At 38.5% G+C, this 72,089-nt stretch overlaps 1 protein-coding gene across 2 annotated transcripts; it reads left to right on the forward strand.

The window, feature by feature from the left end:
- The first annotated feature begins 11,292 nt into the window (after window positions 1–11,292).
- On the forward strand, window positions 11,293–44,324 carry LOC134535584 (very long chain fatty acid elongase AAEL008004-like). 2 transcript variants are annotated; one of them, XM_063374795.1, is made up of 8 exons: window positions 11,294–11,501; window positions 16,335–16,423; window positions 16,695–16,885; window positions 19,348–19,428; window positions 20,690–20,746; window positions 20,836–20,941; window positions 22,120–22,256; window positions 43,782–44,324. In XM_063374795.1, the coding sequence occupies exons 2-8, from the start codon at window positions 16,363–16,365 to the stop codon at window positions 43,947–43,949; spliced, it is 801 nt and encodes a 266-aa protein (XP_063230865.1). In that variant the 5' UTR covers window positions 11,294–11,501; window positions 16,335–16,362; the 3' UTR covers window positions 43,950–44,324. The 2 variants fall into 2 exon arrangements, with proteins under 2 accessions (XP_063230866.1, XP_063230865.1); XM_063374796.1 differs by lacking the exon at window positions 16,335–16,423 and having other exon boundaries at window positions 11,293–11,501.
- Window positions 44,325–72,089: the final 27,765 nt, after the last annotated feature.

Here is a 72,089-nt window from a genome sequence, read left to right on the forward strand (position 1 = left end):
TTGATCTCTGCATAAAGGATTTTTTTACTTAATGAGGCATGTCATTTTTATTCAAGGTTGCATTTAATAAGTGAACTTCTGCTACTTAAATAACACTTGTAATATTTTTAAAAGGTGGAAATTTAAAAAAAAAATAAATCATTACTCAGTCGAATAAAAATCTCTGAGAAATCTAAGAAGCACTAACAGGAAGGACGAACTTCCTTCTCCTTGGAGTCTAGCGAAGCCAATCTTCCTTTGCAATCGATAGTGAGCATACCGCATCCCGCATTAATGAAATAGATATTATTTACCTGCAAGCAACACGTGGCGACATCTGTTGATGACAGCCGGAACTACTTGCATCAATTTGCTTTGCATTAGATAACTTAACTCTCGCTGATGAAATATTTAAAAAATTATATTTAAGAAATGGTTCCAATTGAAGAAAACTGACAGCTTGTATCTAATATTAGTCAAAGAAGCTACCATGTATCATGGTTTGTTATCTGCTGCTGAATCGGAAGGTAGCCGCTGTAGATACTGTGGCAAGGATTTTGTCATGAGAAGGAATGCTAGACGTCATAAGAAGAATGATTTTGCTAGAAACCCACTATGCAACATGTTAAGCTGTAATCGTTGTAGCAGGTTGTTAACACGAATTGACAGCTTAAAAAGACATGGTAGAACATGTATAGTCGAGACTAATTACGGCATAGATGACACCGATGGATCCACTAGACTAAAGAAGAGTGATCTGCATTACTTCAATAATTTTCCTTGTTCTGAGCGTGATGGTATTAGCTCACCCGATCGTGAGGAAGAACATAATTTGAAGGATGCTAATGGCTTCGGGAAGACTGTAACTAATGGAAGTATCAACACCATGAAAAGTGAGAATACATTCAGGCCTATATTTAGCAGATCCTCCATACTTTGTAAAAATGATGGACTCCTCAAAAGGAAGCATAAAGCCGATGAAGACACTTCGACATCAATGATATCGAGTTCTTGCAGTAATCTGGGTGAAGAGGATGTCTTCTACAGTGATGGCAACAGTGACTCTGAAGCTGTTGACAAAGGCAAAGACTGTGATGAAGCACCTAGAGATGACAAGATCTAATAATGTGGCGATATACTGAGACCGAAATGATGAAAACGTCGTGTTATAATAAATAAATTTTATAATGCTTATTATGATCACTTGGACGATTGTGATATTAACAGTATTTATAATAAACAAGCAAGTAAGATGGTGGTAGAAGGGATTGATTACACATCATGGAAAGATCCAAACATATTGGTTGACCGGCTAAATCTTCTACATGGCTCGCTTTGTGCAGGAAACTATCCGTGCATCAAAAAAATATCCTTCATACTTAAAGAACTAAGGAAAGCAGGCTTCATACAAAAATGGCTTCTTTTACTTGTATTTGTGTAACTTTGAGAAGTAATAAAATATTGAAAGCAAAAATTTAATGTTTTTAATTCTTGTATTCTGATTTTCAACTAAGCCTGTGTGTGTGTTTCCGCTACAGTATGTGTGATCATTACGTTTCCTGTGTGTACTGTGTGTACGTTCCGTTTCCTGTGTGTACTGTGTGTACGTTCCGTTTCCTGTGTGTACTGTGTGTATGTTCCGTTTCCTGTGTGTACTGTGTGTTCGTTCCGTTTCCCGCGTGTACTGAGTGTTCGTTACGTTTCCTGTGTGTACTGTGTGTACGTTCCGTTTCTTGTGTGTACTGTGTGTACGTTCAGTTTTCTGTGTGTACTGTGTGAACGTTCCGTTTCCTGTGTGTACTGTGTGTTCGTTCCGTTTCCTGTGTGTACTGTGTGTTCGTTCCGTTTCCTGTGTGTACTGTGTGTACGTTCAGTTTCCTGTGTGTACTGTGTACATTGCGTGTTGGAGCCGAGTAGACTTGTATCAATGTAGCTTCATAGACTTGTAGTTTCGTAGCCGTGCGGTCTTTTAGCCATGTAGTCTCGCAGCCATATATAACTCGGAACCAGCTAGATCCTTTTAGACTCGTAGCCTTGTAGCCACGTAGTCTCTTAGACTCGTAGCAATGTAGCCCAATATCATTGGAGCTGATGAAGCAAAAGGCTGTTGCAGCTTTTAAGGCCATTTGGAGCTTTTGGAGCCATTTGGAGCATTTGGAGCTGTTGGAGCTAAGAAGTAGTCGTTGCACGTCTATGCAGGGCTAAATGTTTATGAGATTGCTGGCTTTCGCAAGTGATTCTGTAGTAGGATAGAAATTGTGTAAAAGACTTTGTGGTGTTTTATTTCTCGAACCTTACACTTTTCTGGTACTTTTTTTAAACTAAAGTTGTTTTGTATCGGCCAGGCATTGAACCAAGGACCTTATTCGACCTAATCAATCGGTGTATAGATTACAAATTTATTTAATGAATTTTGAACTTTTTCCCGAATCTCTAGCATTACAATTACGAATTTCTAATATGGTGGTCTTGATGTCTTGTAGGGTGATGGTAGTAGAGGATTTAAAGTCTCTTCAAGAATGTTGAACGTGGTTTATTGAAATTATTATTTTCTCATAAAATTAAACATTATTGCATCGATCGAGTATCGGACCGAGGACATGATCGGATCGAATCAATATGTAAATTTATGAGTGAATTATTTAATGAATTTATAACTTTTCCCGAATTCCTAGCTAAATAATTACGGATTTTCAAGATGGTGGCCAAATTTCAAGATGGCGGGTGACACAGCAATAATAAATGATTACTCCACTTAAGCGGATAAGAATTCAACTAACATGGCGTCAGCGCACTCTCGCCGACGATACAATGATGATGGCTTCCAGCATCGAAGACAAGATGGCGAACATGACATCATACAAGGTGACGATATATATGCTTTGAAAAAAAAAGTGGTGGGAGTCATACTGCCTGCAGTTACCACGAGGGAAGGATCGGTCGCCATTTTTTAATTTTTTTGCCCTCACCAGGTTCGAACCGAGGACTCCGAGCGCTGTGTCGTAAAAGTTTGTTTTTTTAAATTTTTTATTAAATTTTTAAAAGTTAATTTTTTTTATAATTTTTAAAAAAAAATTCATTAAAATCGGATAATAAATACAAAAGTAAAAGATGGCGATCGTAACGAAATTTGCAACGGTGACGTCATCATCCAATATGGCGGATAACACATCGTCGGAATGTTCGAGAAAACAAAATGACGTCATCCAAAATGGCGTATCCAAGATGGCGGATCCAAAATGGCCGTCGGTGTCAAGGCCAAGGTCAAAGGTCAAGGTCACAACCATCCAAGATGGCCGCCGTGATGACACAATCCAATATGGCGGTCGACAATCTTTAATCCACAGCCTGAAGCCTGGCCCCGGATAAAGATGGCCGTTGAGGTCAAGGCAAGTCCTGATAGAGGCTTAACTGAGGCTTGAGTTAAGGATGCTTTAGCCTTTATCAGGACTTTTCTAGCCGCTGGGATTTTTACGGAATAAAACGGGAAATTTTCCCTCGAAACGGGAATGTTTCCCTCGAAAACGGGAAATTTTTTCTTAAAACGGGAATTTTTGAGTCATTTTGATTCATTTTTGAGGAATTTTGAGGAATTTTTGCCGCCGTGACGTCACAAATTCAAGATGGCGGACACCGGCACCGGCACCACATCCTGCATCCTGGCGCCGGACTTTTTTTCCTATACTACTGACAAGTCTCAGCAAAGTTTGTGGCCTCGAGAATCAACACGCACAGGTTTGCTAAATACATTTCGAATTTAATTTCAGTTAAAACATTTCAATCTATTTTAAAAGTCCCCGAATTTAAATTGTCAATAAAAATAGGAAAGTAGCGTCACACACAATATACAGAAAATAATAAAAAAAAAAATCGGAAATTCGTTAATCGTATGTTAGAATACAAGAAACAGAAATAAAATTTCCCGCGATGTTTACTACCATTTATAGCCATGTTGTTAGCAGAAGTTATATCATGTTGTTTTAGCTGACCTTTACATAAATTTTTTTCAGCTGCCGTTTACGTTATCTAGCTGCATTGCTTATGGGAGGTGCTTACTTAATAATATGTCCACAAGAAAACTAAATCTGGCCGGTATTCGAACCCGCTACCTCTTGCATTTTAAGCTGGCGTTCTACCCATTACAGAATGATAGCCAGCTTCAAAACGATTATTAATTTTCATTTATTACATATAAAACCCTACATACATAACTACAATAAACAACAACAAAGTAAAATCAAATGACAGTTTGTTAAAATCGTATAGGGAAATAAGCTCTCAGCTCTAAGTTCGAAGCAACACAGTGCAATACTGAAATTGCAATAATATGCGTTTAATCTTACATTTTAAAATCCAGTTCGCATTGGGGAAGACATTAACTTTAACAAAGGATTTCAAATTCTTTCTTCGACAGAACTCAAGGACATAACATATAAATGTATTACATTAAATATTAAACTGTATTGTTTCACGTAAAATTAAATAGGTATTATTCTATTTCGATTAAACTCAGCTTAATAATATATTTTTGCTTTCCCCTCTTCCTCATTGTCAATATTGCTTATTCTTATTTTTTTTACCTCCATACCTCGTTCGCAGCTTTCGCTTGTTTGTTTCGTTTCCGTGGACGAGAAGCGCGGGGATTGCCCCGGAATTTGTTTATCTATTAATAATTTGATATGAAAAATCCTCGAAGAGCAAATTTAATACATAAAATAAAAATTGCATTTATTTCCACAAACTTCACTTCAATTACTTCTTCCTACTAATTCTCACTGTGTCCCGTGAACCTTGACAAGTGTTTATTTTGTGTGACTAATCTTCAAGGTCAGACAGCACCCTATTGCTGCCAAAGGGGGGAGGGGAGACAATTCTGCGCGGCCTACCAGCAGGGGGTACCCGTTCGGTGCGTACAACACAGGTACAACTACTGTACAGTCCAAGAGAAGAGTGTTGAAGGGAACTGATATATAACAAAAACAGTGTTGCAAAACAGAATATTTATTTGGTGTTGCAAATTACTTAAAAAATCAAAACTGATTTTATTTTACAAATTAAGTTTCAAACTAGCAATTAACAAAATTTAAACTTTTTTATTGTGAGATAAATAGTGTTTTTTTTTATCGCAATATAAATGTCTAATTCAAGCGACACTAATGATTACAGCAAAAATTCGGCAATTGATTTATCGCTTTCATAATAAGACATTTTGTTGGGCATTTGTACAGATCACATCAAATACAATTCTTTAAAAAAAGGTTGATAGTTAATTAAGGAAATAGTACACAAAAGCCCTAAATTATCAAATTTGAAGTGAAATATTTTGAAAATTATGCTTCTTAAACAAAAACAACTACAATTTCAAAGTGTCCATGCACAACACTTTTACATAGAAAAATAAAATTATCTGTCAAATATGGTAAGATGGCAGTCATGGCATTATAATTCTCAAGGTCATGACATCGGAGGCTAAAGGGAAGCTGCATATATGTATTCTTAAGCCACATTATGGATTTTTCAAGCCGTTGGCATTTTTGAGGAATATAACGGGAACATTTCCCTCGAAACGGGAATCTTTCCCGCGAAATAGAGAAATTTATTTTATTTTGAAAATGTTTAAAATATTTTGACGAAATTTTAGCGAATTTTATTGAATTTGAAGGTCAAGGTCAATATAATAGGTCAAGGTATACCAACATGGCCGCCATGACGTCACAATTGAAGATGGCGGCTGGCACATCCAGCACCTCCTGCAAAAACCTGGCGCAGAAGCGCCCATTCTAAACTACTTAAATTGAATTTTAGGTAACAAACCATTTTTTCAGACGGTGGATACAAAAAGGGTAAAAAGAAAAGAAAAATGGTTATTTTAAGGTAGATTTAAAAATAATCATAGTATTAGTTACAATGGTGGACGTCTGGAAATTTTTATATAGTTTTTCAATTTATGGTTCATAGACACCAAAATCTTCGTCAACATAATATTATATTTAAATATATAATTATATAGTAGTATAGTTTGGTTCTTCCTGGTACTGGCGGTGGTGCGTGGAGCCTGGTGCTTGTCCGCCATCTTGGAATGTGATGTCAAGGCAGCCATCTCGGATGACCTTGACCTTCTACCTTCAAAGTTTTCTAGAATTTGCCATACTTTATCCAAAAATAACCAATATTTCCATTTTTTGAAAAAAATATCCCTCCGAAATTTCTCAAAAAAATCCACAATTCTAAAATTAGGATTTCTAAAACCTCAAAAGTCATTTTGCCTTAGAAAAAACAAAAATTCCATGTCAACAGCCTCCGATATACCGTTTCTAGGAATAAGGATGCCATGACCGCCATCTTGGATTATGATGCCACTGTTGCAATTTCCGTTACGGCCGCCATCTTGAAAATCCGTAATTTTTATGTTAGAATATCGGGAAAAGTTTTTAAGTTTATAAAAAATATAAACAATTCAAATTTTATAATAAAAATTTAATAAAAATTTATTTTAAAAATTAAAAAGTACAATAATGCCATGGAGATCAGAGTCCTCGGTTCGAACCCGGCGAAGTCAAAAATCAAAAAATTGCATCAGGTCCTTCCTCCACAGAAGCCATCGGCAGACTAACCTCCCACCACTTAGGTCAATATATATATCGTCATCTCGTATCGCGTAATGTCCTACATCTTGAAAATCCATAATTCTTATGTTAGAAAACTAGGGAAAAATATTAAAAAAATAAAAATATTTCATGAAAAATATTAATTAAAATATCGTTGCACATATCGTTACGGTCGCCATCTTGGATAATATAAATGTTGCATGTTTCGTTACACCCACCATCTTGGTTGAGTACGATGTCATAGTTACACTTTTCGTTACGGCGCCATATTGGATGCTAAATCATTGCATGTTTCGTTACGGCCACTATCTTAAAAATCCACAATTTAATGTGCTTTAAATTCCGAAAAAATTCCAAAAAAATATTTAAAAAATTGCCCACTTCATATGTTTAGTTTCTTCAACGATTTGCTCTTCGGTTCGATTCCCATAGAGAGTAAACAAGTAATATTGATTAATATATTTAACTAAATCTCAATAAAAAGTAATAAAAACATCTAAAGATACACCCGACATTTTGAATTATGTCACCACTGTAACAAGTATCGTTACGGGCACCATCTTGAAAATTTTTATTTATTATCAGAATTTCATGAAAAAGTTCAAAATTCACCAAAATAATAAATTATTAATTTACTAATTGCTGATTGAAAAGACCGTTTCCCGTCCCTGGTTTGAAACAGGTAACATTAAAAAATAAAAATAAAACAGATACTTCCTCTATAGAAGCTACCTGCCGACTGACCTCATACCACCAATACCAATCCCACCACCAAAACCAAGGTAAGTATATATCGTCAGCCGGTATGACGTCATGTCTGCCATCTTGTCTTTATCCTCTAGAGACCACCATCTTCTTTCGTCTGCCAGAGTATGCTGATGCCATGTTAGTGTAATTTTCTGTTCACAATACATTTAATCTCGACTGTTGGCATTAAATTTGACCGTTATCTCAAACTTGACCTGGACCTTGAACTTGAAATTTGACCTTGAACTTAGATTTTGACCTCGAAATTTGAGTTTGACCTTGACGACCATCATATATCCATCATTTTGTGTTCAGTACACGCTACCAGGAGCTGCATGAGGACATTGCCACCATCTTGTTTTCGTCTGCAAGAGGACACCATATTGTGTGTGTACTCGTATTATAGAGTGTATTACCATCATGTTAGTGTTATTCTAACCCGCTAGAGTGCAGTAATAATTTATTATTACTTAGGTGCTCGCCATCTTGAAATTTGTGTGCTATCTTGGAATCGTGTAATTATTTAGGTAGAAATTAGGGAAAAAATCCAAAATTAATCAAAAAATTATCTCATTAAATAAATGATTGATTGAAAACTTGGTTCGATCCCTGGACGATATAAAATTAATTTTATAAAACATCAATTCAGCATAATAGCAACAGGTTCAAGAATAAATAAAGCAATTTTTTTTCAAACGTAATATATATTACTTATGTTCTATTCTACAATAGGATCACCCTGCGAAGTTTAGCAATCGTATAAACATTTAGGTCTACATAGGCGTGAAATAACTAATTCTTAGCTATAATCGGTTTATACTAGACAGAGACCAGCCAGAACATTAACTTCTTGACAGAGTTTCTAGACACCATGTTTAACAGTATGCTTCACGTCGTCAGAACTGTAAATTACTTCAGCCGATGTCTTGAATGCACACTTCTGCACTTTGTCATCGAACAGATATGACCTTCCATATATAGAGTCCAGCCACATGTTATATTTTGTTTACATTAGTTTTATTTTTATAAGTTATAGTCTTTGTACTTTATTACGTATCTTTTTTTTTTTTTTTAGACTAATATTGTGTACGTTTTCTCTCGAAGATATAAGACCACAATTTATGTACACATTTGCAAAAAATTACTTAATTATGTGAGATATTGTCTTAGTTTATTCCTTTTTTAAATGATAAATTCTTTGCTTTTCTTTTTAATCTCTATTTTTATTCGTAAATGTAATATTTTTTCAACTCTGTGGTAAAGAATTATATAAGTTTGTTTCCACGCCACAACTTCGCCACACGTAAAATAAGACGTATAAATTAATAAAAAATTGAGTCTAATCTTATTACATAGTTGCTCTATGTAAAACGAGAAGACTGTGCACTATTCAACAGCCTTGCGCTTTTGGGTGATACTGCGCTGGAAGCAATAGCGAGCGTCACACTTATCATCCCGCCTCACTAACACAAATAAATCCCTGACTAGGCGAGTCTTTTGAAACGGCTGCCCGGGCTATAACGGATGTGCTGTGGAGTGTGCGTGCCAAGTCTTTTCTTTGCAGCGACCTCCCTCTATCTCTTTCTAAAATGTGAGTGTTCAGAAAATTATTTATCTGGGCTTAGTAATTTGGTTTAGAAACTCACTAGTTGGACGTGAACAGATTGCATATATATTGGTATGCCAAATCGAATATACTATGTGTAAAAATGAAGGTTAACTTCCCCATTTTCTCCCTAACTGGCAACTGATATATTCATCCTAATAATAAAGTGTTTAAACGTATGCGTATCAGTATATTTTAAAATTGTTAGAAATCTCATTTGTATTTAAATATTTATATCCAACACAAAAATATATCAAAACATATTGATTTTTTGTCCGTTATTATTTTTCCGGAAATTAGCAAAAACGATTTCAAGGTTTTTTTTAAGGTATTTACATTTTTATCATAATTACCAAATGACACCCATAACGAATTTAAAATGTAAGAAGTCGCAGATATCATTTTGCATAAAACAATTACACTCTGTAGTCAATCAAGCAAAAGGGAAGATGTTTGTATTATAAATAAACACTAAAAAACATAATCTCCAATAATAATTTATAATTTACGAAAATGTTGTCACTTGGAATTAAAATGAAAGTTATTTTGGTTTATAAAAATAATAATCCAAATCTACTTAAAAACGCCGAAAGAGAAGATGAATAAATAAACTTTTGTTCTGAAATCTTATCAATTTCTCATAAATAATATTATTGTATAAAGAAAAAAATGTATTTACTACTGTAGCAAAATAAGAAACTTGGTAAGAAAAACATGCACATTAATAGGTAATATTTTTATAATTCAAATTAAACCGTTGAAAGGAATAAAAAAGTTTTAATTCTTAGGAATAAACCCAGTGTGAATAACACACATGGAAAATTAATTGATTGTTTGGTCATTTATTAATTTACTTTTCTAATATGGTTAATAGTGTGTTTGCATTTTTAAAATATATATTAAAAATATTAACCTGCTTGAAAATCCACTTAATAAAACGCAAGAGAAATATGGAATTATTTATGTAACTGTAAATAAGTAAAGAATAGCAAGAGTAGCTGAAAATGTTTCTAAAATAAACATATAATAATTAAAACGATTATTTGTGTCCTAGTAGGACACAAAAATACATCGAATTCACCTACTTGTTTTACACACGCTGAAAACTAAGAGGAAATTTTTACTATAAAAAATCTGGAGTAAAAAAGGAGACCGTTTAAACGTTTTTAATAATAATATAATTAAAGTTTTACACGTATCACAACATAAACCATTTTTATGAAAATAAACAATTGGTAATAGTAATATAGGTGCATTAAAAAGAAACCTGAGATTTTTACACAAGATTTATAAATCCTTATGAGATTAAAAATAATATTTTGACATTTTTACGTTATAAATATAAAAATCCATTTTTAAACGGGAAATTAGAAATTTTAAAAATTTACATTTTATAAAAAAATATAAATTTAATATTATTAAAATTACCTTTCTACTAATTTAAAATAAAGTGCAATTTTATCAACATTAAATGTATCTCCGAAAACATTAAACTTGAAGATAATAAATAAAATCTGTGTTCTTTAATCAAAAAAAAATAGGCTAATGTACTTCATAACTTTCGAAACTCCCAAACTGAAATATCTTTTTATGAATAAAAACTTATACAGTGATGACAAACATATTGCTCTCTTTAGAGATGGTTATAATTGATCAGTTAATATTCTTTCAATGTAACAATGCATTTACTATCCTGAAATTGGTATTTGCTAAGCTTTGGCTGGTAAACTAAGGGTTAGCCAGAATTTGACCTTAAATTTCCAGCTGAAGAAACATCACAATAATAAGTTTTCAAAAAAAGACCCGATTTATGTTCTGCAGTAATTCCTAAAATTACTACGAACCTTAAAAATTGGAGACATTGCAAATAATAAAGTATTTAAGATAAACCCAAACTTTTGGCATCTGAATATTATTAAAAAAAAACAAAGGTTTACGACTCCCACAAAAGAAAATTAATTTTATTGAAATTATTGTGAGTAACGCCTTTATTTTCAATACTTTTCGAAGACGTATAATAAAAAGCTTTGGAAAGTATTTTAGATCGTTTATAATAAAATAATAAAAACTTATATATGTTAACTTTGAAAGTTAACGTACCTACTTCGTCTATTAGCAACATATGGTTTAAGCCCATCTCTTATGTATGATAATTGGTGTTACTGGCGTCGAATGCATGAGTCACAATTACTTTTTTTATATGTTGCAGTAATTTTAAATGGTATTGGTTATGCAAATATCTGTCTTATTCTGGCGTTCACATTTATATGACGTATTCGGTGACCTTCGGTTCATGCAAAGGAGTATTTTTCTTTGCACCGGGTTGGTAATGAAAGCGTTTCACATCCTGTCCTAGACGTAACAATGACGAACACTTTTGTTTGTAGCTGCTCGAAACCTAAGTTGGACAGTCGATTATTTCTCCAAAGCTGCAGGAGACGTTTAAACAATGGTGCAATTATACTGAGTTCTAGTTCGTACGATCGCTTATAGAAACAACGTAGTGTTTATTTTATTTAGTTAAGTTGTAAACGTTTTTCGCCTTCAAACAGCTTAATAAGGTAAGTTCGAGGTTATATCGGTACTCACTAAAATATAGTCGGTTTTTTTATAGTTACTAAAATATACTTTTTTAACCAGGTAAATGCTGAATCAGATTCTCAAAGTGTATGGTAAACATGGATAAAAGTAATAATAATTTTGCTTTTATTTATGTTATATAGCAATGTTGTGGAAACTGTGCTATTAACGTTACTTGCATACTCGAATATATATATATATATATATATATATATATATATATATATATATATATATATATATATTTGCTACTATTTTCCAAAAACATTCTTTTTTGAAAAGTGGATGAAAATATTTGTATCAAAAATACATTTTAAACAACCACTGCATGGTTACGTTTCTGAAAAATTTCTTACTATGCTAAATTTATGTTTTTCAGTTGTCATTATTTTCGACAATCTAATGCCCAGTAAGCTTTGCAATGACTCTATTTTTTTTTAAGTTTTACACGCTCTATCTATATCCCTCTTTATCTCTCGGTGACTATTTATCTTTATATTTATAAATATCTCTATAGCTCTTTCTATGCATCTCTCCATATCACTCCAGCTCTCTCAATCTCTCTATATATCTCTTTATCTCACTATTTATCCAGATATCTATTTTATGTATCTTGATTTTCATACTCTCCATATCTCTATACATCGGTCTATCTCTATATAAATACAGCTTTATAAGTATCTTTATCTGTAAATCTCTCATGCTTATTTTATATTTTTCAATATGTCTATCTCCTCTATGTATGTATATATATATATAAATTTATCTTCATCTATACATATATATCACTCTATCCCTATACTTCTTTGTATACATCTATATATATCCATCACTTTTTATTTCTCTATCCCTCCATCTATATCCCTCTCTATCTCACTCCATCATTCTTTGTCTACTTTTATATCTCTGGCTGTCTCTCTCTCAACTCGAACGCCACCATTATTATTCGGACTATAGACAAGATAAACTGGAATAAATTACTTACTGGTATACCGATACTACTCGTGCCCCACCTTAATTTTTGCATTAAGTTTTGGTTTTAACGAAATCCCACCTAAACATTGACCTTCCTCGTGTTTTAAACATAGAGGTATGAAGTAAGGAAGTTGGTGTTCAAATCTTTGTTTTGTTTATACTTGAAGTCAAAATGAGAACCACGTCTAACCCTCCACTTTTTTTCTCTTATGCATAGCAAAACAATTTTTGTTTTTAATGAAGTCCAACCCCACATTTTCTTGCAGATATGTGGGTATTATATTTCTTCAAGCAATATTCACTACATCAAGGAATCTTTATGATTCTTCTGAACAATTAATTTTAAGTTCTTAAATAAATTTATAGCATACTATCCTTTATACAGCTACGATTTATTTTGCTAGCCGATTGGTAACCAGTTAACTTCTACTTCAGAACAGACAACCACTCCATAGACTAATATCTCTATTTTTTCAATGGTCAAATGATAGAGATTGGATGAACAATGAGTTTACAATGCAATTGCAAAAATTTATCAATAACAATAAATTCCCTTAAATAATTGGTGTTATAATTATCTCACATAGACAGTGACCTACCCCGTGTTTCGAATGTCAAGCGTGTAAAGATTCACTTAATCGTTTGAATGATGCACGAACGCATAGAACACAAACATTCATTTGTATATGTACGATACTAGCTCACCCAACGAACTTTGTACCGCCTAACAGTCAATGAATGTCATGTTAACTTTTAGCTAAACTAATTTAAGGATTTTACTAACGCAATAAAATGAATAATAAAAATTCAATAAAAGTACGAAAATCAAGTATATAAATGGCGCGTCAGCAATACATTTGCTTTATTGAAGCTATGTAACTTATTTTCTTAATGGGTTGCACTAGGGTTGATTATCTTTAGTAAAGCACCTAGTGATTTACAACAATTTTCGTTTTGTTATCAGGAGCAAGAATAAATAAATCGGATGGTTTGCCGACACGTGAACATACCACGTACAATTAATTGACCATGAGAAAATCATGTATTTTCTAGATTCAGACCACAAACATTTATGGAAAAGCCTTGTGATTTGTTAATCGTCATGGCAAACGCAAGACGAATCGAAAATTGAATTCGTTTAAATTCAAAGGGCATATCGTTTGGATCATCAGAATCATCGGAATGAGAACTTCCTCACCCTTGAATTGTCCTTTGCATATTTTCGCTTGAATCACATTGATCATCTGTTTTCTTATCACCAAACGCGTTCAATTGCATAGTTTTGGTTGGTTTGGAATTCTAAACATGATGACAACCAAGCCAGTTGTGAATTGTGCGGTGGTAAGCCAGGCACATCAAAGGAGTTTAAAATTTCAGTTGGATAGTTGGTTGCTTCGTTTCTGTTTGTTTCACAGTCATTAGATTTGAATGAATTCAGAGTAACAACGATTAGATTCTAAAATTATGAAGTTTAGGTCATCCATATATTTGTTCTTAGACCCAAAATTGTTCGCTCACTCAAACATTTTTTTTATTTTTGTGGTTAGCAATGACGTTCAGGAAAACTTTGTTGGTGAGCACGTGTTTCGATGAGACGAAATTGCAAAATGTCGGAGGAAACAAAATTAATCCGCTCGAATCATAGACAGGAACACGGTCATTACCGATAATAAGCAATTGCTTGGAGATATGTTCAGCAGATTGATCGTTCAGCAATGCAACTCTCATGTTTGCTGCCAGCTGAAGTGTCTTCACATAACGCCACAAATTTGATGATTTGAGGAAAGTGTTTATTTCATCGGCAGAAGTCGACCTTGGAATTACTGGCAGTGTTTGGCGGAAATCGCCAGACAGTAATATCATTGCGCCTCCAAAACATCTCGAGTCATTGCGCAGATCTTTCAATGTTCGGTCAAGAGCTTCCAATGCGCGTTTGTGCGCATTTGTGCATTCGTCCCAGATGATGACATTAGATGCTACTAACACTTTGACCATTGTGAAGTGTTTCGCAATGTTACATGTCGGTTGTTCAGTAGTTTGAAGGTTTACCGACAATTGTAACGCTGAGTGAGACGTTTAGCATCCTTCTAACAATGTGGGCGCTATTCTAGAATATGCAACTGCTACTGTAATATCGGATCTCGCATGAACAGTGGCCAAAATCCACGACATGAGGAAAGTCTTCCCAGTTCCACCGGGCTTATACAGAAAAAATAAGCCACCATTTCCATCATCAAAAACCATCCTTCTGTTGGGGGTTCAACAGGGGTACATTCGTTTGAACTAATTGGTCCAATTAATGTCGATCATATTCACATTTATTATCCAATTCTCGATTAAATGCATCATTCATTCCACGATCTGGCGCTGGCATTCCTAACCTGACTAACAAACTGCCGCACATGAGGTAACACATTTCTTCGATTAAGAGTAAAGCCTGCTAATGCATCTCCTCATTCACCTCAAGATCGGGATTTCTTGAAATGACACGAATTCGATGTAATATGTCTTCTGATGTGTTATCCTTGCATTTGTTGTATAGGTAACGTAGATTCGATGGGAAACATGTCGAAATGATGATAGCCAATATCTGACCTGGAGATGCAGAAATAATTGCTTCGGCGATTGTCGGGTACCAATGAGTATCGTTTTCAAGCAAATTCAGCTCTTGACATGCAGCATAAAATGTTAAGCACATTATACCATTGACAGTTCGTAGTGATTCAAATGATGTTGGTCCACGAACATTTACCAGCAACAACCACAAATAGAAGCATTCATCATTCTTCGGATGAACTGTGTAAAAACGACCAAGAGCATCAGTAAAATGCACATAAGGTTGACCGGAACCACGTCGCCTTGCTTCTTAATTGAAATATCTTCGATGAAGGGCTACAAGTGTAATAATGTGGCATCTCCGAGTAAAGCAACTTTCGTGCAAACGGATCGCTTTGGCAAATCGCAAAAAAACTGGTCAATGTTGTCGCTGTAGGTATTTTAGGAAGTGGAGCAAAATTCGACACGGTGAACTAAACTCGTTGTTGACCATTCTCCAGATGCACCGCCAAATGTTAAACAGTGGGATGACGTTCGTCACCTCATTGCAGTTCACATATCGACTAACTTGATAGCGCGTAATTTAATAATTTTAATTAGAGATTATATACCTGAACTAAATATTTAGCAAACGCTTCGTTATTTACTACATCTTAGCATATGGTTTGATAAAAATATACACTACAATCACATCTTATAAGAAGACACGTACGAATTAAGTAATATATATAACTTTTTTTTCCTTGCCACAATCATGAACGAAAATCGTCTAAGTACAGTATATCCATAAAATAATATCCCAGTTATACATTTCAATGGTTTCAAATGCAGCATTGTAAAGTTTTGGTTCAAGTTGAAAATTAAAGAATAACTCACAGTAGGTATAAAAAAACTGCATGAATTGTAAGTTCGGGTGATATGTTATTCGTTGTCTAGCAGATCACGCTAACGAACATTCTTAGTAGAAATAAGCTAACGAAATTGACATTTTTTCTCTCTACTTGAAAATAAAGGAACGAATAAACATGATCCCTTTTGAATGTTTGTTTTCAAAATTCTCTTGGCCCGTATTAAACTTTTATTTATGTTAGATTTCCCATTTATTTAAATTACAGATTATTTATTTAGAACTATATTTGGTAACTTGCAAAGTAAAATTTATTAAATTATTTCATCACGTTTAATTTGTTTTGTTGATAAAATCCCGTTTACAACGGTTAGAAGTTATATATAATTGTCGAAAAGTTATCTTTTTTGTTTTAAGAAAATGCCCTTTTTTACAGTTCAGAATCTCCATTTAAAATTCTTAAAATGGCAGCCATAATAACAGCGTTCGTCAAGTACTACAAGCACGTAAATGATGAACTAAAAGGTTAGTCCCTATTACGCTTATAACAAGGTCAATTAAATTATTTGTAAATATTCTTATTTATTTGTACTTGTTATTAGCTTAATTTCTAGTGGTAAATTACTTTTTTAATTATCTGAACCAAACTTAGTATGCTTATATGACAAACTTATTCTTTTTTTTCAATTTAATTTTAAGTCAAATTTTTTATTTGTTTTTCTCTTAGGAACAATAGATTTGAGTTCAAAATTAAAATATTTCTTTTGCATTTCTTGTGTTTGATATTTTATTTCAGACCCACGAACGGAAAATTACTTGTTTATGTCAACTCCATGGCCGATGTTGGCAATCGTCGGAGGTTACTTGTACTTCGTCAATAGTTTGGGGCCAACCTTTATGAAGAAAAGAGAGCCTTACAATATGGACAGAATCATGATGATTTACAATGCATTTCAAGTCGTGACGTGTGGCTGGATGACGTATCAGGTACGTTTATCATGTTACCATCACAAGTGTTTTCCTAGTGACATTATTCGTAATAACTATAAATAAATGGTTTTCAAAAGCGTTAGGGTTTACAAGAAATGATATATAAACATTTTATTATATATTAATTTTTTGGTAATTTTTGAAACTGCATTACTATACCTTACTTTCCAGTTATAATATGAATATTTTTTTCAATACCAGTGGTGAAAGCAGTGATTAATGTTTTTTTTATTCCCACAAATAGCAATTCCCGGCCAAAAATTTCTTTATTCGTAAGTGGCACCTCTTTTCAATTTTCACCTACCTGAAAACTAAAAATAAATTAGTCACCGCTTTCACCATTTGTATGATAACTTATGAATCATCTTGTATTTTAACTAATTATCAACACCCATTAAGATTGAACGGAAAATAAATGTATCATATTGTTTTAAAAATATTTTGGGGCATTATAAACTTCTATTGTTTAAAATTGAAAATTTAATATATTAAAGAATATACAACGTACTAACAGGTTAAGAAAGACCATAAAGTTTTTGCTATTATCAGTAATCTTATAGTTGTGGTATTCCTGGAAATAAATAAAATTAAATCAACGACTTAAGAGGGAAAATTAATTTTGGCAGCCATGAATTATTCAGATAATGCATTTCAACAAATTTAATGTGTTCTTTGAATGATTTTTGCAATAGGGAAGATTTATTTAAAACAATTTAATAAACACCACTGCAGTTTTCATTGGTTTTCATAGACGCCCCAAAAAAAGACAAAAAAATTGTTAATACACTTACAAATATCAGCTGATTTCAACTGCTTTACACCTATACCGTACTTAAACGTAGTTGCGTGGAAGGAATAAAGTCAGATATATTACAGCACAGACGAACATAGTATGCTGACAACGACAAGGCAGTTGCAACAAGTAAGGTAAATACAGACAAGCAATAACCTTGGACACATGGTGACGCACAGACTAACTCAGCAATGAAACTCAACACATAATCTGGATAACACAACGAAAACAGCGATGGATAAACAAAATGGTCATCCTGTGATAAAACAGATTCGCCGATTTGGGAATTGACATCTACTATCATCGTCGGGCGCAAACAGACTGATTAACATTTGATGACATTGGCTTGTTATCAGTGTGTGTACGGGAATTCATTTATTTTTTATTTTTGAGGTTTTTCTAACAGAATCAGTGTTAGCCATTCATTGCCTATTTCCATGAAATTGTTTTAATTTTAATTATGATATATGCTTAAAACAAACCAATTAAGAAAAATAAATTACATATTGCAAAGGAAATATTTTTTTTTCAAATACAAACTACTTTCATGTTTTAGATAATATCATTGTTCCTTAAGGCTGGGTCTAATATTTCTTGTTACTTATTTATTTTGTATCATTTCTTACTCTTCATTGAAGCATTTTTCTGTCAATTTATTTTAAAAGTCCTCTGGCATTTTTTGTTATGTCACAAAACTTTTCCCCAGATATTTTATAAAATTTAATATTAAAACATCAAAAGGCCACGTAAATGATCATAATTACGAACATTAGCGTAATATTTTACTGTCATTAGTAATATCAAGTACATAATTAAGATCCAACAAATTTTGAGGTGAAAAATAAAATATAAGAGATATATGCAAAAACTTAAAAAATATATACCTGAAATAGTAATAAAAACCAGAAAATTAAATAACCAAAATTCTAAATGTTACCAAGTCTTAAAGACATGAATGAACTCAAATTATTAATCTGGTTTCCATGCCAGAAAAATAAAAAAATAGCTAGTTTATTACATTAAGTAATATAAACATAAATGTATGGATTAAATAAAACATATCACACTCAATATATTCATCGTTATGCTTCTCGGAAGATTTGGTTTGGATTTGAATTACGGTTTGAAATTTAACAATTTTCTCCATTAGGTTTAAATTGGTAGTAAATAAAAATCTTGTTCAACTTACTATATAAATGTTTTGTGATCAGTATCAACTATTTATTGAAGGCTTGTGGCGTTTTAAATTTAACCTCATTGTTGCTTGAACCTTAATTTCAATGAATTTGTGATTGTTAGAAGATGTAAGTTTCTACATCATAAAAGTTTTTAGCACCAACCCCTCACGCAGTGTACAAGTTTTTGAAATCGAGGTGAATTTCCACACTGTTTTGTATACGATTTAAGGGTACTCAAAACATTATATAATTTTTTTGAACTTTACTTTTATATTTTATCTATAAGCTAGGGCGTTTGCGACAGTGCTTGGATGTCTTGCAGCATTGTATTACCACACTTTTTTGGGAAAATGTTTCCTATAATAGATATGGATATCCATAGCCATAAGTATATCCATCCTTGACTTATTCTACCTATCAGGAAATTAATAGATCAAAGATCTTTCACTTTGTTCTGAGCACCACTAAATATAAAGGCTATTTTTCAGATAATAATCCACGCCTGGCTTGGGCAAACAAGTTTCTTCTGCAACCCCATAGACTATTCGAATGCCTCTGACGCATTGTATGTAAGTATCGCAGCTACAGTGACTTCGATAGCGTGGATACTGTTAAGTTTTTAATATTATGCTATTTTTTAACGGAGTTTTATGTAATTTATTGTGGGATACTTTTATAGTAAAATAAATGGTTCTGGTTGAATGTGTTACTATTACTGTAATATTTGTTCTATAGAACCATATTATTATTATTTAATTAATCCATCATTTATAATTTTGATAACACGATGTGTTAACCAAAGCACGAATTTTATTCCTCTTCGAAACACACACAAAATAGTTTATTAAATTAAAAAAACCTTGAGTTTACTTAATTTTAAGCTATTTCCGTTTGTATTAAACTTTACCAGTACTACAATAAATATAACAATTTAAATACTTCCTATTTCAAAAAAAAATTAAAATTATTTCATTAAAAAGATCAGTATAAAAATATAAAAACATGAATTCATTTAATGTAATTTAATTAATATATAGTTTTCCACCACAACCAAACAATTATAGGAAGTTAAATTTATAAACTCTTCCAGAATCGCCATTTATATTTTTTGTCCTTGATAAAACAAATTATGCAAAAATAAGTCAATTGACAGTTGTGCTTACCGTTTATGTAACATTAAGTTTGTTTTAAGTCTATCATTTTTTATGCTCTAACAAATCCAATTTGTTTAATATTCAATATTTTGCTTACCCTACGCATTATTGAACGCTGTTAGCGGTCATTCTACATATAAACAATTTTTGGCTCTAAAGATGAATATTTTTTTTCCCTTCAGCTAAAGATATGTACAGAGAAATGCAAAGTGATGCTTATTCCAGAATCAAATTTAAAGCCTTCTAAACTAATTTAGAAGTTCGTGAGTGTCTCGTTAGACTTATATCGTATAGAAAAAACTTTTATGCCTGCCTCTTTTGCTAGTATGTTAAACCGATTTAGGTTCATAAAGAAAAAACACACACATATATATGTATATAAACCTTCTGCAAATTTTCAGAATAGCATCAAGCATTAAAATAAATACTATGAAATTGTTTATACAAAATTTTACTTGCATTTATTAAATATGTTTAAATGCAATGAAACCCACAATCTTACATACTCAGAATGATTTTTTGTAATTAGATGTAGTGATAGGATAAGGGCAAACACACATTTATTTTCAATGTAAGATGAACTATTCTTAATTATTTTAACATTAAGTTTATTCAGTGAACAACATTTTACAACATAAATTCGAAAGCTTGAAGCAATTATTTATCTTATTTTCAGATCACCAGGCTATGCTGGGGATATTTCATTTTGAAAATTGTGGACTTACTTGACACAGTGAGTTTTAAAAATGTAAACAAATTTGAATACGTTTTGGTATCTCAGTGAGTGAACATCGTCATACACAATGGTCTTTTGTTTGAAAGGTCTTCTTTGTACTCCGGAAGAGAACCAAGCAAATCACATTCCTGCACGTATACCACCACACGGGTATAATCATTGGAACATGGATCGGCGTCAAATATTTTGCAGGTAGATTTAAGGAGAATTTAATTATTAAGAAAAAAATTCTACATGCAAGTTTGATTTATTTATCATTTATTTTTAAATCTAAAGATACTTCCACGTATCAGTTTCTTAATTAGTGTAAATTATTTATTCAATACACATATATAATATTTCGAAATGTATTTCTGGGAAATGTGTATGCCCTATAAATATAAATTTAAATTTTTTATACCTTACGTCCCATAACTGATAGGCCAGTAAATAACGGATTTAAATATAAAAGAATAAACTATTGTCCTAATTTTAGAGCTACAGGCATTTCTACATTTGTCTTTAAATCTTAACCCTGCAACAAATTATTATGTACAGTGACTAAATATTTTTTATACGCAATAAAATAACCCTACCATTGATAACAACATAAGAACGTTAAACATGCTATAGTTTCAAGTGGAAAAAAGAATTCTAATACTTATTCGGCCAAATAATTTTAATCGCGTAAATGTGACCAGTAATCTGTTGGGGAAAAAAACTTTGCTAACTTAGCAACTTCTTTCAAAAGGAAAATTATTAAATTAAGTAACTTGCTTGGTTAGCAAAGTAACATTTAACAGTGCAAATAGTTAAATCACTCTATTTAAAATAGTTCTCACCTTTTAGCGTTATATAAAATTCCGTACAATAAACTTTAAGTCATCGTATTTAATATTTTTTTTTGCACTATGGGGATTTTAAAACTATCGAAAAATTATATATATAATAATTAAACAACGATATGGTTCGAATTTTGGTTTATCGATTCAAAATCGTGAATTATTGGCCTAATAACTCTTCTAGGTTTGATTTTGAATTGTGTGTCAACCTGTAAAGTATAGACAGGCACGCTCATAGCTGAAGTGCGCAGTGTACTTTGCAACAACTATTTTCCTACAATAGATTTATGAAGAAAGCGCAGACGTAGTTTCAGAACGTTTTAAATAAAAAATATTTATTTCTATTTAATATAATTTTCATTGAGAATTCTCATATGAAAAGTTAATTGCTGACCAAATTATTTAAATAACGATAGTGTCCAAATTTATTGAAATTCTTACATACAAAATGAAGTCAATTTAAGTTACTCCTAATTATCATATTTTGAGTCTTCGTAAAACGTAATTTGGAAAAAATAAAATAAGTCTGATTTTCTTTTTTATTTTCAGGTGGTCACATAACATTCATTGGAGCGATAAACTCATTCGTTCACGCAGTTATGTATGCTTACTACTTCTTGACCAGCATTCGGCCAGAGTACAAGAATTCCATTTGGTGGAAAAAATACATCACACAGCTGCAAATGGTAGGTGCTATTTATTTATATCCATGTCTATTTAATTCCAAACAGTCATAATTCATAAAAATATTAAAAAAATATATCACACTGTAATACCCTAAGTGTATTAAAGAATAATTATTTAATTATTTAAAAAGATTTGGAAACTCTGAATACTGGGGCCATCAATTGATAGCTATAAAAGTAAACAACAGAGGCGACACTACGAGTAAAAAAAGAAAATTAAGAGACTCCCTACGAACACTTGGGAGAACAAGGATCGTTTTATATATTAAATAAATAAAAACAAATGTTTCGTCTATAGACTTCTTTATTTTATTAATCATTGTTCTTTTTTTTTTATAGATAAATTTTTCTTAGTAACATCTGTTTTTCATTGATAAGTGATCTTATTAAAATTCCTTACAATTACACTTATTTACTAATTGAACTTATTTACTATCGGGCCGGCCCTGAATGTTTAACAAAAATAAAAATACTTAAACACATGAATGAAATCAACATTGTTAACTTTAAAGGTTGTACATATAGTCCTTGCAAAACATAATATAAATTTATTCTCCTCGAATAGCTTTTACTGTCCGCTGTCTTAACTGGGTTACACTATTTTTTTTTGAGTTCGTGAATAGAATAATAGAATTATGCGGGTATCACCCGGGGCTGTAGGTAGACGGTGATCGAAGTAGTAGGCCTAAGGAAGGTGGATTCTGCTCAGGAACCGACTCCAGAGGTTCTGGCAGAGGATTTTGGCTGCCCCAAACTTGGAACCCTGTCGGAAACAGAGGTCCAAATTCCAAAGAATTAGACCTGTTTCCAGACAGTATACTTAAATAGCGCAAAAGGCCAATAGAAGGAAAATTAAAGGGGGAGATGACGTCAAGACTTACCAAAACAGGGTGTTGGTCCTGGCGCTCAGGAGAGGGAGTCTCGTCACCGAAAACCCGAACCACGATGCGCGGTAGACACGGAAGTCATCATGAGTTAAAAAAATAAGTATATATAATTAAAAAAAACTAAGGTTCTCTACTTTCAACTAAACTACTGACTGGTTCTACTTTCAACTAAACTACTGACTGGTTAATATTAATTTTGGATAGGGACTTCATCCCTCTAGTCTGAGAAGACTACATAATATACGATGCGATGTTGATGATTCGCCGAAGATCGCAGTTATTAACGGTACCAGTCAGTCAGGAGGCGCGCACCGAAGTAAGTTCAGAACGGGATATCACCAGAATATCATAAGCGCGGGGTCTCTAGAGAATGGGGGGGGGGGGGGTAGACTTTGAGCCGAAAATTACCGGGTCCACCTGAAGGTGTCCGGTATAAAAAAATTAGATCTTACTGGTGTGACTGCGCGACTGAGGCGCTATTTTTTGGTGGCGAGAAGAACTACTAATAAATCGACTAGTGACCGACGAGAGTGTCAAGCTAGGGGGTAATGGAGTAACCAGAGGTGCCACCTAGCGGCCCGAGACATAAGGAGGAGAGAGATTGTCGTTACCTCCGCGCGAGCGCAGTAGTGTCGGCGCTGCCGAAACCACAAGTGGTGTTAGTGACCCCAGCCGTCGCTAGATGTCGTTAAAGTCCAGAATCGTTACTGCGGCTGTCAAGCCTGAGATGGCCTTGAATTCGGTTAACGTATTCGTGCGGTCGTCGCTCCTAGCTTCACTTCTGAGAAGAAAGGGTGGGTGAGCAGGAGGGGGATGGCTTTAAAAAACGCATGGTCTGTGGGACGCAATTCCCACGGGATCCTCCTGTCGTGTCTTGCTGCTAGTGAACCTTATACCGATTCGTGACAGAGTTAGCAGGGCTCGACACTGCTTCACAAGATGCTCTAGGCAAAAGTAGTCACGCGAAGAAAGAAAGTTACCGGCCCCCGACGTGCCTGGAGGCGGGAGAAATATTAGCCAGAATGCCAGCCTAGCATGAGGCTGTGAAAGAAAATCAGCTCGCCTCTGAGAACAGAGGCTGATGGCCTGGCCGTAAAGAAAATAAGATGAGAGAAAAAAAAAAAAAATTTACAAAAATATTTAAGATTACAAAATTTTAAATAAAACGTGCCTAAATCCCTAATACACGGCACATACTTCCCCGCGTTAAAGCGGAGCTTAGGGGAAAGCAAAAACAAAAACCATAAACTTCAGTAGGACGAGTTACCAGGTTCGCCTGTATCCTACTACTTACATGCTAACACACAAAAAAAAGATTAAACACTCTTATGAACTAATGTGCACATTCTTAATGACTAAAATGATTAAATTCATTAACTTAATTAAAATTATTAACTTAAGTGGCCACTTAAACTAACACCTTAGATTAGGTTTCTTACAAACTAGTACCATGGATTTTTATTGTTACTTAATGTTACTACCTAGGTTTTGTATTCTTCAGTTAAACTCCTTATTGAGTCTTACATTCATATATTTATATTTGGCATACCAAGGCTTAGAGAAAGTAATCGCTCCTATTTTAAATTCGGATGCGCTTTCTTAAGGTGGGAGATGTGCGCTCGTGTCACATACTCTCCGGAACTGGGGTCGGCTAGACTCACAGTCACTGGGGTTAGAAATCGTTGGATCTGTAATGGTCCATTCCAGCGATACGATAACTTGGCCGATCGCTTATCGATGGCCTTACTCTGCGGATGTGCTTTGCACATTACCGTGTCACCTAACCTGTAGTGGTTAGGGGAGCGGTACTTATTGTACCTTCTCTGACTCGTTTGGTGAGCCAAATTTAAATTCCTACGCGCCTTTCTCCAAATCTCCGTGATGTCCTTGGGATCATCCGGCAGTAGGTCTTCGAGAGACCAAAGATTGGAAAGGGGTGTGTTGGGCTTATAAGTAAACATAATTTTAAATGGGGTGGATTTGTGTCCTTCATGTCGGGCATAATAAAATGCCATCTGTAACCACACCAAATTACTGTCCCATTTTACCTGCGCATTCGCGTGGAACGCTATGAGCGCCGAACGAAGATTTCTATTAATTCTCTCCGCGTGCGAGGGTTTAGGGTAGTATGGCGATGTCGTCACATGCTGTATACCATGCGAGAAACACATGTTCTTGAAAGTTCTGGATGTAAACTGTTTTCCGTTGTCGGATACAATTATGTTCGGTAATCCTGAAGTTTTAAAAATGTGATTTTGTAATGCACGCACAGTGGTGTCAGCTGTAGCCTTACGGAGTGGAATAAGCCAAACAAACTTCGAAAAGGCATCTATTCCCACAAGAAGCATAGAGTGTCCGGATTTGGATCGAGGAAATGGCCCTACAAAATCAATAAAAAGTTTTTGCATAGTTCTTACGGCTACTTCTGAGGCAAGAAAACCGTACTGTGTATTTTGTGCAGGTTTACTTAGTGCACATATCTTACATAAATTAACTCGCTGTGTAATGTCCCGGTGCTTTCCTTCCCAAATAAAATGGCGTCTGATACCTTGAATGGTTTTATAAATATATAATGGGCACCGAGAGGTGAACTATCGTAATATGTGAAAATCATATCACGCAGATTTTGTGGAAGAACAATTTTAAGGTGCCTTGACTGTTGTGTACGTTTTTGTAGGAGACCTTAAGCTAACTTATAAAATTTCGGAGCTGTACCAGTTTTAACTTGTTCAATTATTTTTGCCAAATATGGGTCAGCTTGTTGATGTGTTTGTATGTCCTGAAAAGCTAAGGGGAAATCGGTTAGGAGTGCCTGACACGAAATCTGAGGTTCCTCCTGAGATATTGTTTCGGAGGGGTTCTCGAACATTCGAGAAAGTGTGTCAGCCACAATGTTTTGAGTACCGCGAATATGTTGAATATTAAATTTGAGAGAAGAAATTTTGGTGATCCACCTTCCAAGTTTTACTAATTGTTTAGGGTGAGCTAACAGCCAAGCGAGTGCCTGATTATCAGTTTCCAATAGAAATTCCCTATGTTCCAGAAACTGTCGAAATTTATCAATAACAAAAACTACTGCTAAACATTCCAATTCATACACTGAAGATGCTTTCCTCTCCTGAAACGTTAATGTACGTGAGGCAAAGGCAATGGGTTGCCTGGCACCATCTATTTCCTGAGACAATACTGGCCCTATAGCAACACTTGAGGCGTCTGTTTGTAAAGTAAAGGGTTTACTAAAATCTGCCATGCGCAGAACAGGTGGATTCGTTATGGCTTCTTTCAAGAAATTAAATGCCTTGTCTTGTTCAGGACCACAAATATATTGTGTATTTTTCTTACGTAATGCATTCAAAGGTGCCACATGCTCGGCGAAATTTGGTATGTATTTGGCATAAAAATTAGCCATGCCAATAAAACGAGCTATGCCCTTTGTGTCTTTAGGTGGTTTGAATTCCCTGATCGCCTGTGTTCGTTCTGGATCAATTGTAACACCTTTGTGTGATACCAAATGTCCAAGAAAAGATATTTCGGAAGCAGCAAATTTTACCTTTTTTGTATTTACAGTGAGGCCTGTCTTGCGCAGTCTTTCAAGGACAAGAGTCAGATGCTGGATGTGTTCCTCAAAACTTTCTGAATAAATTACAAGATCATCTAAATAATTGTAAACAAATTTAAATTTAAAATCTCCTACTACTTGTTCAAGAAGTCGTGTGAGTACTTGAGCACCTGTGGCCAAGCCAAAAGGTACCATATTATACTGGTAAAGATTCCAAGGTACGCAAAATGCGGTAATAGGTTTTGAGTCTTGCGTGAGTGGGATCTAATGGTACGCCGAATTGAGATCGAACACACTGAAATACCTGGCCTTACTAAACCAATGAAAGGCCGAGTTCAAAATCTGGGAGGGGTGTTTGCGGTATTTTAATCTGTTTGTTCAGTTTTCGATTATCAGTGACGAAACGTAGTTCCGTGCCCTTGGGCACTAGAAATGCAGGTGAACTGAAAGGAGAATTAGAAGGTTCTATTACCTTATTATCTAACATTTTTTGTAAGTGTTTTCTCATAATTTCCATTTTAGGACCTAAAAGTTGATAAGGGTGACTTTTGACTGGCGTGGTATCAGTCAATTCAATTTGATATTCAATTAGGTTAGTTCGACCTAATTTCTTAGTTAGCACATCTGAAAATTCATTACACAAATCTCGAATAGCAACTTGTTTACTGGGCTCGAGATGATCCAGGGACAAAGAATTTCTCTCGTCAGTGTTGGTAGAAACATTAGTAACTTGTCCTGAACTTTTATTTTCAGGTCCCACGAATGGTATGACAAGATTTTTATTAAATTTAAATACAAAACTTCCTGCTTGTAGATCAATCAAAATACCTGTTTTAGCGATGAAGTCGGAGCCTAGAATAATCTGCGTGGCTAATTTTTCTGCCACAAGAAAAGGGAAATTCCAAGTGAATAATTCTATCTTGATTTTCACTAAAGCCACTTTGGATATACTAATTGGTTCGTCCGCTGCAGTAAACAGCGCACATCCGTGACTTCTGTTTTCAGAACCTGCTTGTTCTTCTGTAATTCCCTAAATAAATCGCCTGAAATAAAACTACGAGTATCTCCTGTATCTATCAGACCAATAATTTGATTTTTGCCAAACATTGCTTTAGTGTATGGTACTACAGTTCGGACGTGACCAAAAATGTTGTGACACTTACGTTTTCCGTTGTTAGTCAGGCTAACACATTTTTTGCAAATTCTTGTGAATTTCTCAGAATTTTCTTTATGATTAATTTGCTGTGTTATAATCTTTTGTTTGTTTTTTCTGTCTTTTTCTGTGTATTTCTTTCGTTTATTTTTCTTGTGTTTTTGTTTTCCTGTGTTATGCCTTTTTTGATTTTTGTTTTGTTTCTGTGATTCGTTAGTATGCACATTATGCACTGAAAAATTCCTCTCGGATGATGTTTTAGGTGGACCAGGTAGAAATTTGCCTGGCCACCAACTTACGCGTTTTTTGCCTTGTTAAAATTTGGTTTGAAATTTTTGTGTTTACATTGCTCAATGTAATGTCCTGTTTGCTTGCAATAATTACAGAAAGGTGTTTGTTGTTGTATGTTCTTGTTTGAACCATACTTATTATTTCTGTAGTAGTTTGTTTTCTGTTGTGGGTGGCTATTTTGTTGTTTCGTGTATGGAAAACTATTTGCAGTTTCTGCCTGAGGATCATGCTTATCTACGGACTTCGCTGACCTGTTTCTCTGAGTGTCTGCATATTCGTAACTCATGGCCTGTATACAAATGTATTCTACAAAACTCCGTGGCCTAGACTGGAAAACAGCGCGTGAGCGCTCTGCCTGATTTAGTCCGTCTACTATGCAACTAACTATTTCGCTCTCTGATACGCCCAATCTGAGAACCGCCGCGGCTTCTCTGATTGATGCTACATCGTGTGGCAATGCTTCATTACTTCGCTGTAGCCTGTTGTACCATTCCAAGCGGTAATTTGTCAAAAGTCTGGCAGGTATAAAAAAATTCAAAATTTCTTCGTTGTATTTGTCAAAAGAGTAACTATTTTCTATAGCTTGACTCGTTCTTTCACTCAGTGGTGGTTGGGTGTAGGGAAAAACTATCTCCAACAACTGTTTGTCAGGAATGCCCCCTTTCTGTCTGATTTTAAGTAAGTGCCTTATGAATTCGATTAATTTATCTGGGTCAAGACCACTTGTTTCTGGAAAACCAAAAAGTAATCTCTCGACTGGATGGGCAATTTTCCCATAACAGCTATACTCAGCCGCCCTTGGCGTAACTGGTAATGTTGTTTCTGGTTGATTCTGCATTTATGGCGGAGGTGGAGGTGAAGGATGTGCAATTTGCGCGGTGGGGATGGTAGGGATCAGAGTTCCTTGCCCGGATGTCAATAAAGAATGAAACTGGGAAAATGGATTAAAATATGGCTGGTTTGTGGCGAATGGGAAAAACAAATTTTGCTGTGTTAAAGGATGCGGATTTGCAGGCAAGTTACCGGAAAATGTGACACTGTTGATGGGAGCTGTAGAAGCATGCATGCCTGAGGTAATTTGAGTGGTGGCTGCTGGGATGGGAGGGGTTGAAACTGTGATGAGTGATTGAGATGTTGATGATGAAATGGGCGGAACTTGCCTTGTTTGACACAAAGATACTTGTGTGTCGGGTTGCCTTATTTCCTGGGAAAATTCCGGATTTTCACTCTCTACATTTCCTAGTGATTCTATTACTAGGTTTTCTGTCTGGGCAATGTTGGCCCGAAGGTCCTGTTGAGTTTCCAGTTGGACTGCCCTAGCTTTCAATTTAATTTGTAAGGAGTTTGTCTGTTGCAGACAACGATTTAGCTCTGTTCGATAAACACCATTGAGCACATATGCGGAAAGTACCACTAGATTTTCCAGACGTCTGGTGACATGCTCTAATCGCATAATGTGTCGCTTTACATTGGGCAAATTCTCTTCCACATCTGAATAACTTACGAAAGCAGCTATGTCGTAAAATTTGGAGCAAGCAACGTTGAATTCCTCGAGTATTTCTAAATTTAGATTATGTACTGAGGTAGGTAACTTATCATGTACTGCGGCTCGAAGCCATTTTCGCAGCTCTTGCGAATTTCCAGTAGTTGGTAAATTACGCAACTGCAACTCGTAACTTAATTGATCTACTAGTAATAGCTCCGGAGTATTCATCCTGTCCGGATTCATAGTATGACACAAAACAAAACACTACCCTTTAAAAATTATCTCTTAAACTTTAAACTTAGGTATACACTTAAATCTATCTTAAGATTAAAACAATTGCTTTAACGAGGGGGAGTATGCGCCTTCATTATTTATTATTATTATTACTACGTGCGTCGGGAAATGAACAGTGTACTCTGGGTGTAACAAGCTGTCAGATTAGCTTGCACAACACGGTACCGACAATGAACGTCACGTCAGCCGGCAGGACTGACCTTGGCGCGCAGCGCCTTTAACTGGGTGTGTGGTGGGGAGGGTGTATCTTGTCCAGCGGAAACGTCTCTGTTGATAAGCCATGCGCGCGGGCTGAGTTGCGAGGGGGACAGCCAGCTGCCTCTCCGCGCATGCTCAAATGTAAACACAGAGACCAAAGTGCAACAAAACTTATTATAATTTTTAAATTCAAGGGTCAATTTAGCTACTACGTGTATCAGCGGACAGTTCACAAATTACTTACTACAAAAAGATTCTAAGTGTCCAAGAAAAACATTTAAAAAATTTTTTTAATTCCATTTTTTTTTAAATTTTTATTTTAGGTATGACCTTTCAACTTAGTTATGCCTAAAGACGTAACCACGCTCTGCTACCATTTTGTAATACCCCAAGTGTCTTAAAGAATAATTAAGTAATTATTTAAAAAGATTTGGAAACTCTGAATACTGGGGCCCTCAATTGATAGCTATAAAAGTCAACAACAGAGGCGACACTACGAGTAAACAAAGAAAACTTAGAGACTCCCTACGAACACTTGGGAGAAAAAGGATCGTTATTATATATTAAATAAATAAAAACAAATGTTTCGTCTATAGACTTCTTTATTTTATTAATCATTGTTCTTTTTTTTTATAGATTAAATTTTCCTTAGTAAAATCTGTTTTTCATTGATAAGTGATCTTATTTAAATTCCTCACAATTACACTTATTTACTAATTGAACTTATTTTCTATCGGGCCGGCCCTGAATGTTTAACAAAAATAACAATACTTAAACACATGAATGAAATCAACATTGTTAACTTTAAAGGTTGTACATATAGTCCTTGCAAAACATAATATAAATTTCTTCTCCTCGAACTGCTTTTACTGTACGCTGTCTTAACTTGGTTACACTATTTTTTTTTGAGTTCGTGAATAGAATAATAGAATTATGCGGGTATCACCCGGGGCTCTAGGTAGACGGTGATCGAGGTAGTAGGCCTAAGGAAAGTGGATTCTGCTCAGGAACCGACTCCAGAGGTTCTGGCAGAGGATTTTGGCTGCCCCAAACTTGGAACCCTGTCGGAAACAGAGGTTCAAATTCCAAAGAATTAGACCTGTTTCCAGACAGTATACTTAAATGGCGCAAAAGGCCAATAGAAGGAAAATTAAAGGGGGAGATGACGTCAAGACTTACCAAAACAGGGTGTTGGTCCTGGCGCTCAGGAGAGGGCGTTTCGTCTCCGAAAACTCGAATCACGATGCGTGGTAGACACGGAAGTCATCATGAGTTAAAAAAAAAATTAGTATATGTAATTTAAAAAAACTAAGGTTCTCTACTTTCAACTAAACTACTGACTGGTTAATATTAATTTTGGATAGGGACTTCATCCCTCTAGTCTGAGAAGACTACATAATATACGATGCGATGTCTCGATGATTCGCCAAAGATCGCAGTTATTAACGGTACCAGTCGGTCAGGAGGCGCGCACCGAAGTAAGTTCAGAGCGGGATATCACCAGAATATCATAAGCGCGGGGTCTCTAGAGAATGGGAGGGGGGGTAGACTCTGAGCCGAAAATTACCGGGTCCACCCGAAGGTGTCCGGTATAAAAAAATTAGATCTTACTGGAGTGACTGCGCGACTGAAGCGCTATTTTTTGGTGGCGAGAAAAAGTTCAAATAAATCGACTAGTGACCGACGAGAGTGTCAAGGTAGGGGGTAATGGAGTAATCAGAGGTGCCACCTAGCGGCCCGAGACATCAGGAGGGAGGTTGTCGTTACCTCCGCGCGAGCGCGGTAGTGTCGGCGCTGCCGACGCCCACAAGTGGCGTTAGTGACCCCAGCCGTCGCTAGATGTCGTTAAAGTCCAGAATCGTAACTGCGGCTGTCAAGCCTGAGATGGCCTTGAATTCGGTTAACGTACCCGTGCGGTCGTCGCTCCTAGCTTCACTTCTGAGTAGAAAGGGTGGGTGAGCAGGAGGGGGATGGCTTTAAAAAACGCATGGTCTGTGGGACGCAAGGCCCACGGGATTCTCCTGTCGTGTCTTGCTGCTAGTGAACCTTAAACCGATTCGTGACAGAGTTAGCAGGGCTCAGCACTGCTTCACAAGCTGCTCTAGGCAAAAGTAGTCACGCGAAGAAATAAAGTTACCGGCCCCCGACGTTCCTGGAGGCGGGAGAAATATAAGCCAGAATGCTAGCCTAGCATGAGGCTGGGAAAGAAAATCAGCTCGCCTCTGAGAACAGAGGCTGAGGGCCTGGCCGTAAAGAAAATAAGATGAGAGAAAAAAATAATATTTCCGAAAATATTTAAGATTACAAAATTTTAAATAAAACGTGCCTAAATCCCTAATACACTGTACAACATTAAATTGTACAAATTCACCAGATTTTTAGGTTTTTCTACCGTTATCAGAAAATACTAGTGCATTTTATCTTTGTGGCACCGATTGGAAAAACTTAGTTCAAGGCAAGCCATAGATTTGATGTCGGTATTGGCATACAACCAAATAAAATCTCATTTTGAACAGCTCACATTATTCTCTCAATCCAAAAAATAGTTTTGAGTGCTCATTTTGTTAAAATTAATAATAATTTATATTTTTGTACCATCAATGGTTACACTTGTAACGAAGTAAATGTAACATAGTCTACCGCTCTACCTTTCGCCTTAGGTTAGGTTAACCTTTGGTTCAAAATGAGCAGAGGAAGCCTGAGGAACATGGGTTCTGCAATGTGTCCTCCTGTAATGGAAAGTTTAAGCACAAAGAGGGCCGACTGAATATGCTGCCTATGAATAATAGGTGCTTAATAAAGTATATACATTAAAGATCAAACACACTTTATGATGTAAAGAAATTTTAAGGGTTAGAAGGTGTGAATAAATAAAAATTAATTAGACATATTTCAGAGGGCAGCCATATTACACCTTACTTTTTAATTTTTTTTTATAAATATTATGAATTACAAAACCAATTTACAATAATAAATAAAAACTCTTAAAAAACAAGTGACTTTTTTGAGTATTGTTAAATCTCGCAATTGATCATAAGTTTATCTCTGGGGCCCCAACTAGTTTATATCAGGAAAAGAATTAATTATAGAGTAGGTAAATTACATTTAAACATTTTTGTTATATTCGAATTTAATTTTAACTTTAGCAGGTTAATGTATCCAAAAGAGAAATTTAATTGTCCTAAGAATGCATGCTATATGCGGAGAACACAAGAGTAACTCTTATATGGTACACATTCTGAGGCCGTAGGAGAGAGGAGGAAAATCCACTCCTAGTAGAAAATCAGGTATTCATTTCAGTTCAGACATGGCTCGGTCACACCAGGACGCCCACCGCTAAACAACAGATGGCAAGTCCATAAAAAAAATGGATCATGAAAATAATACTTTAAACACGATCCTCAAAGGATTCGTGAAATAACTCACCCCTTCAGGTGGTTAGATGCTCTTAAATTACTCCATAATTTTACGATACAACAGAAGCTACAACTAAATCATGTTTATTATGGCGGCCACGACATGATGAAGGCAGAGACAGCAAATTGCTGGGAATTTAGCAGTGACCAAAGAGTCACCACTTTATAGAACCGTGCAAAACAAAAGTTGTGTTCCAATATACCTATGGCATAATGCCTTACAAAGAAATACCTTAAATAAATAGCTTTTGATATTTCATTACAATATTGTAAGTTCAGAAATACATCACAAATTTCATATTTGATAAAGCAAAACATTACAAACAATCCACTATAATTATATTATTTTATTATTTTATTATTAAGTTATATTAAATTGTCTACAGTAAAAAATATATTAGTAAAAATATAAATGATAAAAAAATCAAGCAGCTCTTCAATTTGCCTTAAAAAAATATATATGATATGAAATTGATCATATGTCCAGCAAATGCTGAATAGTGGCACAATAGTGAAATGTTAATTCAAACAGATAAATATATGTATCTTTTTAAACAAAAAAAGAGTATAGATACGTATGTAATATAAATTGAGTTTCCTGATATTTAATAATTATTCCACCCATTAATTTTCGTACAGGAAAATGTTTTGAATTACTGAACAGTAAAAAAAAATTTTTCTTGAAAATAAAATGCTCCATGAATCAATTAAATTTAACAGTGTAAATGTTGTATATAATGTGAAAAGTTTAAATCTTCAGTTTCGACGGGTAAGATAAACAAAGTTCAGTCACAGACGTAATTTATCAATTATCTAGCTAGTATTGTACATGAAAACCGGATTAACGAATTATTTGTTCTGTCTACTAAAACAAATCTAAGGGAAAATATATTTTCATTTTTGAAATATTGAAAAAAAAGTTTTGTAAAACGTCAGTACCCAAAAAATTGCTAAATAGTAACCCACTATTCTCCCATACCACTAACATTTTCTAGATTTAACTATTTCAGTACTGTACTTAAACACTTAAATGGTGACTTATAATGAAGTACCCCTATCTCCTTAGTTTTTGTTTTTGCATTAACCTTTAATAGAGACTGAGCTCTGCTTCTTTTGGCTTAGTTATATGATGACGGCGACCAGCAGTTTTTGAGGAACATTAAATAATAAACCAGTTTTATAAAACGTTAAAGACTTATGTGAATTAGTTGAGAGTGAAAAATGATTTTATAAGGAACATAATTTTACGATTTATTAAAACAATAATAATAAATAGTCGTGGGAAAACTCCTGGGTTCGTAAATCGACAGCCCAATTAAAGATTTTACTACACAGTTAGGTATATTGATATTCAATATTTACATCACAAATACATAATCTTCAAAAAATGCCTAGTAATCAATTACACGCAAAAATGTTTACTCCCCAGTCACTCGGTTTGTACACACCGCACACCTCGCTGGGCCGCACCACTGGTGCCACTCTCGCCGCAAAACTCCTCGTGGACCTTCGCCGCTGCCGTCACACTTCCCTTCGCCGAGGTTCGCTCGACATTTCACTCGGAACTTAGCTCGGAACTCTCGCCGGACCCATGGCACTCTCGCCGAGAAACTCGCTCCCCCAGGAACTCCGCCGCACCCGCGAAACTAATGCGCAGACACTCACCCCGGAACTCCGTTTTACCCGTGGCTCAATTGCGCCGACTATCGTACTGGAACTCCGCCGCACCCATGGCACTATCGCCCGGATCAACTCCCAACTGAACTGAATAGGCCCAGGCGCGACTTTAAGAAGTCCGAGCTTGGCTGGGGCCAGTTGCGTCATTCCGCGCCGCCCCGACGCCAAAAATCACTCGAAAGGTGTCGGCAGCTCGCATGGTGGTGCGCCGAACTCCCCAGCTGTCAGGTGTCAGGTGTCAGGTTAACGGCACCACGCGGGGAGCATTGGATAGAAGGGGGGAAAGGCAGCGACCCTTGTAATCTACCAGACGTGCATGGCACATCTCACGTATCGGTTACCACGTGACGTCAGTCGCCTTGCGGGGCCACCAGCCTGCTCTGCACCTGCGTGCAGCGGCCCTGCTTATGTTTTGTAACATTGCCCCCTCCTTAAACCGGTTCGTCCCGAACAGGTAACGCATCACTTCCAGCATATTCCCTCAAGCGGTCGAAATGTACCACTTTCCTACGTCCCCTCTTTCCTCTCTGGTTCGTGTAAACCTCATCATTTTACACTTTAAGACTTCATAGGGGCCTTTCCATGATGCTCGAAGTTTAGGGCAGCTTCCCTTTCTTCGTTGCAGGTTATACAACCTCACTAAATCACCCTTATGGAATCCAGATGAATTGGGTTACAGGTATGTAGGTTACTAGTCTTCATTCGATTCGTCGCAAATCGAAGATTCCTACGGGCCTCCTCATGTACACGTGACATTCGCCCCTTTAGATGATTAACATATTCAGTGGTGCTGGTCGGCTCCTTGCACGGACGACTGATGTTGACATCACAGGGCAGTCTCAACACCTGTCCAAACACAATACTCGCAGTGGTCTGCCCAGTGGAGTCATCGATAGAATATATATATGCCATTTAGAACAACTGGATGTGTTGATCCCAATCCTGTTGATGCTTGGCCACAATTTTGGCAAGGTGTTCGTCAAGAGTTCTGTTGAAATTCTCCACCATGCCATTGGACTGAGGATGTATGGCTGTAGTCCTGTTTTTTTTTTTATTCCCAGTAACCGACACACCTCCTGAAATATTGTCGACTCGAAATTGCGGCCTTGGTCTGAGTGGAGCTCCATTGGTACCCCAAATCTGCAAATGAAGTGGTTGACTATTGCATCCGCAACAGTGGAGGCTTATTGATTAGGAAGTGTATAAGTCCCTGGCCACTTGCTGAAGTAATCCATTGCTACCAGTATATACGTGTTACCATGTTTTGTCTTGGGAAATCGTCCAGCAATGTCGATGGCTATCCTCTCCTCGTATGCCCTCATTTTCCCATGACTCTGGTGTTGTGGCCCCTTTTTAGCCGAGCATGCTCCGCATTGTTTACACGAAGCCTCCACATCCTGGCGACACCTCAACCAATAGAAGTGTTGACGGGTCTTGGATAGAGTTTGTTCACCCCTAGATGACCACCAGATGTACCGTCATGAATTTCCTTCAACACCTCTGCCACTAGACTCTTTGGAAGGAGTAGTTGCACGGTAACTACTTTTCCATTTGGACTCTCACATTTCCTCATTAGTAGCCCATTCACAATTCTCAAGGAATCCCACTGTGCCCAGTAAGCTTTCACAGCTCTTTGGCCACTGGAGATCACATGCTATTTTGGATGTTCAGTACCACTCTCTAGCCAGCTTATGATAGGTGCCAGGTCAGGATCTTGCTGCTGCGCTGTCTTCAAGCTGGCACTGTCCCATTTTTCTTTCCCATTAGTTATCGTTTTTTGCAGAATATCTTGATCCCCTCATTTTTCTCTGCCCTTTTGCAATGGTTACAGTCTACCTTGCATGGCTTTCGGGAGAGGGCATCGGCATTGCTGTGAATTCGGCCTTCCCTGTATTCTATCCGACAATCATATTGGTGTATATGTTCACCCACCTAGCAAGTTGCCTCTTTGAATTCTTGAACTGTAGTAGCCTCTTAAGTGTGGCAGTGTCAGTGCATAAAATAAATTTTCTCCCATATAAATATTTGTGGACATGTTGCGAAGACTTTACTACAGCCAAAATTTCTCGTCCTGTGACGCAGTAGTTGCCTTCAGGCTTACACAAAACTTTGCTGTAGAATGCTATTACTCGTTAATTTCCATCCTGAACCTGAGACAGCACAGTACCCAAACCATCTCCGCTTGCATCTGTGTCGAAGATATACTCTCTATGTAGATGGGGGTAGGCAAGTATAGGGCTAGTACTCAGGGATTTCTTGAGGTCTTGAAATGCAGTCTCGCATGCCGAGGTCCAAATAAATTGTCTCTTCTCCTCAGTCAGCTGATGCAGTGGTTTTGCGATTGTCGAGAACCCGGGCAAAAACCGTCTGTAGTAAGTACAAAGTCCCAGAAAACTTCTTACTTCATGCTTGTTTTTAGGTTGAGGCCACTTCATAACAGAATGGATCTTCTTAGGATCTGTTCGCACTCCATTATGCGATACTATATGCCCAAGGAATGTTACCTCATGCTGGAACAAGTAGCACTTCTTAGGACTTAACTTAAGTTGGGCATGGCGAAGCCTGTCGAATATATCCTGGAGATTTTGCAAATGTTCCTTCACTGTATTCCCTACTACAATAATGTAGTCTAGATATACTGGGCATGTTTTCCAAGTCAAGCCATGCAGGACAAGCTCCATCAATCTCTCAAAAGTTGCAGGAGCATTATATAACCCGAATGATAACACAGCGAACTGGAACAGACAACTACCTGTCGTAAAAGTAGCCATCTCCTAATCCTCTGGGTGTAGCTCCACTTGCCAGTAACCACTCTTAAGGTCTAATGTAGAGAACAATCTGGTGCCAGAGAGTGTATCAAGTGTGTCATCGATACATGGGAGGGGGTAGCTGTCCTTTTTGGTGATGTCATTCAGCTTCTGGTAGTCCATACAAAACCTCAGTTGGTCAACATTCTTTGCCACTAAAACAACTGAGGAAACCCAAGGACTTGCTGATGGTTCTATTACAACACCTTCCGTCATACCCACTATCAACTTCTCAGCTTCTTCCTGTTTTGCTAGAGGCAGCCATCATGGTGCTTGTCGGATCGGCTCTGTATCACCTGTGTTGATGCGATGATAGACCAGGCTTTTTCTCCCTAGATCAATATCCCCTGAGGAAAATATACATCGTGGTTGTTTACCAGAAAAGCTGCTACTTCTTCTTTTTTTCCCATCTGTCAGATTATTTTGGCATTGCATTAGTAGTTGCTCTATATTTGGATTCATTGTTTGCGCATCGAGTCTAACAGGTGAGGAAGACTCACATTGGCCTTCCCAAGAGAAAGGTTTGCAGCTAGCAATTGGGTCCCCTGTTTTAAGGACCCTAGTTTTAGAGTCGAAATGGCCCATCCTGACTGGTACAACTTCACCGAATCTTGCTATGCTTCGAGCGACCAGGAGTGCCTTCAATCCTAACTTCATATCTGGCTCTATCAGGTAGCTCATTTTGCCCCTAGGGCCTCCCGTAATCCTAGGTGCTATTATCTGCTCATTATTTGCTGGAATTAAACAGATTCGCTAACTACCACTTGCATTACTTCTAATTGGTCGGGAGTAAACAAAACCACCTCTTCATCTTTAATACACAGTACCTTTCCTTCCATGTCAATAACGAAACTGTATCGATTCATGATGTCTACTCCTAATATTACCTAATCGTTGATATTAGCAACAAGAAAGGTCTGTGATAATGTCCAAGTTCCAATCCTTATCTCCACATCCAACTGTCCATGCACAGGTAAGGTGTCTCCGGTTGCTGTTTTGAGTCTGCATGGAATGGATATTATCTTCAGCTTTTATCTATTTACAATATCTGTGCAAATAATAGATGCCGATGTTTCTGTGTCAACAGTAAGTAATCACTGTCTGCCATTGATCCAATCATTGAGCAAAGAAACTGCCATGGCCTCTACAATATACAGATACAGGAAAAACCCTAGGGGCTACCATTTCCTGTAGAGCTGACTTGAGCCCCCTCATACCAGCTATTATTCGTTTCCCTGTTGATCTTCTTATTTTTCTTCCTGTTGTGTTGTCTTCCTATGTGTCGGACAGTCCCACTTGATGTGTCCTAGTTCATTGCAGATGAAGCACAGCGGGCATCCTCCTACTGTTTTGATCTGGTTATCTGGAGTATCATTCAGCAGCTTCTTCAATGCCCTTAGAATAGCTACTTCATTAGTGGTGTTTCTAGCCTTTTCTGCATTGAAGGGCTCCAGTCCATCTCTCCTTGTCCTGACGATTGTGTTTCTTGTGGTGCTACGTAATGCCTCGATTTCCAGGGCATGAACCAAGGCCTCGCAGCTCTTCTTGTGTCGGGCCAAACAAAGAGTTTGCTGAACCTCCGCATATCTGAGCTCATATATAAAAGCACTAGTTCCTAGCTGCTGGCGGAACTCTGTTGGTGCTTATGGGTAGGCAAGGTGCAGGAATTTCTCGATGTCGGCTTCTAACTCTTGGAGGTTTTCCGAAGATATCTGTTGACGTGTCTTCAGGGCTGTTCTGTACACCTCGCCCATGTGTCAGTCGCCATACCTCTGCTCAAGGGCCTCTACTAAAACTCCATATTCTTTCTGGTCTGTACCTGGTATGGTCTGCAGCAGCTCTAGTGGAGATCCTCGCAGGGCCAAGAAGAGTGGCGAGTGACATAGCCTTTTCATCATCGTCCCACCCATTTACTTCAGCAGCTGAATAAAACGATTGGCCATCAAAAATGGGTGGCTTGAGTTTTGGGAAACCAGTTGCACCTTCCACCTTCATGTCTCCAGAATAACTACTCCATTTCGTAGCAGATGTAGCTTCCTTGAGCATCCGATGCCACTCTTAGGTTACCGCTGATACTAGCTCTTCAATGGCCTGCTCAATTTGAACTAACTTCTGCGTCATTCGCTGTTCTGTGGTGTGCTCAAGTTTGGCCAGCTGTTGCGCTACTAGTTCTTCATGTTCTGCTAAAAGTTGCTCCAAACACGGTACCTTGCCTTCCAACTGGTTGCTGGTTTCATCAATCTTCTTTTTCATTTCTTCTTGGATTTGCTTGATATCCTTTATCTCTTTCTTCATAACATTCTTCATCTCCTCTTGGCAGTTATCAATTTTATTTTTTATTTCTTCCTGGCTACTCTTCATCTCATCCAGCCTATTTTCCATTCTCTCCTGGTTACTCTTCAGTTCTTCCTTGATACTCTTCATTAAATTCTTAATTTCTTCCTTGTTACTCTTCATTTCATTCTTCATTTCTTCCCTGTTACTATTCATACCTTTCTTCATTTCTTCCCTCATTTCAGACAGGAATGTCATTCAAATCTAATGCTCGTCGATAGCCATCTATCTTGTCCACATATACTACAAGCCTATCACTAAAGTCTTATGACGACAATGTAATTTCCCCTACGATCTAACCTAAACCCCCTACTAAAAACATACACTAATTTTAATACCTAAAATCTAAACTCTATTAAAATATTTTTAAGTCACATTTATCTATTTGCAAATTTATTAATTAGGGCTATCACACTTCTGACACCAAAATGTTACAATTTAATAAAATAAAAATAATAAATCATAGTAGGAAAACTACTGGGTTCGTAAATGGATAGCCCAATTAAAGATATTACTTCACAGTATTATTGATTTCCAATATTTACATCACTAATAAATAATCTTCTAAAAATGCCTCATAATCAATTACATGCGAAAATTATTACTCCCAAGTCACTCGGTTTTTACACACCGCACACCTCGCTGGGCCACACCTCTGGCGCCACTCTCACCGCAGCACTCCTCGTTGACCTCCGTCGCGGTACTCCATCGCCGCACTCCGTCGCTACCGTCGCACTTCCCTTCGCCGAGGGTCCGCTCGATGCTTCGCTTGGAACTTCGTTCGGGACTCTCGCCGCACCCGCGACACAAACGCGCAGACTCTCTCGCCCTGGAACTCTCGCTCAGACACTCACCCCGGAACTCCGTCGCACCCGTGGCTCTATTGCCCGGACTATCGCACTGGAACTCAGCCGCACCCGTGGCACTATCGCCCGGATCAACTCCCAAATGATCTTGGAGGCTGGCGTCCTGGGCTTATATAGGACTTTGCACCACTTCTAGAAGTTTCGAGCGTGGCTTGGGCCAGTCGCGTCAATCCGCGCCGACCCGACGCCAGAAATCATTCGAAAGGCGTCGGCAGCTCGCATGGCGGTGTGCCGAACTCCCTAGATGTCAGGTGTCAGGTGTCAGGTTAACGGCACCGCGCGGGGAGCCCTGTGAAGGAGGAGAGGAAAGCCACGACCCTTGTAATATACCAGACGCGCGCGGCACGTCTTATGTTGCGGAGACTACATGACGTCAGTGGCCGTGCGGGGCTGCCAACCATCTCTGCACCTGCACTCCGCGGCCCTACCTACGTTTCGTAACAATATATAACGGTTAAAAAATTAATTCATTTGAGGTAATAGTGCTGCTTTTTCCTGCAAGTACAAATAAAATCAAAAAGTCTAAGAAAAATAATTAAAAGTTTTTTAAAAATAACTTTTGTATTTTCTATTTCTAATCAATAACTTTTAAAAAATATTCTCAAAATAGCAAACGTACTTTCTCAACCTTATTATAACTACCTACTTTAAATGATTGAAATGTTTTCCGACAAATTTTTCATCGTTGGTGTATTTATCTTGCAAAAAATCATTTGTTTACTTAAGTAAATTTTAGATTGTAAAGAGAATTTTTTTATTTTATAATTGTTAAATGTGATTAAAATATTTATGTTTGAACCACATCAGAAATCTAGGAGTTATTTAATAATAAATATTAATTTCATTTGCATGTGGATTATCTTCTTCGTAGTACATCAAAAACTTAAGGACTTACTATATACATAACTTTTTTTACACCCGACTCTATAATCTAATTGTTTTTCACGTTTATCGGATACAAATTAGAATCTATGTCATCTGGAATTCAATTAAAGGTACTGACTCCAATTTAATAGGAAATATAAAAAAAAATATTAAATGGATACATAAAAAATTTCAGTCTAACTACAGTCATTTTAACTATAGTAGCTTTTTATCTAATTCAAAAATAAAGTATTCACTTAGAATTTTGCAAATTTTACTATAATTTTTTTACTGCTTTGTTGTAATATCTCAGATTTGGTTAATAAATTAATAATATATAAATACTGTAAATTGCATTACATTAACATTATTAACAGAATAGCTCAATACATAAGTGTGGTCGAACTATAATATTTCTTTTGCAAACGAGAGCCTTTCCCTGGAAGAAAACTAAAAATAAAGATATTAAAAAACATAAAAATTGACTTTTGTTTGTGTCGTAAACATCGAAAAAAATATATTTGTTTTCTTTCATATTTTTGACAGAAGTGTAAAAAAATATTTTGTTGTTATGAACATTCTTAATGTAAATGTGTTTGTCCGTATTTTGTGGTATAACATATCTTGTCACCGTATATATGAAGTTCTAAATCTGTATTGTTACAAGTGGGTAATCAGGTCTGGAAATGATTGCCAAATTAATTAAATACAGTTTTATTTAGTACCTTATATGTACACTATTTCCTACGCGCTAATAAATAATTGTTTGTCTACAAAATTATCACTTTTTCACGAAGTTCAATTTGCTCTCCCCGCTGAAACTCCGCTTGACAGTGACTCCCTCTACTGCTCATCTCTTACCGCGCACCTATGTCGCAACACAATGCCTTGCTCTACTCACTCGTCCGCCCACATTCCAAAACCTGATGCTTCATTCCTCGTTGCACAAATCTTCGCACACGAAGACTGACGTTCACCATCCGCTATCGCTCGCCAAGATATCACTCATCCTCTTGACTCCACTGCCCTCGGAGGTCTGTCTCTCCGTTTATATACCAGCCAGGTACTGCACTGTTAAGGTCTCGTAGTCCTCAGAAGTGAAGCGTTATCAGAATCCCCGACTTAACAATCGAAGCACCGAGAGCAACGGCGTTTTAGTTGCGCAACTTCAAGCCAACGTGGCTCTAGGAACGTGCTAAACATTCGAGTGCCGCAGAGAATTTTTCGGGCTCAAAGGAAAATTGCTAGGGATCTGAAGAGGGAGTAGGGACGAGCCGCTTTAAATGGGATTAGGTGTGTAGTTGTAATGCTGGTTTGGGCACAACCTGCATCGCGCCGCACACGCAAGCAGGCATGCGGGCTGGCTGGCCAGCATCGTCACCAGAGTCCTCGCAAAAGGATGTTTGTGTTAACAGTGTTTCTTTTTTGTGTAATTGTTTGTTTTATATAATCGTTTTATGTGTTACATACTCTTAATATCCCTCAGATGTTCGATGGCGCATAAAACAAAACCAATAAAAAATTAAAGTAATAAAAATTATTTTAATATACATTTTGAATTCAGCAAATAAAAAATTAATCTATTTGAGGACAATATAATTAAAAATTTCCCTTGCAGTTTCAATTCAAGGTGCAAATTTTAGTTATAATGATTTATTATGTGAATCATGTCATATTCAAATCTCTTTTTCAGATACAGTTCTTCATTCTCGTCGTACAGTCGGCACCGACGCTCTTCTGGATGGACTGCGACTTCCCGAGGCTGCCCGCGGTGCTGCTCTTTACGCAGAACATCTTCATGCTCTTCTTGTTCTACGACTTCTACAGAAGAGCCTACCGTACCAAGAAGAACGTCCTTTGACGGGAAGTTCAACAATCAGAACACTTAAATTGTAATTAATTTCGATATTTCCCGTGGTAAGAGACGAGTGGTGTGTAGCTATTTATTACTAAATAAAGACGACATTCCGACATTTAGGAAATCACGCCATCAAAAGTTTCTTACATGAAGTAATGAAACAAATGAACCGATAAATAAATGCCTGCCAACATTAAAATACTAATAACACTTGTATAAATCAGCGTTTTAAATTTTTTTCCTTTTTTTTTTTTAGTTTTCTATGAATCACACACTTGCACCAAATCAAATAAATTTAAAATATTAACATAGTAAATTTTAAATATTTTGTAATGCTCGTTCTTGAAAAATAAATTTCTAGGTAAAAATATAAAAAAATTTCTCTGTCGTTAGTGCTAGATCCTCTTGATGCTGTTGTTGTCAATCAGAGTTTTACTGCGCCTTGTCTTTTAGCATCTACATAAACAATGAATTGGCTCTGATAGTTAAAAATTTGAAGTTCTTACAAATCCATAGAGTAGCCTTTTTGTTTTATGAAATTGTGCATTTTTTTAAATTTCCTATGACTCCCTGTCAAATGATTTTTTTGGATTCTACCAATATTTAACCAGGTAAATGGAAATTATAAATATTTAAAGTTATGTTTAAATGAAGTTGGTTCTAATAAAGTCTTAAAATAAATTGAATAGAAAATTATTTAAACACAATAAAACATATCTAGTATTAATGTCATTATTTTAATATTCTTGCTAAATAAAATAATCACAAACATCCAGTATAAATTTATTTTACTATGCTCAGTGAGTTGGTACCACTTGTCTTATGAAAAAGTGTTTCTTGCTGATGATTGCTTTTACTTTGAATAAACATTTAAACTTTGCGTCCGAAAACATATTTCTTAGTTTTCAGTATCTGGTAAATATTAGTGAAATTTTCAGTATTTCGTTAACATGCATGATTAAGAATACATACATTACCATCCAAAATATATACCATTTAATGGAAATATATTTATATTGTTGAGTAATTTTACATTAAAACAATTTTTTTATTTAAATATTTTTTGCGTTCTATAAATTTTTATTTTTAACAACATAACATGTGTTTAAAAAGTAAATACATATTACATATTATTAAAAACAATAAATACCAATGAATAATATTAATCAATACTAATATTATAAATGCGAAAGTTCGTCTGTTTGTTTGTTACCTTTTCCCGGCTGAACGGCTGAACGCATCGTAATTAAATTTGGTAAGGAGATAGATATTATCCCGGGAATGGACATAGGCGCTCTTTTGTGTAAAAAAATAATCTTTAAAAAAGTTAAAAAAAATATATCTTTAATTTATTTAATGTGTGTCATTGATATACAAATTGTTAGTGTCATTCCTCTATGTCTGCCGAGCAATAGCTTTCAAGCCATTACGTTACGTTTTGCTATTGTAAGGAATTGAGTAGAGAGTAAGAAAAATTCAAGCTCTGCATCGTAGTACCTCAATACACCAGTAGATGTCACTGTTCGTTTTTTTATTAATCGTTTTATAGTTTGCCCATTCCATAGAGGTAATATGGGTAGAGAGAGCGTGACGTCACAAATGCGTGTTCAACATGGTTGGCTCGAAAAACACGTGACTTAAGGACGATTGCTGCTGTTGACATATCGCATCGGGGCGAAAATACGTGTTATGTGCTAATTTTTGAAAATGGTTCTGTTTTGTTGTGCGTTTGGATGCAAGTTAATACATCATAAAGGAAGCCCGCTAAGTTTTCACAGGTAAATATGCTTATTTACGTGAATATTAGCATTAAAAGTACGCTGGTGTTTGGTACTTGAGAGCTATAATTGGCTTATTATTTCTCAATTTTATTCTTTTTCAGTTTTCCGAAGGACGAAAACCGTAGAAGGTTGTGGGAAATCAAAGTAAGACGACAAGATTTCAAAGCAACTTCGGCGACAAAAATATGTTCCAAACATTTCGAAGAGGAGTGCTTCGATAGAGTGAAGTTTGGTGGTACATGGCTAAATAACACTGCAGTTCCCACAATTTTCGATTTCCCTCCGCATTTGCTTACCACTCCAAACCCGAGGAAACCAGTCAAACGGTTGTGTTGTAGAGGAATGTCACGATACTAATGGAAAGAGAAGTAAACAAGGTTATGTCCAAGATACGACAAAGGCGACATACTCGTCCGAAACGTATGCGTCAACAGAGGCAGAAGGTAAATAAATACATCACTTAACAAAGTTATGATCATATTTCACCTAAATGTGCAACAAAGTATTGCATCCACTTGGTGTGTAATTCTTTTAGGCTAGTGATCTCCGGATAGTTAATTGAATGCAGGATTGTTATACATTGATATAATAATGCAACACAATGTTGTCACCTAGCTATTCTATTTTAGTAAGTTCTAGGCCTACACAAAGCAATATTTTTTATATTTATTTTTATTAAATTCCTAATTAAATTTGGAGTACAAGTCTCATTGGATGTAAAATAAGTAAATTATAATAATAAAATTTTATATATATAACATCAAATAGGTAAGACATAAGTAAGATTCAACATACAAAACAATATAAGAGTATACCTAAAGATGTATAGGATAAATTAGTACAAATGTACATAAAAGAGAAATAATTATATAAATAAACAGACACGAACAGATCCTTTGAGAACTCCATGGTAAATGATCCCAGTATTAGAAGTTGAATTTGTTCCTGTCATGTTATCTTTTGTAATTACACTTTGTATTCTAGAATTAAGGTAAGATTTAAGTAAATTATTGAAATTATTTCTTATTCTATAGTATTCCAGTTTTTCAATAAGGATTTCATGATTTACACAATAAAGCCTTAGGTAGGTCATAAAAATGCTAATAGCATGTTAATGATTATTTAGAGCAAAGATTTCCATGGTTAGTTTAAATATTGCATTATCAGTAGATTTATTCTTTTGAAAGCCTAATTAAGACACAGTTAAAGTATTATAATGAATTATATGTTTTAAAAGTCTGGTGGACTCAAGGAACAAATGTGTTACAATTTAAAAACAAAGAACATACATTTACAAGTTTTTGGAACATTAATTAAATTATCCTTAAAATAAAGAGCATCTTTCTTCTTAAGTAACTGTTTAACTACTTTGCAGATTTTTTCGATTAACAATTTTTTTCCAGCAATGTTTGGTAATGTATTTTCTCTCAAATTCCAATACATCCACCAAACCAACGTTACTATAACTAGGTACCACAAATTAATTTAACTTACTGGTTTTGTTTAACTTCCTTATTGACGCGTGACTCAAATTTCAGTTGGTGCTGATGTAGGATACCCACTACTACTACAACCTTAGTTTGAGTGAGTCTTGGAAGTTGCAGTTGTAAATTTCTGAGGGCATTTTAACTTTCATTCTGACTTTACACCTAGAGTAAATATTATACTATGCTTATCAATTAGTATTACATCCACAATTGATACAGTGAAATTGTTTAACAAAACTGGTGCACTATTAATATTTTATTCATGACTTTCTTTATGAGTAGGCTTATGATAGTAGTGTTTTAATGGACACACGTTAGCCTATACTGATTTCATAGAGTGTGACTTGATATGTTTTGTAGAATTATGCATAAAAAACTATCTATCTGTGGCACGCAATTGGGTTGTGGACTGACTGGTTGCCATCCCCTCTTCTTCCACTCTATCCTCCTTCACAGTACATTATCCTTTATTATGTCCACTATTGGCGTTCTAAACTTGTGTCCTAAATTCATGATTATCATTATATAATAAATTCTATTTTCTCACTGTCTTTGCTACAATGAATGAAAATTAGTCAATTTAACCCCTGTAATGTTTTACCAGATGGTGTCAACTGCCAACTATCATATAAAAAAAATTATTTAATATATGTCACTTCTGTGTAGTGTTTGTTTTGTGTTATTTGATCGAGATGTGAGTTTTGTGTTCAAATTGTGTGTTGAATATTTTTTCATTAGTTGTTGTGCTCTCAAAAGGTGGCACCAGTTATGTTTCTCCAAGATACCATTACATTGGTGACTTTAATGAACAGGATATTCAGTCTCCGAGGAAGGCCAAGAAGTTTATTGCTATTGTGAAAAATGGACTAAAGAAGCACAGAAATAAGTGTAATGCACTGAGGAAGAGAAAAGAAGACTTATGAAGAAGTTTACAACAAAACCACTACGAAATTGCAATGCATTAAGCACTAACCTTTACCTTTGAATATATATATACTGTATAGAAGTCGCGAGTGGATAGGATTTACTCTACGTTTTTCAGAAGCGTATGATGAGCAGCTTGGGAACTTCACCGCTGCAGTGCGCTGCCGTAACGTCCTGTATCGTCTTAGTTGTTATTTACACGTTAGAGCGCAGCGCTGTCGCCCGCTGTCATTCCCCGCACCCCTCATCCATCATTCACTGCAGCTCAACGTCGTTCAACGGGAGGGAAAAGGGTTGTTTGAAGAGTTCGACACTTGTCCGCTAGGGACCACCACAAGTCGATGCCCTAGAGATGGTGGCGATTGCGGCGGTGAATTAACCAACTACCTCAAAACCGTATTAGAAATTTTAACCTGGGCTGGCGACTTCTATACAGTATATATTATATTCAAAGCCTTTACATTAATCAGTAAGTTCAGTCTAAAGTCATAATATAACTTTTGCATCACAGTAATGCAAGAGTTACACAAAGCAATATTATTTTATTTATTTGTATTACTTTCCATAAATCTATTTGTAGTACAAGTCTCACTGGATGTAGAATAAATCAATTATAAAAATATGCACAATTCATACAAAACTAATTCACAGATTCACACACACAATACAAGGCATAAACAATACGTACACGTGAAAATGGTGAACTGCGCCATCACATCTATTCAAGGGCGCCCATAGGATAGAGGGGGGGGGGGGTTAGACCTTCAAAAAGTGCCAAAAATTACTAAAATTTGCCAAAAATCCTCAAAAACACCTAATTTTTTTTTCTTTTCCTGAAAGCTGGGGGTGAGGGGGGCATGGCCCTTCCCTACCATGGGTATGGGCGCCCTTGTATTTATTACAGTGCATTTTAAAAGAGCAAAATTATTCAATAATCTACCGCAGAACATTAAGGAAATAAAAAATTTTCAACAATTAAAAAAAAAATGTTTTTAACTTGCTACTTCAAGAATGCTACTACTCCACAGCAGACTATCTAAATAGAACAACCTTAACTTCCACTTTATACCTACTTTTATTTTTGATTATTTATAAATACAATTTCAGTGTTTACGAGATACAGTACACTCCCGATTATCCGCGAAATTAAGTGGCAGGGCCACAGCGGATAGTGAAAATCGCGGATAATCCGCAAAAGAGCCGAAAAAGGGAAACAAAAAAGGAATTATTAATTTCAAATTAATATTCTAAAAAATTATTTACAGTAAAAGTTACAATTTACAGAAAAAAATTATTAAATAATGCTAAAATTGTAGTATTTTACTGAATAATTCACATACAATACATTTCACTGATGTAAACATAAAAGTGCTAGGTACTTACTTCGTAACAAGGATACAGTACATACTGTACGTACTCAGACACTTCATTAGACATTAAAAAGCACAACTCTTAAAATTTACAGCTTTTTAAAAAAAAATCAGTCACTTGCTTTTGTTTCTTACTTTGGAAACATCTTTTCTTAATTCTTGATTGAATTTCTGTAACATAAGTTTTTCAGCCAACTGCGCATCGTCGTCTTGTTCCTCTAAATAGTGAAGCAGTCCGACGATGTGTTGCAAAGCTGCTTCGTGAGTCATCTGCGCCTTCGCACTGGGTTAGCCTGTGGCGTTTTACTGTATACTGCACACAATACACTCGTCAGAGAGAGTTAAATTTGCTCACTTGTAATAAAATACAGATTTACATATTATGTACTGTATTTTTTTCGTAGCATGCGCGGATAATAGGGAGTTTACTGTAATTTGTAATTCATATCTTGTACAATATTTTTCTCTACTGTATTACTACTTTAACTTTATGCATGTAGTTATGTTAAGATATGTTTTAATTGTATTGTAAAATATATAATTGTAACTGTAGGTACTACTACTATTTAAATTGTAGGGCCTAACTGTATACAATTGTATTATTGTATCAAGCCTATACTTCTACTTGTATTAATGTTTCTGCAACCATTTTGTGTTAAACTTATGTCAACTGTCAAATTTAAAATTTTATCTTTAGAAGCTGTTAATGTACCTGTAACACCAGTTTTATTATTTTTTTCCCATGTCTGGATTTTTGGTATATTTAACTTTTACTGTTTGTATGTTAAATTATATTTCTTGATGTGTCCTATACCATTTGTGCAAATGTCTGTATGTTCAGATGGACGAAAATAAATAAATAAATTAACAATTATTTTTATATATACACACACACATCAGGTAAGACAGAGTTTCATTTGTATATGAAAAGTAGATTTTTAAGATCTTACTATATTCCACAAAGTCTTGATTTTATTTGAAGAGTTGTTAATGTTTTTACTTTTTCATTTTAATTTATATATTTAATTTTTTAAATTTTCACTATATTTTTTATAATAAATTTTATCTTCAAGGAGACCCGTATTTCTAGATTTTAGATATGTCTCTTTTAACTTGACAAAATTTAGCTATACCCTTTGTTAACCATGGACAGTAATGTAGCCATGGGGGGGGGGGGAGGTTACAGAACCCCCACCCCCCCTTTGCCCTTCAGGGTTTTAAAACAGGAAGAACCAGTGAAATCAAAATAAGAAAATTATAAGCAATACATAAGGTTACACAGGGATTAATTTGAAAGTATTATTGTAATCCTCATAGTGGCCTACAACAATGCATCCCTCCCCCCTCTTCCCACACAAATCCAAAATATAAAATTTTTAGCTGTCTTATCTCTAGCAAAATCACTACATTAATTTATGTGTGTAAGTAATGGACTTCTATAAGTTAAATGTTTCCTAAGATGTTTGTGTGACAGAGTTTTATTTAACTCTATGAAAAATATGTAAACAAAACTTAACCCACCCACCCCCCTTTTCATGAAAAACTGGACCCCCCTCCCATTTCACAAAACGGAACCCCCCTCTCCCCTCCCAGAATCCTGGCTACGGCCCTGCCATGCATTTTGATATATAGATTTTTTGGGAGTACTACAGTATTTTATGGGGCAACAAGCATTGAAATGAAATAATACAATCTTTTTAAAATTGTTTTAAAGTGTATAAGAATCAGATTCAAACATTAAAGGCTCCCAAGATTTTGACTAAAGAAAATTATAGTAGTTTAAGAGAGCTGTCATATATTTGTTTATATCTAACTTTTGTTATAGACTTATTTACATTACTTAAATTATAATTTATGCTCAAAACCTGTGGATCATGTTCAGACTGACCATTTAAAATAGCTCTTGTACTAAATGAATGATAATTTTTAGTTATTCTTAAATATATTACCAATAGATGTTGCTGTTGAGAATGTTATTCTATTTGGAAAATTACCACATTGATCAAACTGTACGTTAAGAAAAGAAAATTTGCCAATTTTTTGTGAGTACTTTCCACCATATAATTCACATTAAATCACCTCACAAAATAAAATCAAAGTTAACTGAAAAAAAAAAATATTACATGTATTTGCCAGTAACCCTGCTAGGTGCTCCCTGCTATCCCTCACAGAGAGGTGGGTGACAGCACTTTTAACATTTTGATTAATTAAATTAAGAGTAATATTATTTAACTTATCTTAGGAACTATTTTTTTTGTAGAATCAACCCAGTTACTCACTAACCTATTTAAAAGTTATAATATTTTTTGTATAGTATGTATTACAATTTAAAAACAAAAAACACATGTACGTTTACAAGTTTTTTGGAACAATCATTTAATTATCATTAAAATAAAGAGGAACATCATCTTCCTTCTTAAGTAACTGTTTAACTACTTTGCTGAATTTTTCACTCAAGTCTTTTCCAGCCTTATTTAGATAAAATCCATGTTTGGTAAAATATTTTCTCTGAATAGCACATCTTACACTCCCAAAGGTATAAATACTCTCATTTGATGATCAGCGAACGCCTACAGAATCGTTACGTTCATGCTTTTGTTATTACGAATCTGAAACAAACTTTGAATTCCCGCTCAAATTATCCTTAAGTCACGTGATAGGTGTTGACCACACAGTCATACATGTCATGGTATAGCCAACGCTCCCTCTACCTATTATACCTCTATGGCCCATTCTAACTAATATTATAAAAGCGAGTGTTTGTTTGCTATGCCATGAAATTTTGCATAGAGATAATTTATGGGCGGGAGAGTGACAAGGCTCATTTTTATGTACGGTTCCAGTGGAATTTTATAAATACCTCTAAACTTACGTAATTTTCTATTGTTACATATTGTTTGGTTGATCGCAAGGTAAATTTATTTATTTTTTTTTTTTTACTTAATTTCTTCTATATATATTTTCTCCCTACTTAGGGCACCCATAATTCTTTTAAATTTAACTTGTATGTTTTCGATGTCATTCAGAAGTACAATTTTTTGTCAAATTGATCATTATTTATACTTTCTGTTTCATTTTGGAAACATACGTGTTTTGCTTAGGTATTATGACAAATAAAAAAAGTAGTTTCACTAACATTCTTAGGTTTTTATTGTGTGGATAGTTTCAAGTTTAATATCATGTAGGTACATACATTCTTAAAATTATAAATTTCTTCGAAATTTATTCATAGGTTTGTAGGGCCTACTAATTTTTTCTATTTGTCAATATAAGTTATTTTTTCAGTACCTTCTTATTTGCAAGGAGTTTGGTTTAGTGTTTATAATTTATCTGCTGAGCGTCAAGCGTCTCTTAGGGCTGCGGAGACCGAAGACACGCAATATTTGTCAATTATGTAATATATTGTTGAAAAATTTGAATTTTACTATTTCAGGTAGGTTAATTTTTTTTATTAAATAGAGAAGGTGTGTGTAATTTGCCTTCTTCCTTTATTTCATATTAAACATTATATTTGTTTGAGTATGAGATAATTTGATTTATGTATGTTTTAATTTCATTTAGTTTCTAATATATATATTCTTACTTACCTTATTATATAAATTTTAAGGTGGATGTTAACATTGTCATACTGACGTCGTCCGACCGACGACCATCCCTAAGCCCGACCTGCACCCGCCAGTATACTCTCCCGCTAACGGAACGCACCCCTGGCCGTGGCCCACCCGAGTCGAGCGAGCCACCGAGCCGAACGGCCAAACCAGACATTATTATTATAAAGCACACTAAATCCGAGTGGACTAGAGACGAACCACACCCATTCCCCCTCAAACAATTAATTACGAATTTTGCGACCTTAAAGTCTCTTCCAGACTCAGTCATTTAGTTTTTAACGTAATGAGGTCAAGCTTGGCGCGGCAGGGGCCGACGCGCCACCGGACGCCATGCCAGTTCCGCAGTTCAACTCGACTCGCGGACCGGGACGGACCTACGTCCCACGGAGAGACCACAACCATTGTCTTCATCGCAAGTAACGTCCGGTAAATATAGTCATTTAGCATAAACCAAACCTTTTTCTATTCACCTCTCCCTGCGTGCCCAGTCCGTTTTTTACGGTTCAGGACCTAATCCGACCGCGTAAACGTAAAGACGTCCCGCACCACACCTGGTGCGCAGGGTCGCTCTTCAGCATACGGCACGGGCCGTCTCCCACAAACCACAGAACTTTTCTTAAGGCCACGCGCCTTCGCGCTGACCACAAACATGCAAGGAAAACTTCGCCAAGTTTAGTGGCGGTGCGTGTACCACCCCAGTGGGCACGGCACCAGCGTAGAAACAATCGCTTACGGGACTGGCCGACTCCAGTCGCCCACAAACTCTGTGCGCCACGTCATTTGTGTGCGCCTAATTTTCATTAAGTGTACTTTGTTAACGTAACTTTACGCCACATCATTTGTGCGCGCCTAATTTTCATTAAGTGTACTTGTTAACGTAACTTTGCGCCACGTCATTTGTGCGCGCCTAATTTTCATTAAGTGTACTTGTTAACGTAACTTTGTGCCACGTCATTTGTGCGCGCCTAATTTTCATTAAGTGTACTTGTTAACGTAACTTTGCGCCACGTCATTTGTGCGCGCCTAATTTTCATTAAGTGTACTTGTTAACGTAACTTTGCGCCACGTCATTTGTGCGCGCCTAATTTTCATTAAGTGTACTTGTTAACGTAACTTTGCGCCACTTCATTTGTGCGCGCCTAATTTTCATTAAGTGTACTTTGTTAACGTAACTTTGCGCCACGTCATTTGTGCGCGCCTAATTTTCATTAAGTGTACTTTGTTAATGTAACTTTGCGCCACGTCATCTGTGCGCGCCTCTCTTGCACCAAGTGTACTTGGCCTGCATACTGTTACCCGAGAAACCAGTGCCACGAAACATTGAACATGTACCGGCCTGCACCTCGCAACGGACAAGTAGCCCTCAGGGGCATGTCTGTGCTCAGTAATTGTATGGTGTGACGTCAATCCCTTGAATAAAGGCACGTCGCTACTACGGCAATCCCACGCATTCTTCTTTAGCGTAAATTCCCAGGCAAGACCGCCGACGGTTCTAGCGGACCACGCTGAGGCAACGAACTACGAACCCTCATTGGTTAGACACCGAGCTAGCCTGGCACCCTCCCGGAACATAAAACGTTAATCAGACCAGCCACCCCGCTAGAACTCGCGCCCGGACTCGAACACGAGACCGCGGACGACGGCAAATGGCGCCCCTGCGTGTGGCAAAATTTTAAGCAAAAAACGGGAAAATTGAGCAAACGGCAAGAAAACGGCCATTTTGGACGCACCAAGAGCGGCGGACAAAGGATCCATCAACCCCCACCCCCAGCACTGACATTCCAGCAGAGCGCGCCGCAGGCGGACAACATCACAGCCCAGCACCACCCCCAACCCCCCATCACTCCCGCACCGGCCCGCTTTCACTTCCGCGCGGCGGTCAGAGTACTCTTCCCCCCCTCCCACCTAACCACCCTCGTTTTCACTCTCCGCTTTGTGCGGCCATCCGGGCGCTCGACCCCCACCCATCCACCCACTATCAACTCTCCGCTTCGCGCGGCCATCCGGACAGCTCCCCTCCTCTTTCAATCCTCCACCCGTCCGCTTTGTGCGACTGTCCGGGCACCCATCCAGCCGGCCAGCGCAGCCCGCGCGTGGAACAGCCTAACAGCACAGACTGCGCCGCTGGCGAACAGACAACACGTGCGCCCGCCCGTCAACAGAGCTCGGCTGTCAATAACCACGCACCATGCTGTCACACGGAGCCCACGCGACATGCGTGCAATGCCAACGGCCGAGAACAATGGACCTACTAACGGGACCATTACCTTGGCAGAACAGCTGCCAATGCCGATCACTGAACAGAACACCACCGGAGACCGACCCGAAACACGAACAATGGGAAGTGAATTGGGATCAAATCTGGAAGGGAAAAATAGAGACGGGGTTAACCATACCACTACAACCGGTACCAATAACCGCCGCAACCGATACGAAACCACAACCGCGCCAGGAGTGCGGACACGCAACCTGCACCAACACCGCTGCCGAGGGCAGGGCCATCTCCCAACCCGAGGCCACACGTACCTACACGACGCGGACAGCGAACTACATGGCGAAATTACCAGAATTTAGCGGAGCACCCCACGAAGACCCCCTAGCATACACACACCAATGCGAAGTGCGCCTGGCACGCAGCGGGATAACCGTCGACGAGTGGCCTGAGAGGACCAGCGAATGGTTGCGGGGACCCGCCCTCGACTGGTGGCAACTATGGGGGCGGGCCGACATGGAGTGGCCCGAGTTCGCAGAGGCCCTCAACCACTGTTTCAACGCCGGGGCTACACTGGTGCAATGCACCTCACAATTCTACAGTAGCACGCAGCGGGAGGGAGAACCAGTGGAAAATTTCATAGCCCACAAACTACAACTATTCCGCCGGATATCACCACTCGTGGAACCAGCCAGGGCACTACCCACCATCACATTACTCCTCAGAGACGAACTCCAGCCCTTCCTACGCATAGGACGCGCCACCACCGTCGAGGACTACGTCCAACTGGCAGTAGCCACGGAACAAAATTTCCAGAGGGCCTGGTGGAGAAACCCGCGCAAGACAAACCGGGAGGACCCCAACCCGCCGAACGACCGGCGCCCACTAGCCATCCAAGGGGCACCACCGCCACAACAACGCAGGCCCTCACACCCCGACAACCGACGCCCGCCCTATGCGCTGGAGGCGCCTCAAGCGGACGCCAACACAGCCCCCCGACCGCCTCACTGCCAACTGGGGTGCCCAAGGGGCACTTACCACTGGCACAATGAGTGCCCACGGAAGGGGAATACGCAGAGGGAAAGCCACCAACAAGGGCCGCGCGACACACAACCGGCGGGAAACGGGCCAAGGGGGAACTGAAACAGAGTCCCCCAACCCCCCAAGTGACCACCACCCACCTTCCAGCGACAACAACGGCCGCGGGAACTACCGCACACACGAACGCACTGGTAACGAACCGCCGCGCCGACCCAACAAACGCGATGACCAACACGACCCCCGGGGGGCACAAACCCCCAAGACTCGGGCAGCTGACCCAACCACCGGACAACTTGCTCCGCATACCGGTAGAGGTCAACAACACACCAGCCATTGCACTCGTTGACACGGGAGCGAGTCACGTGTTCATCCACCCCTCGTTGGTACCCCCCGGCTCCCTCCGCCCGCACCGGGGTGAGCTACGCCTGGCCACCGCCACACACGCCGGCCTAATGGTGGGGTACGCTGACGTCCAGGTAAGCCTAAGAGAGCTAAGTACTAACGTGACCGCCATCGTTGTGAGTGACCTAAGTGAAGAACTCGTGCTAGGTCAGCCCTGGTTGGCCGAGCACGACGCCGTTCTGGAACTAGGTCCCGCCAAAGTGAATGTCGGTCAGTCCGAACGGTTCGTAGTCTACGCCATAGGACGAGCCCCCACACCGGCAAACGGATGCGTGACTCTCGCCGAATTGCGTCATAACGTTCCCCCGGAATACGAAGCCGCGGTGAACAAGATCTTACGCGAACAACGGGACGTGTTCACGACCACCGAGCCCCTACGGCGCACCACGGTAGCCGAACATTCCCTCCCCACCACCACCGATCAACCCATCTACGAGTCACCTCGCGGGTACGGGTTTCGCGAACAGCGGGTAATACGCGAACAGGTGATGGAGATGCTACACAGCGGAGTAATAGGGCCCTCCAACAGCTCATATAACGCATGCATAGTACTGGCTGCTAAGAAGGACGGCACATTACGTTTTTGCACAGATTTCCGCCCACTAAATGCTGTGACAATCAGTTCACCACCCCCACGGATCAGCGTCGAGACCGCTGTGGCCAGTCTAGGTAGAGCCCGGATATTCAGCACCCTAGACCTCAAGTCGGGGTACTGGCAAGTGCCCATACGGCAGCAAGACCGGGAGAAAACGGCATTCACGGTCCCCGATGGCCGACGTTTCCAATTCCGAGCCATGCCGTTTGGCCTAAAATGCGCGCCAGCAACCTTTCAAGCCATGATGACCCGAGTGCTGGAGGGGTACCTTGGCCAGTTCGCTCTCGCATATTTAGATGACGTCATCGTCTTCTCGGAGACGTGGGAGGACCACTGTCGCCATCTTGCCCTAGTCCTCGAATGGCTCGCCACCCACCACCTAACAGCCAACCCGGCGAAATGTCATCTAGGCACGCGGGAAGTAGAGTTCCTAGGGCACATGGTTAATGCGGAAGGGAGCCACCCGCAACCATCCCACCTGCAAAAAATCGCAGCGGCAGAGACCCCGCGCACACGGAAACAATTGCAGCGATTCATCGGCCTGGTGAATTGGTTAAGGAACTACATACCAAACTTCTCCCACGTAATTTCACCACTCACAGATTTACTGTACCCCCAGTCCCGCTACCGCTGGAACACCTGGGCCCAACAGGCATTTGAACAGGTAAAGGGCGCGTTCACCAGGTGTCATACTTTATCACGCATTGACCCCGAACGCCCGTTGATCCTCCAGACCGACGCAAGCGCGCTAGGGGTAGGAGCGGTGCTATTTCAAACGGATGACCATGGGAACAAGCAGGTCATTGAGTACGCCAGCGCGAAATTCGGGTCCGCTGAGCGGAAATATCATAGCAATGAACAAGAATGTTTAGCCGTGATATGGGCCGTGAAAAAGTACCGTCCCCACCTCGAAGGGCGGACATTCACCCTCCGCACGGACAACCGCTGTTTTACCTGGCTCCAAACCATGCAGGGGCGTAAGGGGAAACTGATACGCTGGGCCCTCCTTCTCCAGTCATTCGATTTCGTAGTGGAACACGTACCAGGAGAGGAAAACCAACTGCCAGACATGCTATCCAGACACCCTAGCGATCAGCACGAAGTAACAGATGCCGAAGGGTGGGAGGAGATGCTACCCCCCTCCCCGAAGGACAGCTGGCACCACTCACCAGCCACGTGCACACGCATAATCACGGATGAGGAAGGGGCTGACACACCACCTAACACTGCCGCTGACCTGGACCTCCGGGTACTAGCAGCCCAACAACAGTCTCCCGAGGCCGACCGACGGCGACATCGCCTAAGGGAGGAACCCCACGCAAATTGGAGGGTCGAAGCTAACCGCATCCTAAATCGTGCCCCAGGGGGCGCGGGAGGCTGGAAGACATACGTGCCACCCGAAGCACGCGAGGCGGTACTCCGCTTCGTGCACGACCACGACCTTGCGGGCCACCCGGGGACAGACCAAACCCAGAGAGCGGTCTCACAACACCACCACTGGCCCGGGATGGCGAGGGACGTCAGGGAATACGTGCGCGAATGCGAAGTATGTCAAGTGCGTAAAGCACGCCGACGGGACGGCGAACAACAACAACAACCCCGCAAACCAACACAGGCATTCCAGACTATCGCACTAGACGTGATGGGGCCCTACCCCAGGTCACCCAGAGGCAAAGGATTTTTGCTCGTGGTGACCGACATGTTTACGCGATGGACGGAAGCCTACCCCTGTAGCAACGCGAGGGCCAACACCATCATCCACCTCATGACTCACGAGTTCCTGCCTCGGTGGGGCTATCCGCAATCAGCGTTGACAGACAACGGCAGCCAATTTCTTGGCAAACAGTGGCAGGAGTGGTGTAACGGGATGAGCATGCAGCACCACACCACCCCCGCCTACCACCCCCGGGCCAACCCCACGGAGCGCAGGAACCAGGACTTGAAGGTCCAACTCCGCCTCAGACTCGGCGACGACCACACCCAGTGGGACCAGCACATCGCCGACGCGTTGTTTTGTACCCGCCGCCGCGTAAACGCAGCGACCGGGCGAACCCCGGCGGAAATGGTACAGGGGAACAACCTCCCACTACCCGGCGAGTGGGCCACTCACGGCGTCCCACACACCGGGGAAGGAGAGAGGGAGCGTGCACGGCGCCTAACAGCAATGCACGAGGCCGCCAGACAGCGCCAAATGAACTATACACAGGAAATCACCCCCAAAACCGCGCGGGAGCCCCCCGCGGTGCGAGCAGGTGATCGCGTATACGCTCGCGTACATCCACTGTCCGCAGCGCCTCGCAACTACTGCGCCGGGCTGGCACCCCGCTGGGGGGGGGGGGGGGCCCTACACCGTGCAGAAATCTCTAGGGAGGACGTCATACCTGGTCCGACTCGGGGGCAGACGAGTGCGTAAAATCCACCGCGACGACTTACGCCTCGCCTCGATTCCCGGGGAACCTCCCCCAGGAGACCAGAACTTTGACGAACCACCAGGATACGACGAACCGGAGGAGGGTCACCGTCCACCACCCGCAGGTGACAGCCGCGATGACGCACCACCGATACTAGAGGCGAACGCACAGAACGCAGAAGACCTACCATCACCCGCGCCAGAAGTCCCACACGAGGCAACGACACCGCACCAGCCAGGACGACTGACAGAATACGAACATGCCACGATCACCGAAATGAAGACTGGGGACTTAACACCGCAACCGGATGACGTGACGGCAATCGCAGTGGAACCAGAGGAACTTGACGCGGACCAGTTAGTAAGCCCGACACGCGGAGCATGGGGACACACGGCCTCTCTCGCGGACGCCACATTCCGGATGTTCGTAGACGAACCCGATGACGGAAACCCTGCACCGCGCCCAGGACCGGAGCCACGCCAGCTATTCGACCCCAACGACACGGAGACGAGCGAAGCTCCAGGTATTCCGGAGCGCAGGAGGCAACCCTACGCAAGTGGGTCGCAAGCGGGTGACGTCAGGGACCAACAAGTGAGGCCCGACCAACCGAACATGCCAGCAGACTCAAGGACACACTCGACGCACGGATCAGAACCCGCGCCACCAACCCCACAGACGGGAAGACCCCAAAGAGACCGGCGACAACCGGGGTATCTGGCTGAGTACGACCTCGGGAGACCCACAAAGCGAAACACCACCACCCATCACTCCGAGCCGCCAACCCAGGACGACCCATCCGCAAGGGACAGGGTGTACCAGCTGCGGCCGCCACGGCCCCCGCCAGCTCGGACGTGCTGCCACCCCTAAGGCGGCAACACTCCCGCCTCCACAAGCACCACGACGCCGCCCCGGCACACCTGCCACGACGGCAACCGGGACGGCGCGCACGCTGGCCCAGTCGGCCACAATCACCAGGTCCAGTGCGCTGGCCCTACCAGCCGCTGGCCACCACAGGCGCCACGACACCGCCCCCGGCACGCCTGCCACGACGGCAACCGGGGCGGCGCGCACGCTGGCCCAGTCAGCCACGATCGCCGGGTCCGGTACGCGGAGCCTATCAGCTGCAGAGCCGCGAACCGCAACTGGACAGGGCTGCCGGAGCTAGGGGTGCTACCACGTGGTGGGACCATAAGCGGCGCAAGGTCGGGCTTCTCGAGGGGGGGGCGTTTGACGTCGTCCGACAGACGACCATCCCTAAGCCCGACCTGCACCCGCCAGTATACTCTCCCGCTAACGGAACGCACCCCTGGCCGTGGCCCACCCGAGTCGAGCGAGCCACCGAGCCGAACGGCCAAACCAGACATTATTATTATAAAGCACACTAAATCCGAGTGGACTAGAGACGAACCACACCCATTCCCCCTCAAACAATTAATTACGAATTTTGCGACCTTAAAGTCTCTTCCAGACTCAGTCATTTAGTTTTTAACGTAATGAGGTCAAGCTTGGCGCGGCAGGGGCCGACGCGCCACCGGACGCCATGCCAGTTCCGCAGTTCAACTCGACTCGCGGACCGGGACGGACCTACGTCCCACGGAGAGACCACAACCATTGTCTTCATCGCAAGTAACGTCCGGTAAATATAGTCATTTAGCATAAACCAAACCTTTTTCTATTCACCTCTCCGTGCGTGCCCGGTCTGTTTTTTACGGTTCAGGACCTAATCCGACCGCGTAAACGTAAAGACGTCCCGCACCACACCTGGTGCGCAGGGTCGCTCTTCAGCATACGGCACGGGCCGTCTCCCGCAAACCACAGAACTTTTCTTAAGGCCACGCGCCTTCGCGCTGACCACAAACCCGCAAGGAAAACTTCGCCAAGTTTAGTGGCGGTGCGTGTACCACCCCAGTGGGCACGGCACCAGCGTAGAAACAATCGCTTACGGGACTGGCCGACTCCAGTCGCCCACAAACTCTGTGCGCCACGTCATTTGTGCGCGCCTAATTTTCATTAAGTGTACTTTGTTAACGTAACTTTACGCCACATCATTTGTGCGCGCCTAATTTTCATTAAGTGTACTTGTTAACGTAACTTTGCGCCACGTCATTTGTGCGCGCCTAATTTTCATTAAGTGTACTTGTTAACGTAACTTTGTGCCACGTCATTTGTGCGCGCCTAATTTTCATTAAGTGTACTTGTTAACGTAACTTTGCGCCACGTCATTTGTGCGCGCCTAATTTTCATTAAGTGTACTTGTTAACGTAACTTTGCGCCACGTCATTTGTGCGCGCCTAATTTTCATTAAGTGTACTTGTTAACGTAACTTTGCGCCACTTCATTTGTGCGCGCCTAATTTTCATTAAGTGTACTTTGTTAACGTAACTTTGCGCCACGTCATTTGTGCGCGCCTAATTTTCATTAAGTGTACTTTGTTAATGTAACTTTGCGCCACGTCATCTGTGCGCGCCTCTCTTGCACCAAGTGTACTTGGCCTGCATACTGTTACCCGAGAAACCAGTGCCACGAAACATTGAACATGTACCGGCCTGCACCTCGCAACGGACAAGTAGCCCTCAGGGGCATGTCTGTGTTTAGTAATTGTATGGTGTGACGTCAATCCCTTGAATAAAGGCACGTCGCTACTACGGCAATCCCACGCATTCTTCTTTAGCGTAAATTCCCAGGCAAGACCGCCGACGGTTCTAGCGGACCACGCTGGGGCAACGAACCACGAACCCTCATTGGTTAGACACCGAGCTAGCCTGGCGCCCTCCCGGAACATAAAACGTTATTCAGACCAGCCACCCCGCTAGAACTCGCGCCCGGACTCGAACACGAGACCGCGGACGACGGCAATACGAGTAGTAAATTTTTTTTTGTCAAATCGGTCGATATTTATACTTTTTGTTTCATTTTGGACTACGGTTTTTTTTTTTTTTTACTTCATTCTAAGATTTGTGGTGTGTACAGGGAGTGAAATCTCTATTAATTTCTAGACTCCTTTGGATAAGCGGAACATGGCCACCACAGTATTACATATAAACAAATCCTACAAATGTTTCAAACATTATGACTTAAAAATAAAATAGTTTCACAAACATCCTTAGTTCTTTTTGGTGTGTATAGTTTGAAGTTTAATATAATGTATGTACGTTTTTTCTTAAATATAGAGTGATTTATTAATTTATTTAGAAAATTATTCATAGGTAGGTAATAAGTTTTTCTATTTGTCAATATTGTTATTATGGTTGATATGAGTACAGTAAATGCCTAAACTCTCATATTCCTTTATATTTATTTCGATTTGGAGTGTTTCCGAGCCATTCGAGGTCCTCAAAATCAACCCACCCCCCCCCCCCCCCCCCCCTCAGAGATCAAAGCCCCAAAATTTCGAAAGTTTAAAAAATTTTAAAAATCTTTCTCTTTCGATTTTAAGTCTTTTCAAGCCATTCAGGGTCTCGAAATTCCGTCCCCCTCTGGGGACAAAGCCCCAAAATTTTGAAAATTTCAGGAATTTCAAATATCTATTCTTTCGAGATGGAGTGTTCCGAAATATTCGAGGTCGAGAACCTCCACCCTCTCCCATTTTTTCCACAAATGTGAAAGCCCCAAAATTTCGAAAAATTTGAGGAAATTGTATTAAAATTAAGTCATTACCATCTAAAGTGTCCGGGGAAATGGTGGAACTCTTACCCAAAGTCGACTTCCCCATAAAATTTGAGGGAGGGGGGAATGCAAAACCCCAAAATTTCAAAAAATTTAAAAATTTTCTTAAATTTGAGTATACTTTTTTACTATTTGGAGTGTTTCCGAGCCATTCGGGGTCCTCAAACTACCCTCCCCCCACAAGGAGTCAAAAACCCAATAAATCAAAAATTTCCCAAAATTTCGAAAATCTATTCTCTTTAAATTTTGAGTGTTAACGAGCCATTCGGAGTCCTCAACATCTCCCCCCCCCCCCCCTTCCTCAGGGGTGAAAGCCCCATAATTTAGAAAATTTCAAAAATCATTCTTTTTAGATTTTTAGTGTTTCCCAACTATTCAGGGTACTCGAAATCACCCTTCCCCCTCTGGGCACAAAGCCCCAAAATTTCGAAAATTTCAGGAATTTGAAATATTTTTTCTTTCGAGATGGAGTGTTCCAAACCATTCCCCCCTTCCACGAAAGTGAAACCCCCAAAATTTCGAAAAATTGGAGTAAAGTGTATTAAAATTGAGTCATTTGAACTAAAGTGTCCGGGGCATGGTGGAAAATTTGCCCAAAGACGTCTTCTCCATCAAAATTGGTGGATGAAAAAAAGGGGGGGGGGGGGGAATGCAAAACCCAAAATTTCAAAAAATTTCAAATGTTTTTAAAATATATACTTTTTTTTTCGATTTGGAGTGTTTCCTAGCCATTCAAGGTCCTCAAACTAACCACCCCCACAAGGAGTCAAAGCCCCAAAATATCGAAGTTTAAAAAATTTCAAAAATCTATTCTCTTTAGATTTTTAGTGTTTCCGAGCCATTCAGGGTCCTCAACATACCCCCTCCTCTAGGGCCAAAGCCCCGAAATTTCGAAAATTTCAGAAATTTCGAATATCTGTTCTCTTTCGAGAGATAAATAGAGATAGAGAGATACATATATATATATAAGTATTTATATATATATATATATATATATATATATATATATATATATATATAGATGTACGTATATAAAGATATATATATATGTATATATATATTTAGAGAGATGGATAGATGATTTTTATATGTGTAACTACTTCAAACTTATTACATAAAATCTGAAAGAGGCATTGCAATGCATGCCGAGCATTAGCTAGATAATGTAATATTTTCAATATTAGTAATCTCTTATTTTTCAGCTTTTTTCTATAGTGCTTTATATAGTCTAGATTACACACAGACCACCAATTTTTAGATATATACTGGTAAATAACTATACACTGGCATAATAACGTCTGCCGGGATCTAAAAGTGAAATAAATTATTTTGCACACTTGACATTCAAATTAAGTAGACAATTAATAACTACATCTGATTTCAAAAAAGGCCCCCCTCACCCTGTGTTCAGCCCGGGCAACGCCGAGTACTGCAGCTATTATACTATATATTTCTTATTTGTAAGATACCCGAATACTCAAGTAGTTACTTGGGCATCCAACAATGAAAAATCTATGCGAAATATTTAAGAGGTAAGTAAAATACTAATTGACGACAAATTTACAGTTACAAAAACCCTCTAACCTATGTAACAGCATTACTGCTCTTAAAGAGTTCTATATAGTCTATACCATTCGATATTTATGCTTAACTTTCAATTTTATTCTACAGTTGACTCCAACTGAGTACATTTAGCTTCAGATGGCTAAATATGGTTTCAATAGCTTTAACTGGCCACACATTGCCCCATGTATCTAACTGACCCCATTGGCCATAACGCATATCGACCAAGTGTATCTCTAGAGAAATCATACTCAACCTACGGGGCGACTGAAATGCTGCCCCATGGAAGGGCAGCCCTTCAGGACTGTTCTGGCAATTTCTGAAAACATGTTTCTTTAAGTGTTTAAATAATCCTGATAACTTGCTCCTTGGAAGGGCAGCCCATCAGGATTTTTCTGACAGCAGTGTTTTTGAAAGGTTTTCTTAATTGATGCCCCTTGGATGGGCAGCCCTATAGGATTTTTCTGATAGTGGTTAGTTTGTAAAGCGACTGGAAGGGCAGCCCTTCCAGTATCTTAAAATGTGTCCATTTTCGTAATTTTATAATCCTGAATTGTTACCCCTTGGAAGGGCAGCCCATCAGGATATTTTTAACAGTGGTGTTTTTGAAAGGTTGTCTGAATTGTTGCCCCTTGGAAGGGCAGCCCATCAGGATTTTTCTAAAAAGTGGTGTTTTTGAAAGATTGTCTGAATTGTTGCCCCTTGTAAGTGCAGCCCTTCAGGATTTTTCTGATAGTAGTGTATTTGAAAGGTTGTCTGAATTGTTGCCCTTGGAAGGGCAGCCCTTCAGGATTTTTCTGTCAGTGGTTAGTTTGTAAAGTGACCTAACCTAACCTTACCTAACCTAACCTTACCTAACCCTACATAACCTAACCTAAACTAACCCCTGTCAGAAAAATCCTGAAGGGCTGCCCATCCAAGGGGCAACAATTCAGACAACCTTTCAAAAACACCACTGTTAAAAATATCCTGATGGGCTGCCCTTTTAAGGGGTAGCAATTCAGGATTATAAAATAACGAAAAAAGACACATTTTAAGATACTGAAAGGGCTGCCCTTCCAGTCGCTTTAAAAACTTGCCACTGTCAGAAAAATCCTGATGGGCTGCCCTTCCAAGGGGCAAGTTTTCAGGATTATTTAAACACTTAAAGATACATGTTTTCAGAAATTGCAAGGGCTGCCTTTCCAGTAGCTGTACAAACAAACCATTGCCAGAAAAATCCTGAAGGGCTACCCTTCCAAGGGGCAACAATTCACCTCCCCCAAAAGTAGGTACATGTAGCCAAGAATATTAATGGTTCACAAAGACACGAGAGGAGTAAAAGCGCTAAGTATCCTCCACGTTTCACTGTGTTTAAATGCCATCTCTGACTTACTTGTATTGAGAGTTTGAGACGACATGCAAAAAACTTTAAGGAAAGTCCTTTTGCCTGCCATACAATTACCTGTAGACGAATTGCATTCGCACAAACTCTAGTAGTAAATAACACAAATTCCTAAAACAGCTTAAGACACCTAAAACCACGCCGCCTTAAGCCTCTATCGCCATCTTGAATGAACTTGACCTTGATCATTAAATTAAAATTCTATAATTTTTAACCAAAAATTTTGAAAAATTTCCAAAAAAATTATTTTAAAAATTGCTTAAATTAAATGTATAGTTACTTAATCGATTTCGGTCCTCAGTTAGATTCCCGGAGAGAGTTAACATGTAATTTATTAATATTTAAAAAAAATAATAATAAATATTAACAATTGATAAATAAAACTTACGTTCTACACGCCATTTTGTATTAAGATTTAACTGTTCCAACTATCGTTACTGCCGCAATCTTGCAAATACGTAATTTAAATGCTAGAAAATCGGGAAAAATTAAAAAAAATATATATATAAAGAATTTAATTATTAAAATTTGTAATAAAATATATTTAAAACCACTGATGAACATATCGTTATGATCAACATATTGGATATTATAAACGTTGCACATTTCGTTACGTCCGACATCTTGGACGCGTATGACATAATCGTTGAATATTCGTTACGGACACCATCTTGGATTCTAGATCGTTGCACTTCTCGTTATGCCAGCCATCTTAAAAATACCGTATTTATTATAAAATTTTATTGGAAAAAATTAAAAATATATAAAAGAATAATTAATAATAAAATTGCAATTAAATATGATTTAAAAAATGCAATTATGTCCTCGGTTCAAACCCGGTGAATACAAAAATAAAAAATGGGTACATCATCCTTCCTCCAGGGAAGCCACTGGCAGACTGACATCTCACCACTTATGCCAAGATATATATATATATATATATATATATATATATATATATCTCGCCAGCTAGTAGAGCATTGTGTCAGTAATCTCGTTTTCGTCTGCTGGAGGCCACCAACTTGTTTTCGTCTGCTAGAGTGCGGTACCATCATGATAGTTTAATTTTCATCCACCAGAGTGCAGGAGTCATTTATTATTATTTTTGCGCCCACTATATTGAAATTTGAGCGTCATCTTGGAAATTTGTAATTATTAATTTATAAATTCGGGAAAAGTTCCAAAATTCATTAAAATGAATTTGCAATGAGTATATTGATTATTTCGATTAATTCCTATCCTTGGTTCTAACCTTGTACAATACAAAAAGGTAATTAAATTAAAAATACTACAAAAGTGACATATTCGAGAAATTCAGCACAGCAAGTTGTTTTACAAAAAAAAATTATTTAATAAATTCTGCACTGCATGAAGAACAAAAACAAACACATAACTAGCATTTCCTGATCTATTCAGTCTTCTTATAGTTCGAATAAGACCTTTACATGTCTTGACATGTCTTTTCAGAGCAGTTCCACATGACAGTTGATTACCATATTTTTTTAAAAAAAAAGAATTATCGATTTCATTGAAAGGACAGTGGTATATTTCATTATGCCTTGCTTTTTTTCTGCATACAAATGTCTTGTAGCAGTATATACAGTTTAGTCGATCACAATTCCAGATGTGTCTTTTTAATCTCCCGTAGTGTATAATCTGGGTAAAACCCCTGTTGCTCTGATATTTTATACGATCAGAGTTATTATTACAACATTTGTGTATTACATAATCACATTATTTTAAATTTTTTATGTTTTCACAGTATGCACATCTGGGTGATGGAAAACCATCAGAACCCGCTTCCTTTATCGATTTCACTGGCACTGTTGGCCACCATTATTACACCACTGAAATTTTAACTTCGGAAGTCTTCAAGATCTGCTCTGCAGGAGATATTGCAGGTTTCGGTTTCGCCTGCTCTGTTGGGATAGTAGATGTCACTGTTGACGCCGTTGCCATCTGCACAGTTGATGATAGACCATCCATCAAGGCGACGTTAATAGTAGTAATGATGACAGCGAGTTCTCAAGAATAGTCAGATACTGGTCTATTATGTAAGACAAGTTGAACTATCAGATCCGCGCAGTATCGCAACCAGGGCGGACTGAAGTCCTCATAGTCTGGGTTTCACTTATATACATTCATTGACTGGAACAATACATGTGTCAAAACAACCATTTTCAATATGCTTACACTTAACATTCCCTGAGCATTTTTCATAATGTCTATGTAAGCTATCGAGATGTGAAATTAGCTAATTAAATTTGATGCACTTAAAAAATATTCTTTGAGCATTATTTTCAAATCCGCTTGTTTCATGTCTGCGCGTAATTGAAGTAGTAGTGAATGATGCACCAGAGTGTTTGCACTGACGCAATGAAAGTCCACCATACAATGAAGTCTACAATGTTTCTGGCGAAACGTAAACCGATGGAACAGCACAAGTCGATGCTGGTATCGTAGATTGCATCGTAATGCCTGCAGTTGATGTTACCGATGTCTTTGGGATTCCCACGACTGAAGACACCGAAGTCATTGATCTCTCCGCTGTTGCCGTCCTCACTGTAGCCATCGTCACAGACGACAGGGATCTCGTAGACGATAGTACAACCTCCAATGAGTTCGACGTTAAAGACGGTAAGGATGCCATCCAGTTCACAAGAACAGGAAATTACGTGACTTAGGCAATAGATGAGACAAACTAGGTGATCCTTATACCGTCGCAGCCTGTAACAAACTGAAAATCACATCGGCTGAGAACTTGCCTATATACACGCAACCGGTCGAATACGAAGATTGTATTAGTTAAAACCAAATTCAAAAAAAAGAGCACACTAAAAAAAGTTAGAAAATTTGGAAGCAAATCCAACAAAATAAATGATCACGCAATGTACACACCGAACACATTTTCCTTGTCTTGAACGAGATTAGGATCATGTCTCTTCCGATCTCGGCAAAGAACTTGAAATTAAGGACGATGTTGATTTACGGAATAATGATGGCAATGGATCAAATCTTCAACATGAAAAGTGACAATACATTTAAGCCGAATTCAAGTAGAACCTCCGTACCTTGTAAAATTGGCGGTCTCTTAAAAAGGAAGATTGAACACGATGAAGAAGCTTCTTCATTAACGATTTCGAATTCTTACAGTAATCAGGAGAAGACATCTTCTACGATGGTGTCGACAGTGACTCTGAAGTTGTTGACAAAACCAAGGACTGTGAAGAACCACCTAAATCTGTCAGGATCCAAAGCTGTGATAAAGCTCTGAGACTGAAACGGTGGAAACTTCGTGATAAAATAAATCATTTTGATCAAACTTATGATAAACACTGGGAAGATGGTATTCATAAAAAAACATTAAGAACCGTCATTCCAGGAAGATGGTGATAGCAGAAGAGATTGATTAGGCTATATCTTATGGGAATATCCTAAGATATTAGTTGATCGCCTGATACTGTTGGTGGCATCTCTTCGTAAAGGAAACTACCCGCATATCGACGAAGTAGCGTCCATACTTAAAGAATCCCGTCAAGCTGGCTACGTAAATTAATCACTTGTTCAAATGTCATTCGTATAATGTTTAAAAATAAATCAATTATTTAGATTTTTAAAAAATGTTTTATTTCTTGTAAACTGATTTCTAACTATGACTGAGATCTCGTAATACAGCTACCTCTCCGTTTAATGTGCTTCCAATTGTGCTTCCTTTTAGTTGACTGTGCTCCCAAATGTGCTTCTCCTTGTCAAAAGTCTTCCGATTGTGCATCAATTTCGTTTATTGTGCTTACGGTTGTGCTTACTTTTCGACGATTGTGCTTCCAATTGTGCTTCCTTTTCGTTTATTGTGCTTTCGAATGTATTTCCTTTACGTTGATTGTGCATCCATTTCTGCTTCCTCTCTGTCGAATGTGCTTCCGATTGTGCTTCCTTTTCGTTGATTTTGCTTCCGATTGTGCTTCTTTTTCGTTGTTTGTGTTTCCAATTGTGCTTCTTTTTCGTTGATTGTAAATTGTTTAGTCTGTACTCAGGGCATTATTGGACTCATGGTTCGGAAATGTTTGGTATACACAACTGACATTGATCATGATGTGGTCGCGGGGACCGAAGACACTTAGCCTATACACATATCATTTCACATGAACTTTCGGGATGTATTCTAAGTATCGAAAAATTAGTCTTCCATGTTAGGCTTAGCGACAAATAAATACAATTCGTTTGAGAGTTATTTTGTTTATAGATGATTTTCGTAGAGGAATTATGAATAAACTTCAAGAAAGGTATTGGAAAACAGAATATAACATTTATTTTAAGCTTTAGGTATCCTAATCACAAGCCGAGAATCAAACCATGGACGGAATTATATCGCAAGAATAATTATTTAAATAAGTGACATTTTTCCTCATTTTCTAGGTCATTAAATACAAACATCCCACATGGTGGACATAAGGGCTTATGGGAGGCTGGTATATGATTTAGGATTTCGAACAAGATTTATTAAATATGTACTTTTTACACAAAATTAAAATATATGCATCAGTCAAGGTTTGAAACTAGTATTAGTTCAATCATTAAATTAATGAGTGATTTTTTATTAGTTTTGGAATTTTTCCCGAATATCTAGGTCAATAAATATAAATTTCCAGGATTGCATCCAAAAAAATTTAAAACTGCGGGAGTCTTTGTAATAATAATTGAATACTGTACTCTGTCGGGTAGAAATTAAACTAACATGATGGTAGTGCACTCTAGTACACAAAAAAAAAGATTGTGGCCTCTATAGGTAAAAACAGGATGGCGGATGTGACGTCATACTAGCTGTCGATAAAAGTAGTATAGGAATTGGGCTCCGAGGACTGGGTCCTGGGTGAGGTGCCGACCGCCATCTTGAATTGTGACATCACGGCGGCCATCTTGGATGACTGTGACCTTGACCTTTGACCTTGACCTTGACCCCGGTGGCCATTTTGGATCCGCCATATTGGATCCGCCACATAGTATCCGCCATATTTAAATCAAGCGCCCCACTCATTATGATGAAATTTTCGTCATGACCGCCATATTGATTTTTCTGTTCCGCTGGAGGCCGCCATCTTGGATGCCGTCGACTTTGTTTCTGCCGTATGTTCCTAGATGGACCCAGCGTCGCTCTTAGTTTTTTTCTGTTCCGCTGGAGGCCGCCATCTTGGATGCCGTTGACTTTGTTTCTGCCGTTTGGTCCTAGATAGACCCAGAGTCGCTCTCTATTTTTTTCTGTTCCACTGGAGGCCGCCATCATGGATACCGTCGACTTTGTTCCTGCTGTTTGTTCCTAGAGAGCGCTAGCGTCGCTCTGTCTCATCACATAAGGTCGATGTTCCATTACCTACCATAGCTATTATGATCCTTATCGACATATATAATTTAAATTTTTATACAAAATACATTTGAAGCGCTGTGATTTAAACCATCGCAGCTCTGATCGCTAGGTTAAAAAACATACGACTTTAACCGCACGGAAATCTAGATTTACCAGACTGAAAATTAAATAAGGTATACATAAAAATAAAATGCATATTGGGACTCATAATTTTTTTTAATTTGAAGTAATAATATCATCACCTGTTTGAGACAGAACCACCATCTTGTATGAAGACGTAACTGTTTGAATTATAGTTACGGTCACCATCTTGAAAATCTGTAATTTTTATGCT

The sequence above is a fragment of the Bacillus rossius genome, chromosome 8 (assembly GCF_032445375.1).
Source record: "Bacillus rossius redtenbacheri isolate Brsri chromosome 8, Brsri_v3, whole genome shotgun sequence".
Taxonomy (NCBI): domain Eukaryota; kingdom Metazoa; phylum Arthropoda; class Insecta; order Phasmatodea; family Bacillidae; genus Bacillus; species Bacillus rossius.

Excerpts from the sequence above, each read along its gene's own strand:
- LOC134535584 (XM_063374795.1), top strand. The coding sequence starts at position 16,363 with ATGGCAGCCATAATAACAGCGTTCGTCAAGTACTACAAGCACGTAAAT. Across the intron at positions 16,424-16,694 it reads CGTAAATGATGAACTAAAAG|ACCCACGAACGGAAAATTAC; the intron begins GTTAGTCCCTAT and ends ATTTTATTTCAG. Across the intron at positions 22,257-43,781 it reads ACATCACACAGCTGCAAATG|ATACAGTTCTTCATTCTCGT; the intron begins GTAGGTGCTATT and ends TCTCTTTTTCAG.